Source organism: Urocampus carinirostris, chromosome 3 (assembly GCF_059441175.1).
Source record: "Urocampus carinirostris isolate Australia breed hairy pipefish chromosome 3, RoL_Ucar_1.0, whole genome shotgun sequence".
Classification (NCBI taxonomy): Eukaryota; Metazoa; Chordata; class Actinopteri; order Syngnathiformes; family Syngnathidae; genus Urocampus; species Urocampus carinirostris.
In genome coordinates this window covers 23851665-23912612 of record NC_142351.1, presented here as the reverse complement: position 1 = coordinate 23912612, position 60948 = coordinate 23851665, and the positions used below count along the sequence as shown (strand labels likewise).

Below are 60948 nucleotides of genomic sequence, written 5' to 3'. Positions count from 1 at the left end.
TAGGCATTAGTAAAATAACAATAATAATACATTTTTACAGATATAAATGTAAATTTAAATGGTCTGCATTTATATTGCGCTTTTTAAGTCACTGAAGACCTCCAAAGCGCTTTACAATACGTTTCACACTTACCCATTCACACACACACACACCGGTGTGTCAGCCATGCAAGGTGCCTACCTGCTTACTGGGGGCATTAGGGATTCAGTGTCTTGCCCAAGGACACTTCGACATATAACACGGAGGAACCGGATATCGATCCTGCCAGCTCTTGATCCCAAGACGAACGTTTTATCTCCTGAGATACTGCTGCCCCTGATGCAGTGTACAGTACTTTTATTTGTTTAATTCAATATTGGGCTTGTAAAAGAGTTTGTTGTTTCGTTTCAATGTATTATGGAGTAGTTAATTGTATAACATTTGTAAAAAAAATAATTCACTTACCACAGGCTCTTTTTGAAATAATAAACCTTGCCACAGGGTAAATAAACAAGAGTTCAATGCCCTTGCACCCGCTCCGACACTGGGAGGTTGTAGTTCAAGCCTCGGCCGAGTCATACCTAAGACTCAAACATTGGTGCCCATTGCCTCCCTGCTTGGCGTTCAGCATTAGGGGTTGAAATTGGGGGGTTTGGTCACCTAATGACTCCCAACACCTCAGTTGGGTTGAGCGAGGGAATGCCCTCCTCTGAATCAATCTCCCAAAAAGCGTCAGAAATGACTCAAGCCACCTCCCACTAGGGGGATATGGCTGTGGTATATATATATATATATATATATATATATATATATATATATATATATATATATATATATATATATATATATATATATCAATGCCCTTGGAATATGCAATAGGTGTACTGATGTATTGCATCATCCCAAAGAGCCATAATGACATCTAGTGGAGGATTGAGTTAGCAAAGATTATCATCAGATATAGGATATTTTGACCTTTTTTTAGTCCTTTGACTGCTTTGTCATGCAGGTCAAAAATGTTGAACTTAAACTGTTGAATTCAAGTTTTGGTTTATTTTCTTCACGTTGAAAAATTCCTACACGCTGCACAGCCATGTTTTATATCATCTTCTCCTGACGAAGTCAGCCTCTGTGAAAGTCATTCGCTGATGACCAGAACTCTCTCTTCCAATTCCTCTGCAACCTGGTTTGCTAGGCCTCTCACAACCCGGTAAGCCGCTCTTCTCTCCTCTTTCTTTTTATAAAAAGCAGCACAGATGTTCCGGCGCAACCTTGTGGCAAAGGCTTCAAGGAAAACCAGCAGGTAGCTGAGAAACCACAGGCATCCTAGCAGCCATCTCACGCCGGCGCTAGGAGCTGAAGTCGCAGCATCACACGTCGACTCTTTGGGACTGAAGTTCCACTTGTACTCCTTGTGAAAGTCAGTCAGCTGCCGTCTGATGCATGAAAGAGGGATGATGCAAAATGCTGGTGGAAACCATTGGACCTGTGGGTAAAAATAGTGATTGTCCTTTATCACACATTCCACCCTAACAATGCATGGATATTGAAATTATGTTTATTTATTTTCTATTTACCGTAAAATGTTAACCTTTTTAATTTTGCAGAATTATTTGTACAAATTTCTCAAGTTCAGTGTCATGAGGTGCATTTTTTTACATTGACTTTTAAATGCAGGGAGTCATTTATGTCATAATTTGACAATTGCCCTAACCTGCGCTCACTCATCAGTCCCAGCTGCCTCTCATTCTCTAATTAGTCCTACTCCTATTTATACACGTCATTCTCATTCACTCCTTGTCTGTCCGTCTGCGGATATCCGCACATGCAAGGCAGGCATTTACGACTCTGGCTCCCGTTCTGTGTCCAACCTGTTCCTGTTCCTGTTTCCTGCTCGTCTGTCCCTGCCTTCCCAATCGCCTCTGGTTACCTGACTTGTCCCGATTTCTGACCACGCTCTGTCACCCGTCCCGGCTGCCCGACTTGCTTCTGCTCTCTGACCACACTCCGTTCTCCCAACCGAGCTGCCCGACCTGCTCCCAATCCCTGACCACGCTTCGTTCACGACGGCTTCCTGCTCCTCCTGCCCAGCGAGCACCGGCTCACTGTTGTTGTTTTTTCCTCCTCACCTGACTTCCTCGATTCCCCAATAAATCATTGTGTGAAACGTTACGCATTTGGGTCCACTCCCTGTTCTGGTTGTGACAATTTAATGTTTGGATGTTTATTATTCAGAATATTATTGTAATGATAATAATAATAATTATTATTATTATTGTGTTTGGATAATTGTCACTTTTGGCCAATCATGTTTCTGTTCTGTGGAGATGTATTTTAAAAAGAAAGGGCTCATGGGAGGTCCTATCAAACAGGTTGGATTTTTTTTCTTTTTTTTTTTTGCAGCTTGACAGTCCTTTCCTGTTCTCCTTGATTGATATTTTCTCTTCTTATTATGCGTGTCAGCTAAACTATAAATGTATAATTACCCTGTCAAATACTAGTACAAATATTCAACTCCGTAGGATTCACCATGTCCAATTAAAGTACAGATTAACCACTACCAGTTCTTTTATCAAATGAAATGTTGCTCAAAATCCAAATAATTTCAATGAATGACCTCCAATGAAGTGTTTTGTTAAACATTTTATTAAGTTAAAGGTCATTTTTTTCTGGTTCCTGATGGTCAAACGGCTACACAATGGTGGTGGATATTAGTATTATCTACTGATGCAAATAAAATTATCTCAAAACACAAAGGTAGGCTAGGTTCACACTGCAAGAAAATCTTATTTTCTCCTGTATCCGATCTGTTAAAGTCCAACTGAACAGCACCTATCCGAACTGCCACTTTTATATCTGGTCCTAAATCTGATACATATCTAATTTTTTGGAATACAACTGCTGTAAGAATGTTCAAGAGGCATTCATGTGACTCGCCTGGAATCAATAGGCAACAGATGTCAAAATCCTGCATTCAAGGAGGCGTGAGGAAGCAGAGATATCAAAAACAATGGTGGACGAAAACACAAAGAATATTCAATGGAGGGAAAGCGAGGTTGTGGATTTAATTCATATTTGGGGAGACAATTTTGTTCAAAAAAAGAGATCTTATCAATTGGGCATGAGTAGAAACATTAAGCGCATTGCGTGTGACGTTAAGTGTCCTATTCAGCGCATGCTAGACACTTGTGGTGTTCACCCAGGAATCACATACAGGTCACATTCAGTTGGAAATATGAACGATCTCACAAAAACATTGGATTTCACCCAAAAAATCTGAATTGTGCATTAAGCTCAGCAGAGGTAACCTAGCTTTATTGACCCAATACTGTTACTTTGTATTGGTATCCAACTGAAGACCATCCTTAATTTTATATATATTGATAATTAGGTCAACCCAAAGGATTCATTAACCAAAGATTGTCTGTGCCTTTAGAAACTACCAAAAAAATATAATGCGTAAAAGAGCTTGTATTGTATTTTGTTGAAAGACTTATCGTTTTCCCCCCTTCTCAAACATTCAGAGGTGAAAAAGTGGAGAGACTTTAAAGTACAGAATAAAGAACAAAATACACTATGCAAATCAGAGTTTCTGGCATTGTGAGTAGAAATAGTGTGAAAATGAGATCAGGTCTTTTTCTTATATCAACTGTATCACTGGTGGTCTAGTGGGAAAGTGTTTGGCAGCTTCACCACCACTACCCGTGTTTGAATTCCATTCTATTCCTTGTTATGCGATTTGGTCAGTGAGGTATACAGTTGATCCATTATTGAATAAACACAATAGTATATTGTAAAGTTTTGTGTACAGCTATAGTTTCTGTATGGAATTCTAATCTTACCTATCGTATTCTCCGGTATATAAGGGGCTTTTCATTTCTGGACAGTTCGGTGATTTTAGGTTCGCCTAATATTCCGGAAAATACTCTATTTTATATTATCTGTATACACATTGAGCAGACATTACTTATCAGTGTGACCAAGTGTGGATTCTTACCTTGTAACTTACGTTGATGCTAGCAGACAGGGGCGGAAAGTCCAGCAGCCACGGCAGCACGACTTCAACTGTATGATAAACAATATGGTCCAAGGCTACTATTAAAGCGATTGCGCTGAAGTAGAATGTCACAACTAGCAGTGATATAATACTGGGGGTGCATTCACCCAAAAAAGTTTGACATTTTGTAAACAGGTGGGCACACGTTTTGGCTCTATTGTGAGCTTCATTTTGCCGTCTCTGTTTGGGCATGGACTTATTATCGAATTTAACGGATGTCAAATAAGATTTCAGGTAGTGTGCAGATTCGTTTATCAGCAGAGCAACAAATACAGCTGCCAGAATCCTGTTGGAAAGTAGTTTGTATTTTGATATTATCCTTCTTATGTCGGAAAAGTTGATTTCTACTTGCCCAATGAGCTTTGTTAACCTGCTTTTAACCTCGGAGACATCCACCAATGTGAATTGATCCAACCTTCTCAAGTTGGTGACGATGCTCAGGTCCTCCTTCCTAACTTTAACGGCTTCCTCGACGATCTCCTGCCTTGCCGTGTTTAAAAGATCCGAAGAGTTCAACAAAGTCTTGGAGAAACCCACAGAGGTGCATTTCAGGGCGCGTACGACCGCGCCAACGTTCACGCTGATGTTCGGGACCACGTTCAACATGAGAATCATCACCGAGGCGGAGATGAGAAGTTTACGGCCTTGCTTAGTGCACACGGTAGGCAGGATCATGGTCAGCACACACCGCAATGGGTGGCACAGAATTGTGGTTGGTAACATGACCACGCTGTAGACCAGCGCTGTCTTAATGGATGCATTACAGTCGTAATCCAGCGTTTCGGACAACCAGTGATGGAGAAGCGTCCCGGTGACAACAGCCAGAGTGATACAAAGAAACACATTGGTCCAGAGGTCTCTGCCCTGAGGCTTAGCTGAAGAATAAACATCCCACAGGTAGAAAACACAGGACTTCACTGATTCCCAGCGGCATGCTGTCCTGTAAAAAAATATAAATCAAAAGACAAAAATATCAGCGCTGTGCAGCAATTTAGTACAGAGCTGTTGCAGCTTGTAAAAAAGAGGGCTAGAAGTGTTTGATGATCAATTTACCTCAAATGTAATTTGTTGTAAAACATTTCTTAAATACATTTTTAGAGTTGTTTAAAGGTTTTTTTTTTGTAATCTATAATCATGTCAGGAAGCGGACCGGGAAGCAGGAAGTCGGAACTCATATGCGTAGACGATCTGTCACTTTTATTAGGAAATAAAAGTTGTCCAACACACAAATGGACCAAAAACAAAACAAAACAAGTTCAAAGGCAATCAAAATTACAAACTAGGCATTACTCAGATCAAACAGGCATCATCAGGGTTTCAATGAGGTAAAGCAATGGTCTGGCAACAGGCTGTCCCAAAAGGAGCGTTTAAGTACTCCAAAAGCAATCAGTCCAATGCGTCTCAGCCAGTGTCGAGGGACGGGGCCAGCTGGGCGCCATGACAACCGTGCAGGACATGACAAATCATGTGATTATGTCTCTATCCTGCACATTGTTCAAGTGGACTTTAAAGGGAGACTTTAATATTTGACTACTACATGTTGGTGTATTGCAATGGTCCCCAACCTAGGCTCATGGGCTCGATACGGCCCACCTCCACATTTGGTCCGGCCCCCTGAACAATACTAGAGAGCCTTTACATATGTTTTATATATCATATTTATTTGTGTATAACTAAAAGTCAAGTTGTTAAGTGAATATATCTTGTTCTGTCGTTTACATGCTTCTCTTGTTTAATAATATGAGTCTTCCCAGTGGGTGCTGACATAGTTGTCTGCCATCTTGCTACTACGTATACCCCAAAAACAAAAAGCTCCCGAAAAGCTAGGTGGAAAAAAATGAAGATAAAAAGTGCAGTTTGGTCACTTTAAATCTCTGTACTTTGTTTTCTGTTTGTGATTTTTAGCACTTGTTTCAGTCGCACGCCTCAATACGGAGACATATAGTGGTCAAATAGCACACACTGTTCCTTAGTGTTTTTCCGGACAAACTCTTCTTCTTTATGTGAGCTACTTTATCTCAAATGTTTGTTTTTGTACTGTTAAAATTGTGCATGCTTAAATGTTACCATCTACTTGCTTGACTGCAATATTTTCCTTTTAGTATTTTTGCGTAAGCATCTTTTAGCTAAATAAAGTGTGAGTATCATCCAAATACGACAGCAACTGAACTTTGTGTAGCCGTCTCGTGTACTTCATAGTTATAGTTCCTTTGTTATTTCGCAGAAGATGCTAATCATCGTCCTGCTTCAAGTTAATAAAAAACTGAAATGCAGTTAGTGAGATGACTACAGAATAACAGCGCTTCAAAATTAGCTTTGTAGCAAGAATTAGAGTTGCATCTGTTGTTTGAATACCAAAGGGCAATAACAACGGTCGGAAGAGACACATTAGACAACAATTTACCATATGATTTATGTAAACACACATTTTTAGGCACAGGTTTTACCGTATTTGTGGAATGATTGATATGTCAAGAAATATCACTGACCTACAATTGTAAAACATTGGAGGCAACAGGAATCGAAACCTGGTCGCAGTATTGTGAGCGCCAAATCCAACAACTGGACCGGCAGTGATATAGATCAGTGGTCCGTAACCACCAGCCCGCAGACTGGTACTGGGCCGCAACAAATGAAAAAAAAGTTGCCTTTTTTTTTTTCTTATACCATATTTATTTGTGTGTAATATGCTTTTTTTATCCAAGAAAGTAGCTCAAAGTTTGGGTGAGTGCTATTTATGAGGTTTTACGGTAGTATATGATCGTATTTGTGCAATGATTGATCAGTCATAAAATACCAATGACGACACAACACTAGATGTAACGGGATGGAATTCTGATCTCTGCAGGGAGAGCCCTGAACTTTAACCACAAGACCACCACTGAGATAAATTACATAGAAAAGGCTTTAGATTTTATCCCAGCACACTATTTTTACGGTACCACATTGTTGAAAACAGTACATGGGCCTATGATTAAAATCATTTATTGACAACATAAACGACGGACACAATACCAACATAAAATGTATATAGTATTTATTCATGTCTTTCAATGTCGTTTTCATGATCAGATACACCAAAGAGTTTTTTTTTCGTCATGCCTTTTTCTGTTTATTTATATATTTTAGAACGGTACCGTGACTAAAAATAGTGTGATGATAAGATAAAACCTAATGACTTTTTATGATAAAACAATGGATATAAACTTATAATTAAAATTACTACTATTGTTATTAACACTAACATTAATATTGGGCTGGACTGCAAGAATGTTCTCAAACTTTAGACCAGTCAAGTCAAGTCACATGTATTTGTATAGCCTTTAATCACAATATGGCTCAAAGGACTGCTCAGGATTAAAATTACACCATCGTCTGATCTTAAACCAACATGCGGGCAAGGAAAAAGTCAAAACCTCAGCATGAGGAAAATAAGAAACCTTGAGAAGGGGCCTCACAAGTGGTAATCCCCCTTCCAGGATGACCAGGGTGCAATAGATTTAGCATTGGGTAACAGTACACAAAACATGACAGCAATAAAAGAAAACAATGGGTAATATGTTGAAATTTGCCCAGAAAGTGCATGACAGCAATGACGCCTCAAGCCTGTAAAATAGTAGGTAAGAAAAGGTTGAGGACCACTGATAATAACATGATGATGATGAATTATGCTACTACTGAGACAGTTTGGTGTGAGATACCAATGATCTTGTATGTATAATTAACGCAGCATAAGTAGATACTCTCGTGAGTCTCAGTCATACAATGTATAGAACATTGTCAGAAGTTAGATGGGCGTTATCTTTAATGTCCCCAGTCCAATCCTAACAAAGGTACATTAGATCTGCCCACTGGTTCCTACCAATATTCCCACATAGATGACACAAAAAGGGTTTAGGTTTTTTGTCATTATCACACTATTTTTAGTCACAGTACCACGTCAAGTCAAATCAAGTCATGTTTATTTGTGTAGCCCTTAATCACAAAGAGTCTCAAAGGGCTGCACAGACCACAGATTATTGCAAACCACAGACTATTATGACACTATCACCTGGTCTAAAACCTACATGAGGGCAAATAATACACATACCAGAGAGAACTTTAGAAAAAGCCTTCCTGAAAGATATGATGAAACACTATAAAGCACAACAAGGGAAAAAACACATTGGTGTATTTAATGATCAGCTGGACATTAAACGAATACATGCAAATTTTATACTGGTATGGTGTTCATAGTTAGCGTTGTAAAGTTTACATGCCAATACATGATTTAATTCAAGGCTTCACGTATTCAACAGCAGTTGTAATTTAAAATGCTTAGAATGGAATGGAAGAATATAATAGTATTTATTGTCATTGTAACATGTGTAATGCACAACAAAATTAACAATCATCTCTGGTACTGTGAATAAAATTGAGTGACGATTTGGCGATATGACCACCGGGATTCCGGTATGATGCTGTGGTATCCAATGGCAAAGTCCGAGCTGAGAAAAAGTGAAATTAAATTTCATACTGATTTATAATTAAAAGTTTGTGGGGGCACAAATGATAATGTGAATGTATGTGGGGGTAATTACACAGAACACATTAAAAATCAGGCTTTGAAAAAATTGAATCACATTAATTGACACTCTTTGCCATAAAAAACATACAATTCCAATTCTTACCTGATAGGCTGAATGACTGACAGCCTGGCAAGCTTCATTGCTGCGTTGATGTCTTGTTACTGAATGAAAAAGTGCTCGACAAAGTGCAAGGACAATAAGAGGAAGTGGTACAAACACAGTCACAGTCATGATGTTGTCTACACACAAAATCAACAACCTTGACATGGGATCATGAGACGTGCTCTAAAACAGAAAATATGAGCGCTCAAGTTTAAGGTCAAGAAAACATCAGTAATTGGTTGATCAAGTATCATTTATTTAACTCTACAAAAAATATCAACAATCTTTATACGACTGGAATTTAATGAGTCATTAATGAATTAAAAAAAAACACATCAATATTTGCTTTTCGTGTACGTAATTACAACAAAGAATATTCATTGAGTTAGCCACCGTTTTACTTCTGAATATTAAACTATTGACGTCTTTCTACTCCAGTTCCTAGCTCTGATACTTAACATTTTGTGTAGAAAGCAGTGACCGAGCTAACACTAAGTAATCACGGAAACCCTGTGCAAGTTAACCATTGATGTCTACCGGCTAACGCCAGACACGTCAACATTCCAGACATCGAGGTCCTCACTTTGTCTCAACTGAGGACAACAAGTCCACTTTGGTTCCACTGTAACAGTACCCACAGGAATTACAACAGAAAATGTTTTTAAGAACATTTAACTCAGACATGATGATTTTTTGGGGAATATAAAGACAAAATGATCCAAATATCTCAAAGATATAAAAGAGTTCAATAGTAGTGGATAATTTTACCTTTAACATGTATGTGCTAGGTGTTCTGCGTCAGAAATAAAAAGCTCAGTGTTACGTCCTATTCGGTCATGGTAGAGCTCAAATCCGAAGTTGTCCTGGCTTTATTCACTTTTCTTCATTCACTTCAAAGCAATTAAAAAAGATGAATATCTTGAATGATTTATTTTGGATTCCCACTTAGAAAATAAAATGCATGAAGTGCTTAACGGCAAACACAGACAAATACTCCACTCGTACTGAGATTGATCCAATTTTAGAGTCTGATTGATAAAAAGGGAAATTTCCCGAGTTAATTTGTAGGAATCTTTGAATCCTGGACCAAAAAGCGTGTATTGTGCAAAAACAGAAAACTAACCGGTCGATAAAAAATTTCAATTAAATATTTTTAAAATACTGGGGCAGAAAATGTTGCTCTTTCTAGGTGTTATTTATAGTTATAATTAGTCATGACGAAAGTGTAGTGAAATGAAAAAGTTTTAAAATGTTTTGAAAAAAAAAATCGTATTGATTGTATTGATCTTTCAAATTTTGCTGTTGTGAATGTGACCTTCTCACGCATAGATGCTTAAAGTTAACACGTCTGACTCCATTTTGACCAATACAAGTAAAATGTCTTTCTCAATGAGAGATATCCAGTTTTTTACAATTCACTTAACAGCTTTTTCTATTTAACATGCGACAGTAAATTAACAATAATTGTTTCATGTATTTTAAGCAGTGGTTCTCAACCCGGGTTCGCTCGAACCCTTGGGGTTTGGTGAGTCAGTCTCAGGGGGTTCAGTGGAGCCTCTGCCGCGGAGGTCAATACACACCGCCGATGATCATGTGACATGGCTTGGCCAATTAGTGCTGGGTGGAATTTAGCGCACTCCGGAGTAATCCAACGTGTAAATGTAATGGTAGTACGTTGTGTAAATACTGCCATCATAAGTCGAGAAAAAAAAAAGAAAGTGGTCGGATGAATATGTACGATATGGATTTTCTTGTATCATGTAGCGGGAAAGGAGTCAGTGCCCGATCTGCATTATTTGCAATAGCAAGTTGAGAAATTCCAGCCTCACACTGGCAGAACAAAAGGAACATTTCGGGAGCTGCGTTGAGATGGGGACTTTAATAACCTAATGCTTGCTGAATTCAAGGTGAAGAGAGCCAGATTCAATGATAAAGCCACTCTGCTTGCTTTGGATTTGGGACATAAGTAAAACCACCTCAGCTCAAGTAGTTGCAGATTTGAAAGAAAAACTACATATCTTGGATTTGAAAAACCGCTACTTTCGGGATTGTATTTTAATCATCGCGGAGACTGGGCTAGCCAGATGCTCTCTAAATCACTTTCTTGCACTAAAAGGATAGGGCCTCCAATTTTGTTGTACTTATATATAAAATGACAATATAGAGCATTCATTCAACTGCAATTCTGTGTTCCGTGTTTTTATTTGCAGAACTATGGTCGTTATTTTATTACAGTCGTATACCCCGAATCGTTAAGGACATCATCTCGAAGTAAGTTTGACCCTTGTGGGCTTTTATGCAGGTGCGACGCTACTTTGTGGATTTTCACTGTTCACGGGGTGTTCCGTCCCCATTAACCGCGATAACGGTGGGATCACTGTATTTTGTTATACACTAACCTTGGATTTTGTTGAGTGCGCATATATAAATTGATGGGGTTTGGTAGCTCTTACAAGATTAAAAAGCACACATTTAAATTATTTGTTATTTTACAGTATTCACAAAATCTTAATTGTTGTCAAAATTGTATTTCATCTATTGAAAATTGGAAAATGTTTTATATTTTTTCTACTTAAAGAGTAAGAAAAAATGGTTTGTTACAGGTACTCGAAAGGTAACAGCTGAAAACTGTCTGAAAGGGATCCTCTCCTTCCAGACAATTCCTGGTGTCTTTGTATATGTTTGGTCTATTTAACAGCAATCAGAGTGTAGCATTTGGTGTGTGGGCAGCGGTATGGTTGAGAGGGCGAGCCCAGTCAGGGTAGGTGTCCAAGTTAAACATGGCCTGGCCCCACGTGTTAATGGCAAGCGTGACTGACAGGAGACCCAGGATGTTCATGACAAAGCCAGTTTTGACCTAAAAAGGCAAATGGATGACGATCAACAACAACCCACAGAGATGACTTTGCAATAACTAAAGCTTGAATCTTACCATGTCTTTGACCATGAGGTGACCGGATGCAAAAGCGATGGAATTGGGTGGCGTGGACACGGGCAGCATGAACGCGTACGAACTCCCAACTGTGGCTGGGATCATGAAGTAAAGCGGGTTCACCGACGCATGAAAGGCCTACAAAAAGACAATGAAATATGCCAAGGAAATATTTTTTATAAAGGGAGACATTTGAGAAGGATTGCAAAGGTTTTGTCAATTGCTTTGTGCAAAATATAGGACTTTGAATTTAGCTTGAAACCTGATAAAATAGCTAAACAAAATTGCACTTGAATAGCATGGGATCCACCCGGCCACAAATTGAAGTTGTATTCACATTGATATCTCAGCATCTTTCTGATTTTATCAGTACAGCACTGATATACCTTGTTTTACATAGATTATGTACGACAGAGAAGTATTGTATTACGGATGACCTGCCATATGTAGAAATAAATGTATAAATAAATGCCGACAAATAAATGCCATATCAATAAATAAATCAGTTAGTACCTAAACATATGACGTAAATGCAAGTTATCCATATATTTTTGCTTTTTGTCATTTGTTTTATCATTTATTTTTCTTGGTATTTATTTTGTCTTTCATTTATCTTGGTATTTATTGGTCATGTATTTCATCATGATTTTTATTTTGTTGTGTATTTTGTCCTGGAATTTGTCGCAGCAAAATGTTTTCCAAATGAGGAGGCGGCCCAGATTCCTAGGCTTTTCACCTATTGGTTGATCAGTAATGACTGAATTGGCTACTAATGTCCTGCTTCCCCCATCCGCCCGACATGTTTACTTCACTAGCTCGGTGGCCCACGGTGACAGTTTGCTAACTGAAGGAAGAAAAGCATTGTGATAAAATTTTGTTGTGACAAAATATACAACAAAATACATGGCAAAACAAATGACTGCAAAATAAATGAAAAATGCATACATGTATTAATAAATGGCATTTTTGTAATATATTTAGGTATTAAGTATTTAATTTACATGTTCAATTATTCATATGGCATATACTTCTAGGTATTTATGTCTATACATTTATTGCTACATATGGCAGGATAAGTCCTCCTTATTGTATTGCAAGGCCCCAAATTGTTACCAAACCGTTTGTGACCAGTCTCTTGCTAAAAGGTTTCTCGCATTGCAGCATTTTTCTTATTTAGCTATTTAGCAGAGTAGGTAGAAATAATTTTGTTGGAATTTTTTAAATATTTTGCATCTTTAATAATTTCAGAAAGAATTACAGTAGAACACAGTGTGAAATATTTCAAAAAATATTCAATATCTGAACCGAGTACTCTCTTATCCACACGCTTGCTCAGTTCCACTACTACTCCAGTTCTGTCTCTCGCAATTTCATTTCTCAATCTATCCAATCTTGTCACTCCTAACATACTCCTCAAACACTTCATCTCAAAAACATTTGATTTCCTTCTCAAATCTGCGTTCAGGCTCCAAGTCTCTGCACCATACAACACTGTTAGCACCATCACACTCTCATTCAGTCCCCTCTTAACATCTATACTCATGCTCATCACTCTCCTCAAAACCTTGATTCCTTGATTCACTCCAAAAAAAATGTGTGGGTTTTCTGCTAATTTTTCCCTTTTTTTTATTTATTTATTTTATTTTGTTTTTATTTTCTTCGTTTTTGTATGTGTTTGTATTGCAGTCGATAACCCTGCCTGAGGGATATGGCCAGGGTAGGCAGACAGACAGACAGACAGACAGACAGACAGACAGACAGACAGACAGCTTCTGAACAAAGAATCCACAGACTATGTACCAGACTGTAGCCACAGAATGTTAATCTAGCACGTTCTAGTTGGGTGTATGTTTGCGATAAAGATCTACAGCTTTACTCGCTGTAAAAAAAAATCCTTGGGTGGGCTTTTTACGAAGTACAAAGGAGGCCAGTAATGATTAGAGACAATAGGGGTTAATAGCTAACAGAGTACAAACATAATCATGTCTGTTGCAGAACAACTAAACATAAAACACAAGTGTCTTTCCTGTTGTCAAGAAAAGTTACACAAAACAGCATCCACTGTACTGAATAAAAAAGTACTACATGTTTAAATTTCAATATTAGCATTTGAGAAGGATTTTTATCATATTGTTGATTGAACTCTTCAGTCTAGGATCAAATGTTCCATCTTTTAGTTCTAGAATATGAATTTTCTGGCAGTAGAGTGTGTTTGCAAAAAAGTATGTTATGTCGATGTGTGCCTTCAGCTCTGCTCAAAAGAAAGATAAACTCAAGGACTTCTTGTATCACCAATTATTTTATATCAGATGGAAAATAAATCTAAACTTGCTTCCATGCTCAAATGTTTGTGCTACATAGCATTCTGCTAATACATTTATTAGGAATTTAAAAGATAGTCTACCGCTTTTTAATGTCAAAAAGTTGGTGTATATGCTTCTTTCAGAGGTAGATGGTTTTGGCCTCAGTCGAAAAATTGATTTATTTCAGGAAAAAAAACTATCCTTGTCTGTGCCCATCTTTTGCTATGGCTTGGGTAAAACCAGCAACTAAATTATGCAAATTGGGATATTTTGCTATGGTGATTTGAACTACTCTTCTGTTTAAGAACACAAGTATTAAAATAAAAGGACTTTAGTCCAGTGTTTCTTTACAGGTAACTCGGGTTGCAAATGTGGGCCTCGGACCTGTTTTTAGTGGGTTGTGGGCTTTTGCCTGGGCAAACTGATACTAAAATAAACCGGGTCATTTAAACTCCTTAACATTGGATGGCGATAACACCCTTTCAGTAAATTTTATAGGTGGAATTTTTTCTTTATTTGGGCTGGGACTTGTAATTAAGGTAAGACAGTAGGTTTCTAAGTCAGACCAGCTGAGAACCACTGCCTTAGTCTATCCAAATGTTTGATCAATCAATAAACTAATCAACAGATTTTTCAAATATCAAATAGTCTTCTGTTGTCGCCCTCATGAAAGATGGAACTTACCAGTTCGGCAATAATTGGCAAAAATATAATAATGGTGGCGGTGTTGCTGGCAAACTCCGTAAAACAGGCCACGAATGCTGTGATCAGTATCATGGCCGCAGCAGGCGGGACTTTTGCCAATGGCTGGAGATGGCCTCCGATCCAAGAGGCTAGTCCAGATTCCTGCCAGAAACCACAAAAGGTAAAAGGTCAAAGCACAACATAACAAATTTAAATAAAAAACAAAACCCAACAATTCAGTACCGAAAAGGCTCATTGAAATGCTGCTGCTTTATAAGCCAACACATTTTTCCTACCTCACATGCTTGAGCCATGGCAAAGCCACCACCGAGCAACAGAATTATATTCCAAGGAACTGCCTCTTGGGCTTTCTTCCATGATAGCAGAGGAACGTATGGTGCGTTGGAAGCTGAGGGAACATTCAAGAATAAAAAGGGAAATAGCTTGTTTTCATTATTTCACTTGAATCCATCTGTTTATTTGTCCAGCTGAGTTTTGGAAAAATAATCAAACCCCCGCACGTGTCCCAAACAAGCGCAAGGCATGTGCATGTAAATGTGCGAGTACTACCTCAAAGAGCTTTGAAAGATTATCCTGATCGGTGAAACAGTGAAAGTATAGTCTCGCCTCCAGACAACCAACACACTCGGTCTTTAATCAACATTATTAACATTCCTAAACTCATTTGTGATATTTTGCAACAGTTTCAGGCAGTAGTTAAGTTCTGGCGAAACTCTAAGGTCAATTTTAGGGTACTGATTTGTTTTGGACTTTAAAACAAGGAAATAATAATCTTCTGAGTTGGCGGACCTACACCGCCAAATAAAATCTTTACCACATATTTCAAAGGATTCAAAGCCAAATTAAAGCGTTGAAAACTTACTGCCCAAAATAACCTAGTTTATTTAGTTTAATTAATTCAAGAAATGGGTGTACATTTTAAATTGTAAAGAGTGAAATTGCATATTTCGACGTTGTACATCTTTTTATGATCGAGTATCATCCTATAGAAGTTTCTTTCCCAGGACCATCACCACAATAAACCAGCACACAACACTGTGAAAAATACATAGCTCGCCTCTGTATAGAAAATGAGTATTTATAGACTATTTATCGACTAATATTGGAACGTTATTGCTGCAAAATCTTATTGTCATAATGACGTTTTTTATAATTGTATTGTTATGATGTTATATGAGCTGTGTTTCATTGCACTGTTGTTACGATGCACTTACGATTTAGGTAAGTCTCCAAGCACTTCTTCGTAAATATTTTGGCCTATATATCCTGACATTCTTTTTTATCATATTCTTCTCTTTTAGGACTTTATTACGTGTTTATCCAGGAGTGCCTCGTCTAATCTCGTTGTAAACAGTGTTCATTGTCATTGACAGTAAAGACAATTCCTATTCTAATTATGCTATGGACTGCCAAAATGCTCAAGTGGCTGCAAATGGCTTTCAGGCCATAGTTTAGACACCTGTTACATACTTACTCTTCATTTTGAAGAGTATTTCATCAATAGCAGAGAATGAGTTTTACAGCATTAAATCCCAGACACATTTGACTGATATGTTAAAAGCTTTCCGGAAGTGTCACTAACTACACTTCAAATTCAATTCCAAAGGACAGTGTGTATTATTTAACAACTCCTGGAGGTAAAAAAATACTCTATTTATTAAGAAGAAACAATACTGATTAAGATAATAAGCAAAAAAAAAAAAAAAATGGAACGCTCACATTAAAAGGCACTTATTAAAATACTCTAGAGCAGGTGTCTCCACGGTGGTGCCCGTGGAACCGCTTAGACTACCTGAAGTAGCCAACAAACTGGTTCTGAAAATATACCATGGGTCGTTTTGATCTTCTAGTTAATTCGATTTCTAACTGAAACCCAAATTAGCTCTCAGCTTGTTGGCGACCCCTACTCTTAAGGGACCCGATATAAGTGGCCGCCAACTTCCTGCTTTGGTTAGGCAAAAAACAAAAACCTCGTGAAAGGTTTGGGGAAAAAAATAAATAAAGAAAATTGGTATGGTTTTGTCACTTTGCGTCTGTGGTTTGTATTCTTCTTTGTGCTTTTCAGTCCTTGTTTTCCATTGCACAACACAATACATTGACATATAGTTGTCAAATAATACTGGGTAATACACTCTGTCTCTTTAGGAGAAATGAAACACACTCTTGGTGGATTATACTCATTGAATGCTATGTGGCAAGATAGCCACATAGTGACTAGAGCACTAACCTTTTGGGTCAAACCACCAGCTAAGGGAAGGCTTCTGCGAAGGGAAGAAGAATAGTATGGAGACTATAATTACGCCTGTGACCGCATCTGACACATAGCTACAGAGGAGTAAGCAAAAAATCACATGGGATTAGTCCAAAGATTGCAGTATGACATCTGCGGAAGTTAGTCTTCTCACCCTTCCTTGAAGAACACAGACCAACCGGTGACAAATTTCGGATCCCTCGTGAACAAGAGAACGGCATACAAGACAAAGAAGAACGAGATGGCCCCTTCAGCAAAACTGAAAAAGAGTAAAATCCTTTCATTAATTTGTTTCCCAAAGACCAATTCCCCCTTAATCCTTTTAGTTTGAAGACATACATGGGTCCTCACTTTAATGGCCCGAGTTTTCTGTAATCTTCTTGGAGGAGAGCCTGAGCTCGGGCCTCCTCGTCTGCCCTGTGGTCCTCTTTCTTCGAGCACAAGCTGCAGGGGGCAAAAAGCATGCAAAGAGTTAATGAAAAACGAAGCTGGATTATTCTATCGCATACAACAAGCTGGAACGTGACTGTGAGGCCACAGGAGGACATGCCACGTGACATCATGGAAACGACACCGGGTAATTCTAATAACCGGATACAAGCTACGGGCAAGTTATGGGCATGTCACATAACTCTGTTACGTGTAAACATTTTCATAACGTTCGAAATGGGGTCGTTAGGTAAGCAAAGTGATGCGACTTTGTGATTTAGGCGTGCTTCTTTACCGTGCGTTCAAGCCTCCATGGAGGAATGCGATCCATAACCATCCCACAATGAGGAAGACAACCATGAGCGGGAATGCAAATGCAAACCATGAGCCAAAATTGATGAGGTCACATTCTGGAAAATGACTGGGAAAAAAAAAACACAACCAGTCAAATAGTTTTTATAGACTGCAACAAAATAGATCAATACCAGATTGGAAGGATATTTTGCTGACTCAAAGGGACACTGTGTGATGTAGGACCACTAGATAATGTAGTACAACAGGAAACTTGTGCTAAAAAGACCAAAAAAAGAATACAAACTACGGGGACTCCAAAATGACCAATCCGCAAAGTTTTCCTTCACATTTTTGGGGATTTCACAAGGTTTTTGTGGGTAGCCATAGTAGCACAATAGTTGACAATCAGGTCAGCTCCCTCCTGGCAAGTTTTATTTTAATTTAAAAAAATACAAATCTCTTGACCTACGCTTATTTGAAAAAAATGCACTTTTGAATGGTATTTTATGTATTCTTGCGTATGATTTAAATCTATGTTGTCGGGTTTCTTTGAATTACTGAATTTTTTTCCACCACTAGGAGGCACTAATAAATACGATGTCCCTTTACAGTATTTTTTTTTTATTATTAATTTGGGATATTTTATTGTAAACAAAGGAAAATCCTCTTTAAAACGAGAAACACTATCTTATATTTTAAATAGAAGTTCATTCTTATCATTTGAAAGGGATGGTGTCTATTATTTGACCACTAGATGTCCCTCTATGGTGTAGCACAGGGGTCAGCAACCTGTGCCTCTAGAGCCGCATGGGGCTCTTTGTCGCCGTCCTAGTGGCTCCATGGGGTTTTTCAAAAATACTTGAAAACTGAAAGAGGGAGAGAAGTATAATTTTTAAATCTGGCTCTTGGGGGGCGCACCCAAAAGCTGCAGATATTTTTTAATGTTCTTTCTTTTTTGTACTGTTGTAGACCGGCTCTTTCAATATTTTTAGTTGCTGACCCCTGGTGGAGTGCAACCAAAAATAAGTGCAAAAAAAGCACAAAGAAGAATACAAACTACGAAGATTCAAAGGGACCAAATTTTTAGGATTTCTGGTTCTTGTGACAGCAAGATGGCGGCCAATTAAGCCAGCTCCCTACAGATTAGGCATGCCATGTAAAATAAATCAAACTAGTAGCATTTATATAAAAAAAAAATCAAGGTTTGTATAATAGTTCATGTATTTTTTCTTATTATTTAAATTCAAGATTTTCTTTAAATGAAACATTTTTACCTCTAGGACGTGCAACAGTATATAATACACACTGCCCCCTTAAGCATGTTTAATATAAGAAAAATATAAGAAAGCATAAGAAAACTGACACTGAAGCAAGTCACTTATTTTGCAGCAAGTCAGAATCCATCTTACCTTTTGAGCTGCCCACTCAGGATCAGGTTCGGCGCTGTTCCAGTTAGGGTGGCCGTTCCCCCGATACTGGCCGCATAAGGAATGCACATGAGAAAGCCTTTCCACACTCTCATCTGATATTCCGACTCCGACCGGATCTCCCCAGCTGTCCTGGTTTCGTTCTGCTCTGTTGCGTCCGCTCTTTTTAAGAAATCAACATCCCACGTTTTTATCCAACATTGACAAACAGATCCAACAACATGGTTAAGTAAGTGGATTGAAAAGACGGCTCAGGATAAAATAGTTTTGGGGAAAATAACTTCTTCAGGTGACACCTCAGGGATTATACAATCTATCTCACTTCCATCAATATTTGTATTGTAATTGTAACTTCCCAACGATCATACAGTGAAATAATATTGTGTCTCGTGAGAACGTCAAACAACCGATCGGGCCATCTATGCATATAGATAAATATCTTTACATGGCAGAAAGTATCTTTGAACTCATTGCTATTCAAAAGATTAATAACAAAATATTAAGCTAAACAAAACTCGTTTAAGGATTCATTTTTTTCTGGTGGATGGTTCCATTAGATTAAGAGTAAAACATGGAGTTGGATTTGTAAATCCAAAGTTAAATCAACAATACACAATGGTTCTTACCCCTCAAGTGATAGCATTTGTTTCTCTGAAGCCACTGAGGACAGTGAATGCATCTTAGTTGACCCACCTGTAAAAAAAAAAGGAAACAGAAATTTGAAAAGTAAAAATGGACACTATTCTTATGATGCGGCTTTTACGTGGTGTAGTTATCATTTATTGTAAATTCAATACTTAGTTGCGATTTGAAGACCAATTGTGTACAAGAACTCATATTAAAACTCATCACCAAAACAACTTGTGTGTAATACTATGTGGTGTGGAAAGTTCCAATTATTGTAATCCTGAAGGAACGTTTTGCAAAGAACCTGTAAAACATGCAACAGTTAATCAGTAACCTACGGATAGATCTTTAATGTTAAGGTTGTGTCTCGGGCCACGTGTTGGGATGAATGGTGAACATTCAGCCCCGTCTACTCGGTTTGGCTTCTGGCTGTAAAGCAGAGCTGTCAAGACTAAATTTTTTTCAGCTATGTGTTTTTTACAGTGTGATTATTGGCCCATTCAATAAAATGTTAAAAGCCAGACTAAAAAAATATTGTGATTCTTCACTGCAATTTTCATTATAAGGGGTGTGAGTGAATACAAAATATCTACACTCAAGTCTCAAAGCAACCATTTGTTTTTTCTCTCGGGCTTGTGCGAAAATATAAACCTTAACTTGTTTTGTAATAGGAGAAATTACACCCACGAAAAATAGTCTTTTGTGATACATTTTTATATGCAAGGCGCACCGGACTATAAGGCGCACAGTATTAAAACTAAAGTAAGGGCTAAGGTTGCACAAATAATTAAAAAGAAGCATATTTGTGCATTGATTGATCAGTCAGAATATATCACTGACCACAATTGCATAACACTGGATGGAACAGGGGCTCCGGATCCTATCCAATTGACAAAATAAGAAAGACAACATGTTTTTAGTTAGTTTAGTTTTAAGTCATGGTACAAAATTTAATTATTGGGCCTGGCCATGAAACCATCGTCAGAGATTAAACCAGTCCGTTGTACAGAAAAGGTTAGGGACCACTAATATACAATATTTTATCGCCAACTCGCAAAGTCTTAAAATTACATTTAAAATTGATTTTCATCCCTCTCTGTTTTCTCATTTTTCTAACATAACAACATACCGTAACCAAAAATGGTGTGCTAATGAAGTAAGACCTAATGCCTTTTCATGATATCTGTTTCTCTGTTGGTTTAGTTGATAGGATCCAATGCTCTCCCTGCCACGATACAGGTTCGCTTCAGATTGCATGCAATTGTGAGAAACCAAGTCCCTAGGAGCCTGGCAGTTAGGGTTTAATGCTCTTAACATTCCAATTCAGTTCAATTCCTGTTGCCATGATTGCAATGCATTTGTAGACAGTAAAACATTTTATCAAGTGATCAACAATAGGACAAAAATGGCAACACATTTCCAATTTTGTCCACGCATATTAAAATTTCTAGCCAATTTGCCTTTTTTGGGTACGCATTATAGTCTGAAAAATACGTTATATATTTCAGCGCGTTTTTATGATTTAAAATGACTAAATAATTAAGTCGCAAAAGAACTGTGTAATAACGACGGAAAAAGGATTTAGATAGACTTCTCAGTCATATCTTCTTGTTACAATAAAGTATGGTTCACTTATCACACGATATCTTAGTATTACATATTTCTGTTATTGATTATTTCTGTTTGCTGTCCATACTGTAAATAATTTGCTCTTTCAAAAGAACAAGCTGCATATTTTGTCCAAAATTGAGGGGAAAAAAATCACAAAACAGCATCAGATTGACTTTAAAAGTTGGGACCCACCGCACATCCTCACAAGTTGTTTGACAAACCGTTAATAACGCCGCCGTCGCAATCTTCGATTGGCTGACATTTTCGCTTGAGGCTCTCCAGATCACCGAAGAGAGTCTCCAGGATGGCATTAGCGATAGGGAGCATCATGGCTGTTGTGGCCGTGTTGCTGAGCCACATTGACAGAAAGGACGACGTCACCATCATTCCCAGGATAAGCCTAAACAAGTGGCAAAAAGAGGATATTTTGAGATATCTCCTATTGTATTAGATAGTTCATATCTTTTAATAACCTATTTTCCTTCAATCACAGCATATCGTTTAGCTCCTCAGTGGCTTTGCTTTGCCATTGCATTTTTGCTTGCATTAGTTTGGTCTAGATCAGGGGATGGTGTCATAAGAGACGGCTCAGCTAAAAAGTCTCTGTAGTGCGAAGTGGAAGGAGAAGAGGACGACGAGGTGAGCGGAGAAGATGAGGTAAAATTTTGGACTATTTGATAAAGTTTCAGGAGCGAGCAGAGAGAGTGGGAAAGGTGAGATGGCACAACATTCATTTGGACAGGTAACTTAAAATTAGTTTTACCTGGTTATATCAGTATCAGAAATTATTTTCCCCCCATTTTATTAACACTCCACTTATTGAAACATAAATATTTTGTTTGTTTGTTGTACATGATTCAATTGTTTGTTTGTTTGTACATGATTCAGATTGAATCGTTTCTTGTACATGATTCAATTGTTTGTTTGTTTGTACATGATTCAAATTGAATCGTTTCTCCGGCGCCGTCACGAATGGCAGCCACTCCAGCAGCTCCCGTGTTATTTTCGATTGTTCTGTTATTTTCGATTGTTCTCAGCTTAGGGATGCTGCTGGAAAAGTGAATTTCCCTTCGGGGATGAATAAAGTATCTATCTATCTATCTATCTATCTATCTATCTATCTAATTGGATTGCAAAGAAGCAATTTCAAGTGTAACCCTTACTCAACAGGAGCAGAAAATGTATCTATTTGTTTTATTTTAGTATACATTTAAAACAAGGAGAGCAGATATCATTGGATTTTGAACTTGCGAAGACCAAGAAAAGTGCTTTCAGATAAGAGAATTCCATACCATCCTGAAGCTTAGCTTTAAAGGGTGTGGACATCAAAGAACAGTTACATGATTGGCTGATAGCTACAATGATGTAATCGTCAAAACAATGAACAACAGTGTGCAATAACAGTCAAAATGATAAAAAGAATCCTAGGTGTCCAATATTAAAAGTAGGAATAAACGTATCACTATTTCATTCATATATGCTGGCTTTGTGTACTAACAGCCATGCAGAACAGAAATTACTCATCAGCTAAATTGAAAACTAAAATTAAACTGTTTATCCACTTGTTCTTTACCACATAATGATTTAAATTCATGTTAACAACACAGGGGGTGCTGCTTTTTTATTTTATAATTATGTTTTTAATTAGCACTTTTAAAACAAAACAACAAAAACCCTCATGAATTACAAAATTAAATATATTTTTAAATGGTATCTGTGAAATTGGTCTAAAATAAAACCTGTATTTGTTGCGATAAGGGTTGGGAAACAGAGATTTCCCTCACAAAGATTAAGCAAACCAATGTTTGTCAACCTCCATGTTAAGCAGTGATGGGAATAGGGCCGTAAAGAATAAGGCCATTACGTAACGGTGTTATTTTTCAGTAACGGACTGGTCTTACTAATTACCTTTTCTGCCTTTGCAACGCCATTATCTTTACTGGCAGTAAAAAACGATTCGTTACTTTTGCTGCAGAAGGTTACATTAGAAGGTTTCATTAGAAAAGGCATTCGATTTTATCTCATCCTCACACAATTTTTATTCATTTTTTTGACATCAATGCTCGTTGTACAATGCGGCCCCATGGGTCAAAATAGTGTGATGATGATATAAAATCTAATGCCTTCTACAGTCCACATAGAATATAATAGAATAAAATAGTCTTTATTGTCATTGCTATCAATGCCGAGAAACATTGTAAGCAATGAGATTAAACATGGTACTCCAGGGTGAAACCTTTAATGAAGAAGTGATTTCACAGTTTTGTGCAATACTATATATTGTTTTCACAGCTTCATTTGGCAACTACAAATAAGATGACTGTTAGTTAGGATTTGTCAGTCTCACCACCGCGATCTTGGTTTGATTCCCGTTGCATGCAATGCTGAGCAAAAAGGGTCAGCGGTATTTGACGATCTATCATCCATTGCTCAAATACGGTAATACACTCTTGTGAAGCTTTGTGTATAACGCTCACCCAAATCTTTAATTATTTTTAGGTGAAAAATGGGTTTATACTTAAATGAATACATACTAAGCAAAAATATAAGCAACTTTGTTTTTTCTGCCCAATCCGGCACCAAACAACTCATGGCCACCCTGTTCCGTTGACCCGGTTGCCAACCACTGGTTTGGATGATAGTTGATACATTTTCGCTTCTTATTTAAATCAGCTTGGTGGCCTTGGGGGTAGGGTGCCCGCTCCGAGACTGGGAGGTTGCTGGTTCAAGCCTCGGTCGAGTCATACCCAAGACTTACAACATTGGTACTCATTGCCTCCCTGCTTGGGGCTCGGTATTAGGGGTTGGAATTGGGGGGTTTGGTCACCTAATGACTCCCAACACATCAGTTGGGTTGAGCGAGGGGGCTGGGAATCCCCTCCTCAGTATCAATCTCCCGGAAAGAGTCAGGAATGTGTTCTTGACTAAAGTCACCTCCCACTAGGGGGATATGGCTCTTTTGTTTTTTGTTTTGTTTTTATGAATACATTATTTTACAAGAAGGGGTGCTAAATAATGCACACTGTCCCAATAAAGTGTTGCCTGGGACAGGGTAAATATTCAGAAAAATACAAGAATTATAACGTTTCCATCCTGACACATCATTCATGATCCATAATGTCACACTCGTGAGATGAGTCAGTGAGTCAAACACAACATAACAGTAAACATCACAACAAATGATTTATATCCTGCAGTTTTCTTACCAAGCTGGTTTCACCCCTGCGATGGTAAGGACTTTGAGTGCAATTCTGCGATGGAGGCCCCACTCTTCAATAGATGACGCCATCACCAGGCCACTTAAGAAGAGAAAGTTGGTTTCGAGGAAGTATTGAGGACAAAGTTTTTTGGATGGGATAATTCCCAAAGTAGGAAAGAGGCAGATGGGTAGCATGGCCGTGACAGCCAAAGGAAGAGCTTCAGAGCACCAAAACGTGGCCATGAGCACCACAACATAAAGACATCTTCCTTCCTAAACACAAGATAACACAACTCAGCTGTGGCTACAGAAGGTACTTGTTGAAAAAAAAAAGAAAGGATTACCGTATTTACCACACTATAAGGCGCACCGGATTATACGGTGCACCATCAAAAAAATAGTCTTTTGTTGAGCATACAGTAAGGAGCACCAAAATATAAGGTACAAAAAAATGTTATTCATGTATTCACATATGGCATACAATAGTGCAATGAGTAATCATTCGATAAGTTTTGCAAAGTATTGTTTGAAACAGAGAGCAAACCTAGATTGAAGCAGCGAGGGCTTTAACACTATTCCTGCACCACAAGAGGTATAGATAACATACAAAAAGCATTAGAGGTTATCTCATTATAACACTAATTTAACCCCAGAAACACTGATTTCTAAAGTGAATTCTGAGGTTAAACCAGCGCTCCTCAATTATTTTCTGCCCCCCTTCAGAAAAAGAAATCTTCTCAAGCCCCCTCAAGATCATTCTTTTTTTTTTTTTTTGTTCACTTATTATTGGTGGGGCAGCACGGCAGCGCAGTGGTTAGCGCGTGTGCGGCACAGTTCTAAGGTCTTTAGAACCTCCTGTGTGGGTTCAAATCCAGCTACCAGACTTACTGTGCGGAGTTTGTATGTTCTCCCCGTGCTTGCGTGGGTTTCCTCCGGGCACTCCGGTTTCCTCCCACATTCCAAAGACATGCATTTCAGGTGGATTGGCCGGTCCAAATTGTCCCTAGGTGTGAATGAGCGAGCGAGTTGTCTGTCCCTGTGTGCCCTGCGATTGGCTGGCAACCAGTTCAGAGTGTCCCCTGCCCACTGCCCGATGATTGCTGGGATGGGCTCCAGCACCCCCACGACCCTACTGAGGATTAGCGTTGCAGCTAATGAGATGAGATGAGATGAGACTTAACATTGGTGGGGACAACAAAAAGATTGCCTCCATGTTAATTTTATGCCTTTCGGCACATTTTCGTTAAATAAAAACTCAAGTGTTTTATCTGCATTATCGGGTTGTAATGTATTTAAGTGACAGCCTTATTTATTTTGTTTTGTGCTGTCTGCTGCCAGCATTTTTACCATAGCAAGCATGCCGGTCTTTGCATGTCTACCTCCAAGGTTGCGATGAAGTGCTACGGGAGGAGACTTTTGTTCGTCTCTTTAACCAGATTATCTTCTCCTGTCCCCGCACCGTGTTAAATACTTTTTAATGGGTTACTTGTGTCCAAACTTCATACTAAAAAATGATACTCAGGTGAAGATGTATAAAGACGTGGCGAATCTATTTAGAATGCACTATGCAAATCAATGTTTCTGACACCGTGAGTAAGATGATAATGAGATAAAATCGAATGCCTCTTGATATGTCATGCGCACCACTGGAGGTCTAGTAGTAAAGTGTTGAGGTCTAACTGCCTTGACCCGTGTTAGAATCCTGTTGTGCACAATGTATTGCAATCTGGGCCAAGTATTCATATATAAAACACTGATCAAATATTAAAAAGAAGATTAAGTATACTGTAAAATCTTGCAAACACCTATAAATACTGTCTGCATTTCAAATCTTATCCTCTGTATTCTGGGGTATAAAAGTCGCATCGCAGCACGTGTTGGAATTTCTGGCCAATATTTGTTATTTATGTGTGCCTAAAACACGCACGACACTCGTGTATGACCGTTGTGCTGTTTATACACATATGGCATATAGTAGTAAAATGATTAATCACTGAAATAGGTTTTGCTGATTAATATGGCATTATACTGTATCATTTGCAACACGATTCAAACCCAGATCGCAACGGTATGGACGCTGACACTTTAACATGAAACCTCCAGTGTTAGAGCTAACATATGAAAAGGCATTAGATGTTATCTCATTAACAATGTGCCAGAAACACTGATTTGTACAGTGATTTCTGATCGGTTAAGCAGTCTTTCCGCTTCTTTAAATGTACAAAAATAACCTTTTAGTTCAATATGTATAAGTACGTGAAAAAGCTAGTATAGTATTTATTTTGAAAACTTTGTGTTTTCTGTTTCTGTCTTTCCCGACATTATCTTGACCCGTGTGTCAATAATGTTGCGAGAGAAAGAAACGGAAAACAAGTATTCTAACAAAAGATTCTTCAAGCTTTTTTTACGTACGTAAACATATTAAGCCGAGAATTTATTGACAGACATTTGAAGAAGTGGAGTACAAATCACTGTTTCTGGCACTGTGAATAAAATTAGTGTGATAATGAGATAAAATCCAAGACATTTTAGGTCAGGTGGTAAAGTATCGGTGCCCTCACCGCTAGAACTCGGATTCAAATCCTGTTGCCTACAACATACTGCCATTTGGGCCAGAAATTATTATTGATTGATCAATCATGACTTAAATTTGGAAGTATACCGTAAAACCTCGCACCCCCCTTTAAATACTGCAAGTATATCCAATCTTATCCGCCGTATTTTGCTGTATGTAATGCGCACTAAAAGACATTTTGAAATCTTTGGCCAATTTGGGCTTTTTAGGTGCGCCTCACAGTCTGGAAATTACGGTAATTGTGGTTAGGCAAAAAAAAGGAATATTTTAATCTTTAGTCGCTTACCTTTTCCGGCAAAGTCACAAGCAAGGGGGAAAAGAGGAGCGGAGTGATCAGCAGCACTAGCACTTTGTGAACGCACCACAACTTCTTGGTCACAACAGACATATTCATCTCCACGTGTTGAAGTTTGCTCCCGAGTGGAGAGAGGAAGCTGGCAGAGAGTTATAAAGTCTTGGGACCGCGTAGAGAAGATTAACCAAATGCTTGGCTACAGGTTAACTCCTCGTCGTACAGAGGTGTCAAATAGTTAAGCAGGACGCTCCGGTTTACGAAAGTAAGCCTCTCCCACTTCAAGTGGAGGAGCAAGCGACGCATCCTTGGAGGCAAAGATATGCACTCATGCTGGGGCAGCAAGCTGTGTCCTGAAAATCCAGCAACACAAGCAGGGTTGCGAAAGAAACTTGTTTGCAAAAAGTTTCTTCAACTGATGAACTGATATGACACAGTAAACATTGTTTTTATTTGGGGAAAAGAAAAGTGAGACTATGGGTGTTTTTTAATACCCCTATAGTGTTTTATATTTAAAGGAGTTTTTACTTGAGCATTGAAATACAGTTTCATAGATTCAACTTATGAGTTAAAGCTTTAACTTCCGACAGCACGAGAAAAACAATGTTTTAACTCTGGCACTATTCTAGTGCCATTCAAGTTACCGCTTTAACTCGAGAGTTAAAGCTTCAGAGCTGGTTTATCAGTTGAGTAAAACTATTGAAGACGCTTTAACATTAAATTAATGCTATGATGTTGCTTTAACTGTTGGTTAAACATCTTCAATCTTTCAGCTTATAGTTAAAGCATGAATGTTGTTTAGCTAAAAATTGAAGCAAAGTTAAAGCATTAACTCAAAGTTAAAGCTTTACCTTAGAGTTAAAGCAATAAAGTTGTTAGGCTGAAGGGTAAAGCAACAATAAAGCAATAACTCAATGTTTAAGTGACTTCAAAGTAACTGAGTTTCACGGTTCACAGATCCCTTAACCGCCTGTGTCATCGGTGCACCAATGAGGATGAAAGGAGTGTCTGAAATAACGTCTGCCCGGACGCCCGGGGCGTGCATCTCTTACGTCGGACGTAGTACAACTTACACAACATCTCTGCCCGGGTGGATGACAACTTTTTCCAAGAAAGAAAAAAAAAATCAATTTATTTTTTATTTTTTATTTTTTTCAAATCAAACGTTTGCTATATTCCAATTTCGAAATCGTCGTTTGGTTTGGAAATTTCGGAATTTCGGTGTGTTTGGATATTTGCATACTCGGCAGCCGATCAGAAGCCTGCATCGAATAACTTCGTGCTTCTGGACTTTCCCACATTTGCATATAATTTTCCGAAGTAGACGCACAGAGAACACAAGAAAAATCGATAAGTGGTTAGGAATCAAGCCAAAACCTCAGCCCCAGAAGACGGCTTCGAAAGAAGCTAACAAAATGTATGACGCTACAAAACGTAAACGTAATTTAAAAGCATTGTGGAGAGAGAAGTCCACGTGGCTTGTAGCAGACGACGAGCAGACGAAGATGAGTAAATACAGGTACATACTGATGGCAGATGGAAAACAGCGATGACATATCCATGCAATGAATGTTATAAGTAGATTTATAATAAACTTAATTTTAAAGTGTTGTTCTGTTATATATTCTGATTATCAATCCTTAATACTTTGCAACAATGTTTTTTTTTTTTTTTTTTTGGCGAAAAGTCGTCTTTTTGTGTTTCAAGTTGTGAAAAATGGGGCAGGCAACTTTATGGCTCGGTACAATGTTCCCTCTAATTTTCCACGGGGCTGAGCGTTCACACAAAGTCGGTGAGCAGCGCTTGAAACAACAGTGAGCAACCATAATCCCAAGTGTGGCAAGATAATTCATTGTCAAACATGTCCAAAACTTGACATCAAGTTACATTTTGCTGAGTTTCCGGCAATGCAAAATTATTTTTCTCTTTTGAATGACTTGACTCATGTACTATTGCAAAGGTTGTACGGCCTACAAACGTTGTTTGTTCTTACAATTCTTTCTTTTTTTATTTCCTGAAATAATTTGTCGCATAATATTAAAATTTTTGGGGGCTTATTTAGTCAGTTGTAAGATACAGAACTGTACTTAATCACATTTTTTTAGTGGAAGTACAATGTTGGCAACAAGATTCACTTGATATAATTGGAAATTATTTGAATGCAACACAAACTTTTTCCCGTGTTTTTTTTCTACTCTGTTTTAAATTCCATTAAAAAAAAATCTCATTGTGTTTATTTTTTCCGAGCTGTTACTTTTTTCTTTTTGGTCTCTATTTACTTTTTTCCTACATTTCTTTTTTTTCTGGCTTTTTTCTGGCTTTTTTTCTTCTTTTTTCTCTTCATTTTGTTTCTTTTTTTCTCAGCTTTTCACTACTTTTTCATTTTGGTATTTTTTTCTTTTTTTGTTCTATTCCCCCCTTCCTTTAAGTCATTTTGTGCATAAATTTACATAATATTTGGTCATGTTGGGATTAAAGAAGCAAAAACAACCCGAAGAGCCGTTTAGGACCCGAAAGAACCAGTTCCTTTTAGTGAGCCGAGCCGAAGAAGCCGGTTCCCCGACAAACTCTACTAACTTTACTCAACTTCGTTCTCCTTTGACTCGACTTCAAAATACCGCATTTAGGACACAACGTCAGGGGAACCCGTGTATTTTTACCTTCATGCACTGTAACTTTGACTTGAGTCGCTTCATAATTAGTAATTTTGATTTTCTTGTGCGCTGAGAATGTGCGAGCAGTGCGCAATTGCGCACGCGCGCAGCTTAGAGGGAACACTGGCTGGGTAGGCAACTTTTCAGAGTTGTCTGTCCTGGTGTCCGGTAACTTTTTGTCATGAGTTTCAGACACTGATGAAAGTCAGGACAATTTTCTCCACTGTTGACGGTTCCTGGCCTGTTGTGGGGTTGTGGAAAGTTGGTACCAGTCCTTTCCTTAATTTTTTTTGTTCCATTTCTATTTCAGTCTTCTTTTCTTCCTGCCCCCTTGGACTGTGCCCTGGAGAGTTATCTTGGCCAGTCCTGATGATCTTGTGATTTAGGGCTATACAAATAAAAATGACTTGACTTGACTTGACTTGACCATACCACCGCAGTTTTCACCTACACACAATTGACAAGAGTTTTTAGTAGGGTCCAATATGCACTCTGATGGTGTTGGGAGGATCTTTGAGTTCCTGTTCTACTCCTACCAATCTGGCAATATCCTCAGCAAAACTGTGGGAACCAGAACAGATACAGGACCCAATCGCGTGACGTTTTGACACAAGCTCTTAATTTTATGGGAAATGGGGAGTCATGCACGTTAGGAGGCTGGTCTGGCGTAGAAGGACAGGACGCCAGAGACCGGCGAGATCGATAACGAATCAGGGTAACGAAAATAAACAGGAGAAACTAGACGGGAACCAAAACTGGAGAAACTAACCAACAGAACAAGAATAGACGGAAAACAAAACTGGAACCCGAAATTTAACAGAAAAAAAATAAACAGGATATCACAGGAAAACAGGACAGAACCCACGGCTTGTGGGGCAGAAGTTCGTTGACGGGCTGACCCTGAAGCAACAGAGCGCTGAGCTTTATATACTCAGAAAGTCAATCTCTAAACCAGCCGCAGCTGGCACAACACGGGCGGGGCCATTTGGGCACCATATCAACCGTGACACACACAGGCAGGGCCAATTGGGAACCATGGCAAACATGACACACTCGAGCGCGGCCAAGTGGGCACCATGGCAACCATGACAGAACCCCCCATAACAGGTGTTATGCCGAGAAATGCATCCCTGCCGAGAATTGCATCCCCCGTTGCGTGGTTTTTATACGTTGTGTATACCGTTCGATTACATTCACAACAAATGCAAGACGGAATGGTTTAAGTTGTATTACATTCCCAACAAATGCAAGACGAAGTAGTCTTGGATATATGTTCGCCATTAAATTCCCAAAAATTGATATAAAAGTGAGATAAAACGAGGTAAAAGTGGTTATCGTAGCGGGAGTGACGTGTGCTCGCTCCCGCGACAGGGGATGCAATTCTCGGCAGGGATGCATTTCTCGGCATAACACCGGCAGCATTGACAGCGGCCCTGTGTGCCGGTTTACCATTACGTCACCGACCTCCGTGGCTTAGCCACCCTGTGCAGGTTCGGAGATTTGGAGAACGAGATGAATAAAGACCAGTTAGCTGAGCCGACAACGGACCTTAAACAGCGGGATAAGCTGTTTTCATCCCCAAACGACACGTCACTGATTAAAAAAACAATAATTATAACATCGAGGGAGAAGCTGGCCCTGGTTAAGGGTAATATTTAAGGCCGGAGCCAACCCTACCCAAATTTTGGGTCCGATTTGGGCCGGGTTTGGGCCCGGGCCCAAGATCTTACCTCTACTAACCAGGCAGGTAGCAAACCAGTGTGTGTGTGTGTGTGTGTGTGTGTGTGTGTGTGTGTGTGTGTGTGTGTGTGTGTGTGTGTGTGTGTGTGTGAGATCAGCCCTGCACCCCAAAGGTAAAAAGAGAAAAATAATTCCACAGAAATCAAACTCAAATAGTAGTAATGCGATTTTTTTACTTTAACTTTTTACAAGGTTGCTACTTTATTTTTATAAATGCATTCTGCGTTTTGTTGCACTCTTTTTGTGATAAAATTATGGGGCATGTTATGCACTTTTGTTGTTGTTTCTACCAATCCTCAAACTAAAAATTACATTAAAAATTGGATTACTTGTTTAAATTTCTTTAATTTTCTTAAAACAATTAAATATACAGTAATTCGTAAAAGGTACAGTTTGTAATATTTAACCACCATATGGGTACAGTATCCCATAGCCTTATTTTCTTCCGGTGTTGTTCTACAATTAATTTTGCCGCTTCAGTCATCATTTCTGAGAACTTGGTGGTCAGGGTTTCGACATCTTCGTCCAAGGCGAGCAAAGGAGCAAATTTCTTGCAGATAAAGGCCTGGAGGCTCTCAGCCACCTGTGGTTTTTTTCAGTTGCTCAAGGGTAAACTTGATCCGTGGGTTATGTGACTTCTCAATTTTCTAGAGGCATAGTGAAAGTTCAACATGACAAGGTTGTGATCGATTCCCTTATCAACTCCTGGATATGTGCGCCTGCTTGCTGTCTTAATTCCACTTTAGAAATATGTTGAGTAATCATGATGTAGTCAACGTGACTGTAGTGGATTCCATCCGGATGGTGCCATGTCCATTTTCTGGAGTTCTTGTGGTTGCCAAGTGTGTTTGCCAACACCAAGTTGTTGTAGCTAGCTAGTTAAAGAGGCTGTTGTCCGCTTTCATTGATTTGTAAGTTAGAGCTTGTTCCACGTTTTTTTTTGCAGACTCCATGAGCATTCAACCCAATTTGTGTGTTCCAGTCGCGTTCCAGGATGGTGATATATTTCTTTGGTGCTTTGTATATAATCTCTTGAACCTGGGCATAAAAGTCCTAAGTTTCTTTGTCACTGTGTACTAAGGTTGGTGAATAGGCCTGGATGACTGTGATGTTGAACGGCGAGGCACTGAGGCGTATTGTGATGACCCTGCTTGAGATTGGGCAACATCCTAATACAGAGGACTTGATGGATGTTTTTGTGCACCAAGCATTCCACACCATGGGCAAAAACAAAATAGGAAACAGCCCTGGAGAAGCAGCCAAGCATAAAGCAGCCAAGAAGAAAATTAGAAAAAGCTTGGGAAAAGCAAAGGAGAAATGGATCGAAGACCAATGCACAGAGTTAAAGGAGTGCCTCAACAAGAACAATTCAAATAAAGCCTTTCAGATTGTAAAACCTCACACAAACAAAACAGGCAAAAGCCAGCATCATTAAGGATGAGGCGGGGAACAAGCTTACTGAAGAAAAAGAGATCATTAATAGATGGACAGAATACTGCTCCAAACTCTACAACCACTTGACACAAGGGAGACACTGAAGTCCTTTAGAATTCCGGCCCTGAGGAAAGTGATTACTTCCTTATCCTTAGAAAAGAAGTAGAGTTGGTGAGCATACTATTGACATGTTGATGAAGATTTTCAGAATGATCTAACAAACAGGACAGTTGCCATCTGCATGGACAAAATCACTAGTAATAATGCTACCAAAAAAAGTAAATCTTCAACTATGCTACAACTACAGAACCATCAGTCTCATCAGCCATGCAAAAAAAGTTCTGCTAAAGGTCCTACTGAAAAGACAAAAACCACAGGCTGAAAATTTCCTAGCTGAAGAACAGGCCGGTTTCGGGGAGGGAAGGTGCACCACAAAACAGATTTTTAATCTGTGCATCTCATTTGAGGAGTCTTAACAACACCGTTTTTGTGGATTTCAAGAAGGTGTTTGACAGATTATGGCAAGCCACTTTATGGGCCACCATGCAGGAATACAACCTGGACCAAAAACTAGTTCGGACCATTGAACAACTGTATGCCAATGCCAACTGTGCCGTACTTATCAAAGGTACCATTGGAGCATGGTTTCGAACCACAGTCGGTGTGATACAAGGCTGCATTCTCTCTCCAACTTTATTTGACATCTTCCTGGGGAGGATCATGTCTGAAGCTCTGGGGAGGATCATGTCTGAAGCTCTGGGGAAACATGAAGGTACCGTCAGTATTGAGGGACATAACATCACGAACCTTCGTTTTGCTGAGGATATTGCCGGATTGGCAGAAGAACTCAGAGATCTGGTCAGTTGCCTGGACAAAGCATCAACTCGGTATGGAATGGAAATCAGCACAGAAAAAAATGAAAGTAATGAGCAACAATACCCAAAGTATTAACACAAAGATCACCATCAACCGCAGAGAGCTAGAACCTGTCACAAATCTAAATAATCACATCCACACTTACTAGACTCAAACCCATCTGAAGGGACAATAATATAGCAGTAAAATCAAGCTCAGATTCATGCAAGTGCTGGTTACTTCCATCTTCCTCTACTCTTGCGTCACATGGACTCTCACAGCAAAACTGGGAAAGAAAATCCAGGCCATGAAGATGCGATGATACAGGATACTTGCAGGCATTAGGTACTTGGCCCATGTGACAAACTAAACGGTCCACAACACCATCAGAGGGCACATTGGACCCTACAAGTTGACAACTGTGCGCAGACGGAAACTTCAGTGGTATGTTAATGTCACAAGATCATCAGGACTGACCAAGATAATTTTCCAGGGCACAGCCTAAGGAGGCAAGAGGAGAGGAGGGAGATGGACGGACAACATTATGAGAGAGAACAGGCCATGAACCGTCAACAGTGAAGAAAGCTTTCCAGAGTCGCTTCTTCATTGGTGCCTGGCCAACCCATGGAGTTAAGGGATCCGTGAACCGTGATGTGTATGGTGTTGTGCAACTGAAAACCAGTGCTAAAAAGCACAAAGAAAACACAAAGAGTCATTATCTATAGAGGGAGCCATAACACCGAAGTAGTTGTCGTTTCCAAAAGAGGTCCAGTGATCTCCGGTGAGTACAACATAAGGTACCTTTCACAGTGCATCCATTTGTTGTGCTTTTTTCTTGTCATAAAGGTTCTTAATTCAGGACATACCTGTTTTTCTTGTTGATACTTGTAAGTTATACCCCCAATGCAACTTGAAGTCCTTTGATGATATTCACTCCGTGGTAATTGGTAGCCACCCAAGAGGCAAGTATATCCATTATTTTCTCATTTGATTATTTGGTGAACGTCTCACTTCTTGCACTGAACTGAACTAAAGTTTTTTGTCGAGATCCGCTGTCTGACTATACCTCACCGGGGTGCTTGGCTTTCAGGTGATACATCAAGGGAGAAGTGCTCCGATGGTAATTGAATTCAGCTTTGCAAAGCATACATATCACTTTCATCTTGTTTATATTCCCATAATGTATATAGCAAAACTGTCCACCTAAAAGTGTGTCTTTTTTCGTTTCCAACGCTAGCTCATGCCACACATTAGCCTTTCGCTCAGCTGTTCTTTTTTGGCCACTTTCAAGAAGAGTAGGCGCTGCTGAGCCTTCTTGATCAAGGCTGTCGTGTTGGCTGTCCAGAGGAGGTATAAAACCCCAGCGTTCGCTCCACATATTCAGCTTCAAGATAGATAGATAGATAGATAGATACTTTATTCATCCCCGTAGGGAAATTCACACTTCCAGCAGTCTACCCCGTTGTTTATTAACAGATTAACATGATGCCCGAGGGTGCTTGTAGCGGAGTGGATGACGTCACGCCAGTCCAAAAGTTCGACATTCCTGCGGCAGATGGAAATCTTTTCTTTGTGAAAATCCAGGGATACACCACCTCGTGTTAGCAAGTCCGCCTCCTCTCCGATTCCCCCCGGCTTTCATGTCTCTGTTTAGCGACGTTGAAGCCGGATTTCTCCAGGTGGCTCCGGGTGGCTACACGTTAGCGTCCGGAATGCTAAACGTGAGCCACGTTTCCGCAAAACACAGCAACTGCGCTCCCTGTGCGCTTCGATGTTTTCAAAAAGCACTCGATGATCTTATTTGGTCGTGAGTTCGCATTTACCATGATTACGGATGGTACCGAAGACTTATAACGCCGCTAGCCGCTTCGCTAGCTTCGGCTTTTCTTCCACCATGGGCCCCGTCATCACGCCGGCACGAGAATTCCTCAGGGCAAGGAGTTGAAATACACGCATTTCTTGTGCGTTAAAACCCATGTCCATAGGATAGAAGTAATCCATAGTGTAGTTGTCAAAACGGGAAGAAAAAACACCGAAGATAGGAGCAGACAATAAAACAATTGGGCAGCTGCTGGAAAAGGCAGCCGCTCTTGGCAGCGCCGCTTTGATCTACATGTACAGGAGCTCAGGGGTAGCACTGTCCCTTCAAAAGTCCATGATGAGTTTCTTTGTTTTGGAGATGTTTAGTGCTAAGGTGTTAGTTGCACACCACCTCTCCAGGTTCAGGACCTCATCCCTATAGGCCTTCTTATTCTGCCTTGTTAGCCTCACACCACGTTGGCTCGTCAGAAAATTTAACAATGTTGTCTCGGAAGGTGGGGGCCAGTGCTGAGGTTGTGGCCAGATTAAAGGTGGCGGCCCAGTTTCACCCGCTGGGGTTGGTTGATTCAAAAGTCCTGACTCCATCCACAGGTAGATGATGGGAGCCCCAGAGAGGACAGCCCAGGGATCAGGATGTCTGTTATGATGGAGTTAAATGCTGAGCTGTAGTCAATGAAGAGCATTCTAACATAGCTTCCTTGTGTCTCCAGGTGGCTCAGTGGACAGTGGAGAGCAGTAGATATTGCATCCTCCCTCGATCTGTTGGGCCTTTATACGAACTGGTGTGGGTCCATGGTGGGGGGAAGACAGGTTTTGAAGTGGCTGAGGACCATTTTCTCAGCACTTTGTTTTAACGGGGGTAAGTGCTATGGGGCGCAAGTCATTGAGGCTGGTTGTGAGTGACTTCTTGGGGACAGGAATAATGGTGGCGAATTTTAAACAGGCCAGAATGATTGCTTGTTCTAGTGACTTGTTTAACATCTGTGAAGACATGTGGTAGTTAGTCAGCAAAGGCCTTCAGCACCTTTCCTGACACTCCCTCAGGAATGGTGACTTTGCTGGGGTTAACAGCCCTGAGCACACCTCTCACCTCCTCAGGAGTGGTCTTCAGGGCAAGCTGGGGAGTGCCGGTGATTTTTTATTAGTTCAGGTGTGGGATGGGGAGGTGTGCTGGTGTGTAGTGTCTTCTGTAGAAGAGGCTGAGGAGGGGGACGAGGATGTGATGTGGGTGCGTGCTGTGCCTGGGAAAAAAAAACGTTTAGCTCCTCTGCGAATGCTGCATTAGAGTCCCTGGCTACAAAAACAACATCATTATAAGGCTTACATGTGGCGTTTTAATACTTTGCGGCAACCTAAATTTTTTTTGTTTGTTTTCTTTTGGTCCAATATGGTTCTATCGAGCGGCATGGCAGCTGAGTGGTTAGCGCCTCAGTGGCACAGTTCTGAGGTCATGGGATCAAATCCAGCTACCAGCCTTCCTGTGCAGGGTTTACATGTTCTCCTCGTGCTTGCATGGTTTCCTCTGGGCACTCCAGTTTCCTCCCAAAAACGTGCATGTCAGGTTAATTGACTGGTCTAAATTGTCTCTAGGTGTGAATGAGCAAGTGACCTACAACTGTCTGGCAACCTGTTCAAAATAAATACGAATTCTTGATCTACAAGCCTTTTGAAAAAATACCTGTTCTTATGATAGTTTGTCTATTCATCCATTTAATTTTAATCAATATTGTTTTTTTAATGAATTATTAGTTTTTACCACTAGGTAGCCAGCTCTAATTCACTTGAGCTTTTTCAAGTGTTCTTGTGATAACTATCTTTTGTGTCGTTATTGTGAGTGAAGGATTTAAAACATTTTACAAGGCAAATAACAAAGAAACGGAAGCGCATTACTATCATTCCAGAAAAAAAAGGCCTCCGGCCATATCACGGTTTTACATGAGTTTTACAGTTTTGCATTTACATTAAAACGACACCTTATATGATCAGTTTCACATGTTTTGTTGTATAGTTAACGGATAAAATGGGACACTCATTAAGAAGTTAAATGTTTTATGAATCGAAAGTTAATTTATAAAAATGACGATTATCATCTAAAAGGAATGAAAATATATTTTTTACAATAGTCACGATTTTACATGGAATTGTTACATTACATTAAAACGCAAAACTTTAGTTACAGCAGAAAACAAAAGAAGTGTCTTTTTCTTTTCCCGTTTACGTGTAAACATTTTGAGTTTTTATTTTTAATAAATGATTTAGAATGATGTTATTTTAAAACACGCCAGTAGGTGGTAGTAAATGTCTATTGTCAAAAACAAAGGGACATATTCTTGAGGTTTCAATTGCACCGCTACGTTGGGGATATATAAACTTGTGTGCAATGGTTCGAAAATATACAATTTGATCAAGGAAGAGTCCTCTCTTTCAGATACAGTCTGTTGGACTTCTGTAAAGGGCGTTTCTTGGTTGCACTTGCCCGGAAGATCACCTATTTCAAGCTTGCATGACCTGAACAATGAGTGAAATAACAGGAGAGATACAAAATCAACATAACAAGAAAAAAGAAATGAGTTGAAACTGCATGAGAATCTAACTAAGTTTCATCAGAAGCAAAGTAATGCAGAAACAAGCTGTTTTGATGTTGATGAAATGTTTATCATGATTGGGAACAGGGTGTATGTCTCATCATGTTTAAACAAGCCACATTTGTTTAAATGAAAGTTCTTCTGAAGACACAGCTAAGCCTCCAGGCTCAGAAAAGGGGCGGGTGAATTGAATACCAGGATGCCTGATGTAAAATAAGGTATCGCTCTTTTATTCAGTCCAAAGATCAAAGGTTTCCAGCACTCTTTTAAATTTCCAGCAGTCGAACTTTCAACCAAAATATAATTTTGCACAGTATGTAATTTTTTTCTGCATATGTGCTACATATTTCAAGCTGACCGACTTATTTGCACAAACACTACATAGCGTCTGTTTTGGTTTTGCTAACTAATGCTATTACGATGCATTGTTTGCCTTGCCATCGTAGAGTAAAATGGCCCCACATGAGTTTACTGAGTTGAATGACTATATAAGACACAAACACTTTGATGAAGTGCACTGTTTCAGAGCCTAGAACACTCCATATGATTGGCAGAGGTCCATCTTTTCCATGTCGATAATTTGACCTCTGAGCCTTTTAGTGTTACCTGTGGCGTTCCGCAGGGCTCATTTCATGGTTCCCTCTTTTTCACTTTTCACTAAATATTTCTCCATGGTAATAAAGAATACCTACGGCGATAAACAAATATCGTAAAAATAAAATAGGAAATAAATACAAGTGTAAATGGATGGTCCAGATGAACTGAAAAGGAAGAAGTGCTTGGGAATGGGGGGTGGCATGAGGACACCGCATAGCCATGGGGTGGTTATGGCTGTTCATTTGGTTTTAAGTGTTCTTGGGCAAGACACCGAACCCTTAATGACCCTGATAAGCAGGAAGTTGCCTTGCATGGCTGACGCTGAGTGTGTGTGTGAATAGGAAAGTGTGAAGCACATTGTAAAGCGCTTTGGAGGGTTTCAGTGACTTGAAAAGTGCTATCTAAATGCAGACCATCATCATGTTCAGTGGAGTTAACAGAACTCAGAATGGTGCTGAACAGTACAGTTGTCATTGGTGATTCAGAGAAACAAGGTTAAATGTGACATAGATAAGTGTGGGAATGTTCCATTTTTAATAAGATACACATTCAATATACATTCATCTACTAATTTTCAGGTGATGTTTGAAGGTCTTTTTAAAGGTATTCCCAAATTCTTAAACATGCAACATGTGAGGAAATAGTACATGGTTTTTGCATAAAATCTCTATATTTCTTATCAAATCTATATATATTTCAGATAATGCATTTTGAGAACAGTGTGTATGGTCTTTGTCAACCTGATCTATGAAATCATGCGAGGAACACCGGCACCCTGGAAAATCAGTCGCTATATTGGTTCACATTGTGGCAACCTAGGAAATCAGGTAGGTTTTACACTTGGAAAAACACACAACTAAGAGACAGTTTTAGAGGATTGTGCAAAGAAAGGTTTATTAACCATCACAAATGGTTTGAGGAAGTGAGGGGTGACGTCGAAAAACAAAACAAAACGTAAGTTCTTTTTTAAACGGAGGTGGGCCTTCTGTGGTCAGTGGAGCCGTTGCGCCGAGGTTGCATGGGTTCTTTAATCTCACCAATCTGGGGTGAGAACAGTTTAGGAAAAGAGGGTGAACAGTTGGAAACATAATCAAGGATGTCTTCAAACGCTCCCAAAAGCCAAGGGTTCTGCCTTGTCTTTGGCCCAAACAAAAGGAAGTTCCTCTCTTTACTTGAGAAAAAGGAGTCGCCCACTGGCCGCTTACCCCAGAGGCGAGGAGGGATTGGCACATTTGCTTCAACAGCATGGTCATCTCTGCTTTTCCTCTGGGCAACTGTCCTAAAATGCTACCTCAATAAGCAATTAGCGGAGTTGCCTGAGGTGTGACTACTCCCAAGGGTCAATTGATTGCAGGGCGTGTACCGAGAGGTAACGGTGGTTCACCACAACACCCAATTGGAAAGGGTGTGTCATACCTCTAGTACAGCCTGCCTTGTAGTATGGGACCAAGGGCGTCCACAATGTGTTAATTAGTCGGATAGTTTCCGAGTGTTTCAAGCAAAGTTTTGTTTTTGTAGATAATGCCTAGATGTTTGGTCGCAGGTTGATACAGTAATGGTACAACAAATGGTAAGCAGCCAAGAAGGGGCTAACTGGCAAAACCTACAAGCTACGACGATGGCGCCAATCGCAAATCTGTCCGGGAATAAACAAACTAAGGGAAACAGCAAAACCGGCTCTAATGCCAGGTTGGTCAACCAAAAAAGACACAGTGGGCAGCAAAGAAGCACCAAACAGGTCGAAACAAAACCGGAAAAGCCTTGGCAGGGAGCTAGGTAGACAAAACTTTACCAACCTCATCACACGCGGTGAAAAACACAGACAAAATGCCACAATTGACTGCCTAAAAGGAATCAAAGGAACACAAATAATGCAAGCCGTAAAGGAAAAAGGGAAAATTACCCGATGCAAATTTTGAAGGTCGAGGCACGTAAATCCAACAAAATAGTCACAAGGCCTGTGGTGACACGGTAAGCAAACGTTCCTCTAGAGCTGTGAAGTCATTGAAGGAACACAACATTTACAAAATACCGAATCCCATTATAACAACATATGAGGCGGCCCCTGAAACAGACAGCGATTTAGTGAAATGCACGGCGGCGCAGTGGTTAGCGCGTGTGCGGCATAGTTCTGAGGTCGTGGGAACCTCCTGAGTGGGTTCAAATCCAGCTCCCGTTCTTACTGTGCGGAGTTTGTATGTTCTCACCGTGCTTGCGTGGGTTTCCTCCGGGCACTCCGGTTTCCTCCCACATTCCAAAAACATGCATTTCAGGTGAATTGGCCGGTCCAAATTGTCCCTAGGTGTGACTGAGCGAGTGAGTTGTCCTGCAATTGGCTGGCAACCAGTCCAGGGTGTCCCCTGCCCGATGATTGCTGAGATGGGCTCCGCTTATCCCCTACTGAGGATAAGCGGTGCAGCTGATGAGATGATATATATATATATATATATATATATATATATATATATATATATATGATTGGGAACAATTATTGATAATGGTCACCATTGTTGATACCTTTAATTGGTACCTGCACGCGTCCCTAATAATCATAATGCATTAATCTTATAAACAGCTTTTATTCACAAGGGTCTGATAACACAGTATACGGACGGTAGGTTGTTATACTTATGGGGGTGGTTCGTATTGTATCTTGAGCTACGTTCTGTTGATAACGAATTTCCGCACGTAAATGAAAGGGTCATCATTAAATTGCACCGCAGACCGGACACAGTCTTTAAAGTAGGACACTTCAAAACACACATACAGTACTACTACTGCATCTACACACAAAAACACTCACAAGCACAGAAAGGAGGCAACCTCATCCTGTTGTTTCCAATCCCAGGGAACTCCCCATTGTCCCCCCTCAAGCATATTATTTGTAGGTGTCACTCTTGTTGACAAAAGAGGTCAATATATGGTTATTAATAGCTGACAAGCTTAATGGAAACAAGGAGAAAAAATACCAAAGCTCTCTGCATAAAACAATAGCTCATTTTGCAGCAGCTGGCGCAGGGATGCAAAAAATGAAGTGAGGTTTTCACAAAGCGTGAGTGGAAATGAGCAGTTATTGGTTACTTCCTCCTGCACACCCAGCTGTGACCTCTTCACTTGGAAGACCAGGCCAAATCTCAAGTGGAGCACTAAAGTTCAAATGCTCGTTCAAGTTTGACACTCGACATGTCATTTTGTGGCTATTTCTAAGTTGGTGTGGAGACGAGGCAGACAAGCAGCTAGCAGAAAAGGAGACAGAGTTATGCACAGCCAGGGGACACAAATACTATTTCAACTATTTCTTGCACGGCGGCGCAGTGGTTAGCGCGTGTGCGGCACAGTTCTAAGGTCTTGAGAACCTCCTGTGTGGGTTCAAATCCAGCTACCGGACTTCCTGTGCGGAGTTTGTATGTTCTCCCCGTGCTCGCGTGGGTTTCCTCCGGGCACTCCGGTTTCCTCCCACATTCCAAAGACGTGGATTGGCTGGTCCAAATTGTAAATGAGCGAGCGAGTTGTCTGTCCCTGTGTGCCCTGCGATTGGCTGGCAACCAGTTCAGGGTGTCCCCTGCCCACTGCCCGATGACTGCTGGGTGGGCTCCAGCACCCCCGCGATCCTACTCAGGATAAGCATGTGTTTATAAAGGGAACAATACATCTCAAATTGTTTCAAGCTGCTTTCACATAGAATATGTCAGGCCTCAAGCGGTGCTGAAAAAAAGAGAAAAGGAAAAAGAGCCCTGTGAAAAACTTGAAAACTGTGAAATAAGGACATGTCCTAAATTTTCCCACAAAAAATTAAACAACATATGCAAAGAGGAAACACATTCATTGCTAGGAAAAAAAATGTCAGGTAATAAAAAATGTGTTTATTATTGTATGTGCTCTCATATCTATTAGTATTAATCTTTTAGTAAAATACTATAAGTCTACAGTATTTGATCAATTAGAAATGGTGTGCCATTCTAGTGAGGAGGAAGTAAAGCAGATGGTTTTAACGCCCAGCTTAAAGGGACAGTGTGTAATAATTATGGGATGACTTTTTTTAACTACATTCTGGTTTTTATCTTCTTTTTAGTAAAATAGGGAGGGCAGCACGGCGGCTGAGTGGTTAGCACGTCTACGGCACAGTTCTGAGGTCATGAGATCAAACTTTCCTGTGTGGAGTCTGCATGTTCTCCCCGTGCATATGTGGGTTTCCTCCAGGCATGGGGCGGCAGTAGCTCAGGAGGTAGAGCGCTCATCTTGGGATCAAGGGATCCCAGTTCGAATCCCGGCTCGTCCGTGTTACATGTCGAAGTGTCCTTGGGTAAGACACTGAACCCCTAATACCCCCAATAAGCAGGTTACCATCTTACATGGCTGCAATACAAGGCCGCTATTGGGAAATGTGAGCACACTGTAAAGATTTTTCCTTTATGTAATTTAAAAAATGTCATATTTGCGTTGCAATCCAAAACAACCTCATCAAAAAATTTGTTATTAAATAGTCTGTACCTTCGCATTAGCAGATCATTAGTATGGTATACAATCAGAAGAAAAAATAGTAATCTGTAGCCATTCACAGACATGTTACAGTTACTTGGCGTTTCACTGGAAGAAAGCAAATGTTCTAAACAATGGCGTTCTTTCCTACTAAGTTAATTTTGGGAAATTTCCTGCAACACATTAGACAAGGTCTCACGGCACACTGGTGTGCCCCAGAACACTGGTTGAAAAACACTGCTCTGAAAGATACCTTGTCATATTACATACCATAAAACCAGAAGATCAAACACATTCCAAAATTTTGGAATGGCCATTAATGTAGTCACAAAAATAATATTAGTAATATTGATTTTGTGAGACCATCAGAAAATTCTTGGGGATTGGAACCACCATGACAAACCCGAAAATGTTGCCCCCTTTGCAAAGAAGAAAGGATGACTAAAATACATCATTTAGGGAGCTCCAGTGTAGGGGCAAAGAGCGTTCTCAGAGCCTTTTGTCCATAACAGCAAATATTTATCAATTTCGATAGTATATATCAGGGTTGCCTTGATATGTAACCTGGCTAAAGACACTCGCAGAGACCCAAGTACAAACCGTGTAAATTTTCACACTCCCTTGTCTAAGCCGTTTTTTAGCATATAAGTCACATACAAACACACACGTAAATCGGTATTTTTCAAGTAGTTTAGATTTAGCTGAAGTAGATTAGAAAGTATCTGTAAAGTTTAAATTTGGCAAGCCTGATTTAAGTGTTATTTCTGAAACAGTTTTATTCGTGGTAGGAATACAAACGAGCACGCGTGCACTTGTTCGCTCGTTGCACGCCAAAAAACAATCCCAGAGGTTGTTAGCTTGCCCAGCTGCTAGCGCAGGTCTCCATTTTTCTGTCAGTGAGGTTGTTGGCCACACACTCTCCAGTCTCTGATTGAGGAAATCCGCTGACTGTTTGCTCCGCACGCTGACATGAAACATCCCAATGGTTCCGCCGCCTCTCCCACAGGTCCTGTGCACTCGGGCTTTCCCATGAAAGCTGCAAATGTTTACCGGGGATGACGGATTTATGGCTCTTTGATGGACTGTACGTATACCAACGTCGGGGCCCTTCCTACGTCCTACACAGTAGAGGCTTGAATTATGAGTTTTGACTCGTTGTGGGACGCTCGTATGTCAAATCAACTTTTCCCATTTTAATAATGGCGGGGCGTCAGGGCCCACAAGGCCTTCTCTGCTGGCCTAAAAATATAGGAATCATCTGATGTTAATTATATTTTGTCCATGAAAACGTGTTAAAGAATTCCAAATAGTCTGTCCACTTCATTTCATTACTTTTCCCCTAGTATTTAAGGATTTTATATATATATATATATATATATATATATATATATATATATATATATATATATATATATATATATATATATATATATATATATATATATATATATATATATATATATATATATATATATATATAGTGGTTAGCGCTTGTGCGGCACAGTTCATGTCATGGGAACCTGTCGTGGGTTCAAATCCAGCTCCAGACTTTCTGTGCGGAGTTTGTATGTTCTCCCCGTGCTTGCGTGGGTTTGCTCCGGGCACTCCGGTTTCCTCCCACATTCCAAAAACATGCATTTCAGGTCAATTGGCCGGTCCAAATTGTCCCTTGGTGTGAATGAGCGAATGAGTTGTCTGTCCCCGTGTGCCCTGCGATTGGCTGGCAACCAGTTCAGGGTGTCCCCTGCCCACTGCCCGAAGATGGCTGGGATGGGCTCCAGCCCCCCCGCGACCCTAATGAGGATAAGCGGTACGGCTAATGAGATGAGATGAGATGAGATATATATATATATATATATATATATATATATATATATATATATATATATATATATATATATATATATACATATACATATATATAAACTGTCACCAAGTTAAAATATCTTGGAGCTGTCATATCAGAAGAAAGGTCAGAACCAGAAATCATGGCCAGGCTAGCTCGAACCACAGCCTCACTTGCCAGACTTAAACCGATCTGGAGGGACAAGAACAAAGCAGTGAAATCAAAGATCAGACTATAAAAGCTAGGTGGTTAGCACGCAGCCCCAAGGGGCAGGGATCCAGGGTTTAAGTCCAGCTACCGGAGCCTTCCTGTGTGGAGTTTGCGTGCTCTCCCAGTGCCAGTTAGGGTTTTCTCCCGGCACTCCGGTTTCCTCCCACATTCCAAAAACATGCAAGTCAGGTTAATAGGCTGGAGAGTGAGTTGTCTGTTTTTGTGTTCCCTGTGACTGGCCGGGAACCTGTTCAGGGTGTTCCCTGCCCACTTCCCAAAGATAGCTGGGATGGGCTCCAGCACCCCGCGACCCTAGTAAGGATAAGCGGCGCACAAAATGGATCGATGGATGGCGTTTGGACTATATTTGAAAAAGGCCTTTTCTTACGTTTACCATTTGCAAAGCTACATTGACTAAAACCCCAGGGACTCGCATTAAAATTACTCTTCATGCCCTTGCTTCTATCTCCACCCCTTTCCTGCTTCCTAATGTACTTTGCGTCCCGGAACAGCGGTGCAAGGGCACTTGGACATTGTTAACACACATTTAAAAGAGAAAAATATTTGACTTTAATTTTTTAAAGACACTTTTCAACATTTTTTCCATGTAAACTTGCTTAGGGTCTACAAAGTGTATACGGGATAAACACGTACAAATGTAGTTCTTTTTTGATCTTCAGCCGTCGAGCGTAGACGAGCTGCCAAAGGCCGGGGCTCGATTGTCGGAGCCTGCAAGAGAACAAAACTGTTACGATCTTCTGTATTGTTCTGTAATTTCATCTCTGGGATTTCCTCTTACCAGCAGAGGCTCGCCGCACAAACCCCCGCCCATCCGATTCGCTCGCCGTCCATCATCCACGGCGCTGTCGGAGGCCGCTGCCAAATATTTTGCCGCATGAAAACAATTGTCCCTGAATGTTGGAGGAGACATAAGCGGCTCCTCAGACGGCCCTCCCGCCCCCTTGCAACTCCCCGCAAAACCTCAGTCAAAGTACGGGCAGACTTCCTCGGTTTTATGCTCGGTGAAAAAACTTCAGGCCTGGAGACACAAGACACAAGAGAAACGAGTCTTTCAAGGCCGTGAACGTCAGATCGTGAACATGCGCAGGTTCGAGTTCAGGCGTTTTTGGCAAGTCGACAGCATGTTCAAGGTGAGCACCCACATGGGAATTCCGAGTGCTCGCAGATGATGCAGGGGAGGAAAAAGTACATCCTTCCTGTTTCTGGATAATCAATTTTATTTTCGAGACTGCACTGACAGGGCCATGATTTGTGTTGTCCGAGAGTCTTCCTCTCCACACTTCATGAACATCTTTTACGAAAGGTTTACTTTCTTCTTCTTTTTCCTCTTTTACTACATCTACCCATCTGTTTAGAAAATCAATTCGAGGAAAAAATATTCAGAACTGGTTTTTAGGATTGTTCTCATATATAAATATTTGGAAGTTATTATAATGAAGATACACGCAACAATTTGTTTAATGTCGTTTTGGTACAATGGAATTTTAAGAGCAGTACAATATGTACATAATGAGACCATCCCAGATTAGTATTTTATAGGATTATCTCATCTCATCTCATCTCATTAGCCATACCGCTTTTTCCTCATTAGGGTCACGGGGGGGCTGGAGCCCATCCCAGCCATCTCCGGGCAGTGGGCAGGGGACACCCTGAACTGGTTGCCAGCCAATCGCAGGGCACACAGGGACAGACAACTCATTCGCTCATTCACACCTAGGGACAATTTGGACCGGCCAATTCACCTGAAATGCATGTTTTTTTTGGAATGTGGGAGGAAACCGGAGTGCCCGGAGGAAACCCACGCAAGCACGGGGAGACCATACAAACTCCGCACAGTAAGTCCGGTAGCTGGATTTGAACACACACAGGAGGTTCCCAAGACCTTAGAACTGTGCCGCACACGCGCTAACCACTGCGCCGCCGTGCTGCCCATCTTATAGGATTATGTTTAGAATAAATAGCGAATTTGAATTGCTCTGCGTGGGTTCAAATCCAGCTACCGGCCTTACTGTGCGGAGTTTGTATGTTCTCCCCACATTCCAAAGACAGGTGGATTGGCCGGTCCAAATTGTCCCTAGGTGTGACTGAGCGAGTGAGTTGTCTGTCCCCGTGTGCCCTGCGATTGGCTGGCAACCCAAATATTTATATCTGTGAAATGCTCTGTTCACTGAGATTCAATCTGCAACCTCAGTGGAACTGTTTAAATCCAGGCTTAAAACACACTTCTATTCTATAGCTTATGAATGACCAATATTTTCTGTTGACGATATCTGTGTACTAATTGTTATTGCAACATCCATAACAGCCATGTCATCCTGGAAGGGGGAGAACCTCATGTGCGGTCCCTTCCCAACGTTTCTTCATTTACCCCATGTTGAGGTTTTGAGTTTTTCCTTGACCTTATGTAGGTTTTAGAACAGGGGATGGTGTAATAATAGTCTGTAGTTTGCAACAATCTTTTATAGGGGTCGGGTTGGCATCTGGACTGTATTTGAAACATTCTTTATCTTACTTTCACTATTTTCCGCCTGGAATTAAAGAAACCCGTGACCACGCATTAAGCCAACTTAATGCGCTCTCTAGCTGGAACACCAAAAGAAAAAGTAAGACAGAAGCAGATACACGCGGTGGAAAATAAATAAATAAAGGCTTTTTGAACTCAGTTAGGCATTCTTAACACATACTTAATATATATAATATTTAATTTCAAACCTTTAAAGGACACCTCAAACTACACACCCCACAAATTGCTGTTCAGAATTTTGAACTTTTCTACTCGCTGCTGCCATCTCTTGGCTCATGTCATCATTGCAGCCTTACTCAGCTTGTTCATGATGCACGTGCAAGTATGTGCATTTTTTAGACGTGCTTGGATACACCCTTTTGGGGGGTTTAGGTTGACTTTTGGACTGTATTTGAAATAAGCCTTACTTTTACCATTTTAATGCTTACGGACAACAAATGTGTTGCTTTGCTCAAGTTAAGATGAAAAGAGATAGGTGTACAAGTAAAAAATGCTGCAGCGAGGCTTTTAACTAAGACAAGAAAGTTTTACCACATTACCCCGATTTTAGCTGTGGTTAAGATGTGATTTTAAGGTTCTGTTGGTAGTATACAAAATTATGCATGGAATTGCTCCCTCATATCTTTCAGATTTGATTTCCCCCTATGTTCTGGTCCGGAGCCTTCGCTCTGAAAATGTCTACTCGTGATCCCAAGAACCAAGGAAAGATCCGCCCGTTCGAGAGCGTTCTCTATTCGGGTCCCGGTGCCTGAGATTCGATCTGCAACCTCAGTGGAAATGTTTCAATCCAAGCTTAAAACACACTTCTATTCTATAGCATATGAATAACCTATATTTTATGTTGACAATATAAGGAGATAGTGTCATGATAGTCTGTAGTTTGCAATAGTCTTTGATCTGTGAAGCCTTTTGAGACTCTTTGTGATTGAGGGCTATACAAATAAACATGACTTGACTTGACGTGTGGTTTACAAAAAGATCACAAAGGCTCTTTGAACTCAGTTGGGCATTCTCAACACATACTTAATAGAGAAAATCTACTTGAAACTTTTTAATGGTAGCTCAAACGACGCACCCCACACTAAGAACGGTAGTTCTTAGAGCGGTCTCCATTCGGGCCCTGGTACTGTGCAATGCTCTGCCCACCTAGATTTGATCTGCAACTGTTTAAATCTAGGCTTAAAATACTTATATTCCAGAGCTAATGAGGGGCCTGTGTGTATTGTTAATGCACCAACTGTTGCAGCCTGGTCATTCTGAAAGGGGAATTACCTAATGTGCGGTCCTCTTCTAAAGGTTTCTTCATTTTCTGATGGTGAGGATTTTCAGTTTTTCCTGGCCACATGTATGTTTTAGATCAGGGGATGGTGAAGTCCTTGCAGCCCTTTAAGACTCCTTGTGATTAAGGGCTGTACAAATAAACAGGACTTTACTTGACGTCTAGAGCGTTTTTGCATTATATGTTCGCATTGAGTTAAAAGTGTCTCAAAAATGAGGAATAACTCCACTCGCTGATGCGTGTGGATCAACATCCTCACTTCACAGACATCATCCTTTACAGGGGAATCCGTCTGATTTTGCCGGTACACAATCCGATGGCGGCCCTGAACCGAGCCACCAGAGAGCCCTACATCTGCGTCCCAGCGCATGATGTCAGGACTAGCGCTGACCCAAAGCTTGCCGCACAGAGGCTTACTCAGAGAGGTCGGCCGCACGTTGTTTTCCCTTCCTGTGCTTCGGTGACATCTTCCTGCCGGGGGGGAGGAGGTGGGGGCTGGAGCCTCAGGGAGCCGTTTGAGGGGGGCCCGGGCTCAGACTTATCGCAGCAAATTCCATTTGGCCTGACACACTAGAAGGGGGAAGGTTTACTTTAGCGTTTGGACCCCCTGCATGCTACTGAATTTCACTATCTTCTGTGACACCTGTGAGCTTTTTTATGTGCTCCTTTGGAGCAAATTGTGGTGCTATTTCAAGCGCCGGCAAAATCCAATTTGTTAAATGTGCATGAGCCTTGTGAAGATTTGATTTATATAAGATTGGGAAAAAATACAATCTTTTGAGGAGTCATTCTAAAATAAAGGTCTATACCAGGGGCATTGTTCGTCAAGTTACAGAAAAAACAAAAATATTACAGTTACCAGTGTCTGAAATAACATCTGCCCGGACGCCCGGGGCATGCATCTTTTACGTCGGGCGTACAACTTACACAACGTCTCTGCCCAGGTGGCCGATAACTTTTTCAAGAAAGAGAAAAAAAAAATTCGTTTTTATTTTTAATTTTTAAAGTTTTTTTAAATCAAACATTTGCTTTATTTTGATTTCGAAATCTTCGTTTGGTTTGGAAATTTCAGAATTTCGGTACGTTTAGCAATTTGCATACTCTGCAGCCGATCAGAAGCCCGCGTCGAATAACTTAGTGCTTCCGGACTTTCCCGAGCGTTATAAGGTCGCGCATTTGCATATCATTTTCCAAAGTAGACAAAGAACTCCAGAAAATTTGATAAGTGGTTGGGAATCAAGCCAAAACCTCAGCCTCAGAAGAAAGATTGAAAAGAAGCTAACAAAATTTATGACGCTACAGAACGTCAACGTATATTAAAAGCATCGTGGAAAGAGGTCACGTGGCTTGTAGCAGACGACGCAACGCAAACATTGAATGAATGAAGACGAGTAAATACAGGTACATACTGATGGCAGATGGAAAACCGCGATGTCGTATACATGCAATGAATGTTATAAGTAGATTTTTAATAAACGTAATTTTAAAGTGTTGTTCTGTCATAAATTGTGATTATCATTCCTTACTACTTTGCAACAATGTTTTTTTTTTCGATTAGTCGTCTTATTGTGTGTTTCAAGTTGTGAAAAATGCGGCAGGCAACTTTATGGCTGGGCAGGCAACTTTTCAGAGTTGTCTGCCCTGGTGTCCGGTAACGTTTTGTCATGAGTTTTAAACTAATACAGTTACTACTAGTTACGTCATCAAAAAAATAATTGCGATATCCCCTAGATCAGGGGTGTCAAGCTCATTTGAACTCGGGGGCCACACGATAGAACAAACATTCTGTCAGGGGCCGGACTAGTAGATCCAAGAGAAAGAAAGAGAGATAAAGAAATAAGAGAGAGGGAGGGAAAATGAGAGAGGGCGGGACAAATAAAGAGAGAGGGAGAGAGCGTGAGAAACAAAAGATAAAAAGTCGTGAGAGGGGGAAAAGAAAGGGAGAGGAAGAAAGAAATCCAAAGAGAAATAGAAAGACAGAAGAAGAGAAAAGAGAAAAGAAAGCGCAAAGGGTAGGAAAAGAGAAAGAGAAAAGAGACAAAGAGCAACAAAGGAAGAGAAAAAGAGAGACAAAGAGACAAAATGAGAAAAGGAGAAGAGAAAAAGAGAAAAAGAAAAAGAGAAAACGAGAAAGAGAGAGAGAGAAAGAGAGAGAGAGAAATACATACAAGTAGAGTGTCTTTGATTGAGGCATCTGGCTTTGCAAAATCAAGTGGACCTATTTCAACCTGCAGCTTGTTTTTCTCTTGCGCTTCTCTGAGCGTTGTCTCGCGGGCCGGACTCAATCCCTTAGCGGGCCTGATCTGGCCCCCGGGCCGCCTGTTTGACACCTGTACCCTAGATCACTGGCATCCAAAAGTAGCGTGTTACTCTGAAAGCAATTTTTTAATCACAAATTACTGTACTGTATATACTTACTTTGAAGATGATGCTTAAAGATAGCCACATAATAAGTCAAGTCAAGTCATGTTTATTTGTATAGCCCTTTATCACAAATAAAAAAAAGAAAACGTCTAAACCAACCTGTAAAAGCGATGAACCCTTCATAGTTCTTTGCTTGTACAATTTTGAAAGCTTGCATACTACCACAGCTGAGACACTCCATATCCATTCTATCTTTTTTTTCCAACTCACTCACAAGTGTCCTTCTCCATTTCTTGGTAATGTTCAAGACAACTTTTTCTTAAGCCATGGTGTATTGCAAAATTAATCTTGCAAATCAAAATACTAAAATACATCACTCTTTTACCATAAATACTGTGCTCCTGTGTTCTCCTTTGATTTTATGCTTGTGTATAAGCCAAGCCCAACCCCACACCCTGCCTAACATCCGCTGCTGGTGACACACAACCAAATATACTCATAAGAACTGATCCCCTGATTTCAGTCATATATTTTATCTTGTAAATACGGCTTGGATGTGAACAGTGTTGTACCGTGCAGTTTACACCCATGCCTTCACTCCAGTCTGAATTAGTGATGTGCTGTCCGCGAACGAAACCAGCTAACTGAGTAATTTTTCCAGGTATTCTGTGTTGTTGACTTTAAATGTGTTGAGTTTAAGAAATGGGCATCAACAGACAATACACAGACTTCATCAAGATGAATTGTAGGTAATAACAAAATGTCCGGTTCACAGCTTACTGAAATCAACGTCGTTCATATGCTACTGAATAGAAGTGTGTTTTAAACCTAGATTTAAACACTTTCACTGAGGTTGCAGATAGAATCACAGAGGGAATAAATAGCATTCCACGACTCCGGGTCCCGTGTGGAGAAAACTCTTCTACCTGCGGATTTCTTCTTGGCTCTTGGGATCATCAGTAGATTAGCATTTTCCAAGCGAAGGCTCTGAGAAGGAACATGAGGGGAAATTAAATGTAAAAGATATGAAGGGGCAATTGTGCCTTATATGGTAATTGTTATCGCTCCTTGTGTTGCACACCGATTTTGGGGGTAAAAGTGAGAAGCAGAAGGAGACTGAGTCTCTGACCTTCATGACCCAATGCTCCGAGAAATCGGCTTCTGATAAGGAAGGACTGGAGTGCTCCGATTACCTGCTATCTCCCTTAATTGACTTAACCCACACTGCTGTTCCTTGAATTTCAGTTTCTTTCATTTTTTTTCTCTCGAGCTGCTCCAGTTCACAGTACCATAGAATAATAATTGTTTCTAATTATGAATTCATTTTGTGCAAAAAGTTACATTATTAATGGTTAACTACTGATTAAGGGGACACCCAAAACCTGTCTTTTTCTTTGTTTTCTCTTTTTTCCCCATCTTTTTTCTTCTTTTTTTAAATTTTTTCCTTTTCTTTTTTAGATTTTTCTTCTTTCGCTCGTTTTTTTTTATTTATTATCCATTTTTTTCAAGTCATTACTAGTATAAATCAAACCAACCCTCAATAATTATTTTATGGCTCTCAAACCTTTATTGAAGCTACAGTTGCAACACATAAAAACATCAATAATAACTTCATAAAATTGCAATATTATTTAGAAATCTATCCACGCTTTACTCAACAAAAATAATTTGAACACAAAATCCATCCTTCCATATTTTTTTTAACTAAATTTCCATTACTCTGCCATATAAATTATCAGTGCATCTCAGTCCCATCAAAAAGTTATTTCCTGTTGTATTTCTGGCATAAGCTTTTATTCTTTATGAAGCAGAAAATGTCAGCCTTTCTTGAAAAGTCCGCCTTGAAAATGGCTTTGACAGTAAATCTGCAACCAAATCCATTTCTTTTCCTCCTTCTGCCATTGTGGGTTGAAAAAAATTCCGTTAAATCAACACAATATACATGAATGCAGTTCCTCAAGGCCAGGGGTCAGCAAACCAAAATGTTGAAAGAGCCCTATCGGACAAAAAACATGTCTGAAGCCGCGAGAAAAATAAAAAGTTTTATATGAGTTTATAATGAATACAGCACATCCTATCGGTATTGGTCTACTATCTTTATGACTCAGTTGCATCCTGTGGAGAATGATGCAACACATGACTACTCCGTTTTAGGATACAGCCTCAAGTTTTACCTTATGCACGGGGAGAACATGCAAACTCCAATAATACAATCTAAGTTTGATTCCTGTGTAAATGTAACAAGTCAGTGCATGGGTAAAACGCAGTAGCATCCCCTTCTCTCTCTTTTAAAACCAAATCAACACACATTCAGAATATATACTGACAAAATTCAGAAATCACTTAACAAAACAGCTACTTTGTTACTAAAATGTTATTTAATGCGACTTCTGTGTTAAAATTGGGCTGTAGCGAGAGGTTGTGAATGTGATATTTTTTAAATAAATCATAAAAGAGCATCAGAACACGGTACAAATACAATACATACTACCCCACGATAAACATAAAACAGGCATATAATGTAAAAAAAAAAGAGTAAAGGACTTAATAAAAATATTCATTTACATTTTTACATTGTATTTCTGGAAAAACTGATCCAATGACATCTGCTTTTGCCGGCTTTTGACAAATGCGCGAGACAGACGTAGCGATGGCTCAACTTGTCAACACTTTTTTCGGGTGATTCCATTCCACAAATTTCGATAATTCATGGAATATTGGGGCTGATTGAATGATGGCTGCGTCCTACGACCCGCTCTTTTGCCATTTGTGACGGTGACACGAAGAGCATGCTGGAGCACGCATTCGCACTGGATTGCCAGGCAGATTTTAGGTAATAGCCAGTTTGTTTACATCCGGGAAACTCTGGGAGAGGCGCGTACTGCACGATGTTTTTGACGTAGTATCCTGAAGCGCTTTCGTGACTACAGACAATATATTCCCATTCAGGTAACCTGAAACTTCCATATCCTGAGACATTCGTAAGTCGAGGTACCACTGTACGTCATTTTAAAATGCAATCATTGATATGAGGAATTGAGTTTAATCACTCTACACAAAGGGTCTCCAACCTTTTTTAAGTGTCGAGCTACTTTTTTCTACTTATTAGCGCAAAGAGGACTCACTTTGATTTGTATGACTAAAATAACAACTTACCATGATGTACCTATGTTATTACCAGGTAAATTATTGGAAGTAGAAAGAAGAAAGTGTCAGGACCAGAACGGAATCAGGACCCACTCGCATAGCGTTTCTCACAGGTTTTATTGGGAAGAAGGGAAAGGATTGCACACACGATCCGGTGATCGCTGGTCGCGGGGAGCAGGTCGCTCTGAACGGGTGGGACTTCCGTGGCGAGCGATGGCGGTGTCGGGAACGGAAAAAACGGGTCAGTAGCCGGGATAGAAGAGCAAAAATGTGGTTGGGATCGGAAACAAGCCGAAAGCCAGGAGAGGAGAGCAGACGTGGTCGAGATCAAACAGATCGTAGCGGGAGACAAACAGGAGCAAAAAAAACAGGACAGGCGAAAAAGGGCTTGCTGTGTAAAAACAAATTTTGGCAAAAGGGCCAAGCTAGAAGGAAATCGATTGATTTTATTTTTGTGTACCTTCCAATACAGTCTAAAATCCGACGCTGCTGCGATTGATGAGCGACAAAGAAAATGTAGGCCAATCTGATTTCTCAATTTGTCGGTGGTATTTCGAAAATAGGCGGCCTGCCAACCCAAAAACGTTGTCGACCCCTTGTCTACACATACATATATTGTAACTAAAATGACAATCGGTTGAACTGAGACCTCAACCAAGGCAAAGTGCGTGGGTTGAGGCGAGTGATGTCTTTACACTTGTTTGTCAGCCAGAAGACTACATCCTGCATCATGGACGATGACAATGAGTTCCATTGTGATTCTTCCAGGACCAAATGCAAAGAGGAACCCCATTTCCCTGATGAATTCCTTCCGCTAATTTTGACTTTACAGTAAAACTCGGTTAATCCGGGAAAATTATCCAGATTTATCAGAGTATCTGGATTATCGAATTTCCGGTATTCACAGACCCCTTGACCTCAAAATGATGTCTAGTAGAAAAAAATGAACTCATCAGGTTTTGATCGAGCATGAAACCATGTTTTTATTTTCGCACGGATAAAATGAGAATTGTTGAGTGTTAGAACCGGAGTCTGAGGCGGAGTAATAAATGTCGGAACAAACGGAAGCTTTATTGACACACCTCTTCAAGACAGGGCACAACAACAAGAGCACCTTGCTTTCTGTCTGATCGGAAGAACAGACACCGCAACTTCCTAACCTGTCCCACTGGAGCTTACTACTCAACAACAGTGTTCCGTGGGTAAATTAGGTAAACCCACTACAGAATAATAATGAAGCGTACATACCGCGTTTTTCAGAATAGCTGACAATGTTTGAGGTCTCATGTGAAAACAAGCCGCAAAATCTTTCTTATTATGCCAGTGTCAGGACCAGAACGGAGGTCGGGGGGAGCCGGTTGCTCGGACGCGGAAGTGGTATTTCCGTGGCAAGCAATGGTGTTGTCGAGAGCGGAAAAGAACAGGTCAGTAGCCGGGACAGGGGAGCAAAAATCATGGTTGAGATCAGAAAGATGGTCGGAGCCGGGAAACAGACGGAAACCAGAACAGGAGAGAGCCACTGTCGAAAACCTTGCCTGTCATAAGCTGAGGTTCGCAGACGGACTGACAACCGGTGACAGGAAGACGGGGGTATAAAAAATGAGAGGGAGCCAATCAGCGTCCGAGGCAGTTGGCGCCAAAGGAGCAGGCTCAGGTGCCTCGCATCAGTAATCATGACAGCCTCTGTGATCGTTCCAGTATTGTATGATCTTCAATTCTTCTTCTAATGTCCAGTCCTCTCGACTCCTCTTCTTCACTGTTGCCATAACGTGCCACCCGGCCTAGTCTCCTTTGATGTTGCTTTGCACAAATAGATCACAACTTGATCGAAATGATAGGGATTTAAATCCGGTATGGCTGAAGATCCAAATTATAAAATCCGGAATATATCGATTTTTCGCAAGATATACATTAGAAATCATCCGGACCAAACTTTTTATCCTGATTCCGCAAAGACCCGGATACACCGAATCCCGATTAACTGAGTTGTACTGTAATTCAATTGTAACAAGCATCCACAATATTGATTTATAATCAATTCCTTCAGCCGTAACATGCATGCAAAAACAACGGCAAATTAGGTGGCCAGAGGAATACTTTCCATATTATTATTTCCAACTGTCTTACTGGGGCAGCACGGTGGCGCAGTGGTTAGCGCATGTGCGGCACAGTTCATGTCATGGAAACCTCCTGCGTGGGTTCAAATCCAGCTCCAGACTTCCTGTGCGGAGTTTGTATGTATGTTCTCCCGTGCTTGCGGGGTTTCCTCCGGGCACTCCGGTTTCCTCCCACATTCCAAAAACATGCATTTCAGGTGAATTGGCCGGTCCAAATTGTCCCTAGGTGTGAATGAGCGAGTGAAGTTGTCTGTCCCCGTGTGCCCAGCGATTGGCTGGCAACCAGTTCAGGGTGTCCCCTGCCCACTGCCCGATGATTGCTGGGATGGGCTCCAGCAATTTGAGAAATATCTTGAGGAATAAAAAAATATCTGATGTAAAAAATGGAAAGAAAAGAAAACTTTAAATGTTGGGGACACTAAGGACATGAGTGGCACCCTTTAACACATTTATTATTTTTTTACTGTTTTATACATATAATCATTATATTTTTAACAGTTGGCGGGCCAGATTAAAACACCTTATTATTAAGCTTGTCATTTAAATCCTTTTTTTGATGATGTACGGTGTTTTTACCACTAGGTGGTGCTAAATAATACACACTGTCCTTTTAAAACTCTTGTTGTACAAGGTATATAGCAGACCATATGGTAAGTACTGAATCCAGGGTTACAGGGTTACATCCTGGTTACTGATTATTTTCCGTTTTATTTTTTTAGTAGAGGTGTGTAAAATGCAAGTGCATTTTCAAGTACTGTACTAGAGTGGTTTTAACCTCATAGTGAAAGCTTTAAGGCTGTTCTAACTTGCGAGTTAAAGTTTTAATACCAGATTAACTCTTGAGTCGAAGTTCTAAAGAAAATTGAAATCAAGTCAAGTCATGTTTGTCTGTGACGCCCTGAATCACAAGGAGTCTCAAAGGGCTGCAAAGACCACAGACTATTACTGAGTACAGACTATTATTACACCATCCCCTGATCTAAAACCTACACGAGGGCAAGGAAAATCTAAAATACCTCAACATGAGGAGAATGAACAAACCTTGAGAAGGTACCGCAGATGAGGTTCTCCCCCTAAGATAATTTAAGTCAAATCCAGTCATGTTTACATACCTGTCAACCTTCACGCCCATACAAACTATCGTATTTTCCCGTACAAAATAAAAAATAAACGAACACCATTTTTTTTCTCGGAATGATGCATGATGGGAAATCCCCAGGCGGCAGACGCATGGGATTGACAAAATTGCGTTTTTCTGTACAGATTTCCTTGTACGTCGTACTCATCTTAAAATGCATAAAAAAGTACTTTTTACAGCAAAACATGAGGTAATCCCCCTTCCAGGATGACGAAGCTGCAATGGATGTTGCAATAACAAATAATACACAGATATTGTCAACAGGAAATATCGGTCATTCATAAACTATAGAATAGAAGTGTGTTTTGAGCCTAGATTTAAACAGTTCCACTGAGGTTGCAGATCAAATCTCAGGAGGCAGAGCATTCCACAACAAATTTAACTGTTATCGTAGACAACGTGTAACTTTTGACAGTGCTAACAAAAACCAAAACCCAATCTTATTTAACCCCTAAACGAAAATGAAACTCCCAAACATTACATTATACCGAAACAAGATGGATGGGGGAAAATGAGGTGTTGCGGTATTAAGTCCTCCCCTAATTCATGCAAAATCCCGTTACATTGTCACATAGTTGTTCTCTTGCAGGTGTTTAACTATTTAAGGTTTTTCTACGACCAAATGTGTAAAAAGTCATGAGAAGAATACTAGTATTGGCACATACTTTGCACACAATATGCAGGACTGTCCCAGAAAATTACAATAGTGTGAAGAAGTTATTTACTTTCTGTATTACAAAATTAAAAAACATAAATGTACTACATTCTGGATTCAGTACAAGTCACCTGGAATATTACAAGCGTTTATTAGAATAATTTTGCTTATTAGGGCTTAAATTCTACTAGTATGCATTTGAGTTTTTGCCATTTCTGAGACAGTCCTATACTGTATGTGTGTGTGTTGTATTTTTGTAGTATTTCCTTTGTAATGTTTTTGGAGTGTTTCTGTAGTATTTGGGTAATATTTATATCTTATTACTATCTTTGAATTTTGAAACATTTCCATCGTCGTATTTTTGGCGTAATTCTTTAGTATTTTTATTGTGCTTTTGCAGTCACATTTTTGTAGGATTATCGTATTTGTATTTTTTTTAGTATTTTTGTAGCATTTTGTATTATTTCTGTACACGTATTTTGTAGTATTCATATAATAGCATTTTGTATTAAAGTATAAATGTAATAGTATTTCAGTTTATCTTCCTTTATTTTAAGAATTAAGGCAAACTCATATATTCCTGGTTTTAAGCACTAAATGTGTATGTATATATATATATATATATATATATATATATATATATATATATATATATATATCTCATCTCATATCATATCATTAGCTGTACCGCTTATCCTTATTAGGGTCGCGGGGGGGCTGGAGCCCATCTCAACTGTCTTCGGACAGTGGGCAGGGGACACCCTGAACTGGTTGCCAGCCAGTCGCAGGGCACACAGGGACAGACAATTCACTCGCTCATTCACACCTAGGGACAATTTGGACCGGCCAATTAACCTAACATGCATGTTTTTGGAATGTGGAAGGAAACCGGAGTGCCCGGAGAAAACCCATGCACGGAGAGAACATGCAAACTCCACACAGGAGGTTCGATCTCATGACCTGAGAACTGTGCCGCACGCGCGCGCTAACCACTGCGCCGCCTTGCTGCCCTATGTATGTGAATATTTTTTAATCGTTACTGTAGTCTTTCTGTACTATTTCTGTAGTAGCATTTTCGTAGTATTACTGTATTAGCCCTTTGTAATATTACTATAGTAGCATTCTGTATTTGTAGTTTTACTTTTTTTTTTCTTTTCAGAATTTTATATATATATATATATATATGTATATATAAACAATAAATATCAGTAGTATTTCTTAGTATTTCAGTAGAAATACTGTTTTATGTGGTCGTATTACTGTAAATATATGACAACAACAACAACAAAACATCTGTAGTAATATTTTGTAGTATTTCTGGAGTAGTATTTTTCTATCATAGTATTACTGTTGTAACATTTTCGGGGTATTTCTTTTGTTTTTTCTATCCAGAATCAAGGCAAATAACATACTGGATTTCTGGTTCTGGGCTCTACTTTTGATATTTAGTTTTGTATTCCATGTAGTACAGCATTATTACAAAATTGTAGTCTTATATAGCCAGAACAACTATTTGTTACTCCCATGTTAATACAAAGCATCATTTGCTTCCGCTGCGAGAAACAGGCTTTCACTTCTGACCTCTCACCTCATCTCTCCCTGTCGGTCGGGCCCTCGGCAGTGATTTATCCCTCTGGCATACCAACAGCTGTGTTTAGGGGTCCGACCAGAGTGCGGGGCCACTATTTGCCATGACTAATCGGCTACAGACTTTTAAAAAAAATCGTCAGATTGAGAGGGGAAGGGGAAAAAAAACACACCGGCTAATGGCGGCCGAAATCTCACACTTTTACAGCGGCTTGGTAAACGCAATCACGGTGGTAAACTTGTCATTTGGTCATTTGTTAAAAAAAAAGAAAAAAAGGTCTACCATTTGTAGAAAAGAAAAACCCGACTTGGGTCATTTTATTTGAGACAAATAAAACTTTTGTCCTCATTATGGTCCTAAGGTCTTAGCTTATGAATGACCAATATTTCCTGTTGACGATATCTGTGTATTAATTGTTATTACAACATCCAATGCAGCCTGGTCCTCCTGGAAGGGTAATTACCTCATGTCCGGTCCCTTCTCAAGGTTTCTTCATTCACCTCATGTTTAGGTTTTTTAGTTTTTCCTTGCCCTCATGTAGG

General features: G+C 40.0%; 2 protein-coding genes across 2 annotated transcripts; both read right to left on the bottom strand.

Moving 5' to 3' along the window:
- Nucleotides 1–1118: 1118 nt before the first annotated feature.
- Nucleotides 1119–8777, bottom strand: ocstamp (osteoclast stimulatory transmembrane protein). The gene is made up of 3 exons (XM_088329729.1): nt 8708–8777; nt 3978–4977; nt 1119–1466 (listed from the first exon to the last, which is right to left on the bottom strand). Exons 1-3 carry the CDS (start codon nt 8743–8745, stop codon nt 1119–1121), a joined length of 1386 nt encoding a protein of 461 aa, XP_088185855.1. The 5' UTR covers nt 8746–8777.
- A 165-nt stretch (nt 8778–8942) lies between these two features.
- On the bottom strand, nt 8943–27576 carry slc13a3 (solute carrier family 13 member 3). Its single transcript, XM_088331184.1, has 13 exons — nt 27347–27576; nt 24493–24758; nt 21508–21686; nt 19675–19741; nt 19031–19210; nt 17623–17748; nt 17250–17342; nt 17053–17157; nt 16875–16972; nt 14923–15035; nt 14627–14788; nt 11640–11777; nt 8943–11564 (listed from the first exon to the last, which is right to left on the bottom strand). The coding sequence occupies exons 1-13, from the start codon at nt 27452–27454 to the stop codon at nt 11409–11411; spliced, it is 1791 nt and encodes a 596-aa protein (XP_088187310.1). The 5' UTR covers nt 27455–27576; the 3' UTR covers nt 8943–11408.
- Nucleotides 27577–60948: the final 33372 nt, after the last annotated feature.

What these genes read in the sequence shown, in the direction of transcription:
- slc13a3 (XM_088331184.1), bottom strand. Translation starts at nt 27,454, where the DNA reads ATGAATATGTCTGTTGTGACCAAGAAGTTGTGGTGCGTTCACAAAGTG. An exon ending in GCAGGGGTGAAACCAGCTTG is followed by an intron (nt 21,687 to 24,492) that starts GTAAGAAAACTG and finishes CCACTTGTTTAG; the next exon opens with GCTTATCCTGGGAATGATGG. An exon ending in CATGGAGGCTTGAACGCACG is followed by an intron (nt 17,343 to 17,622) that starts GTAAAGAAGCAC and finishes TGCCCCCTGCAG; the next exon opens with CTTGTGCTCGAAGAAAGAGG.
- ocstamp (XM_088329729.1), bottom strand. Translation starts at nt 8,745, where the DNA reads ATGAAGCTTGCCAGGCTGTCAGTCATTCAGCCTATCAG. An exon ending in TCAGTCATTCAGCCTATCAG is followed by an intron (nt 4,978 to 8,707) that starts GTAAGAATTGGA and finishes ATTTTTTTACAG; the next exon opens with GACAGCATGCCGCTGGGAAT. An exon ending in GCATCAACGTAAGTTACAAG is followed by an intron (nt 1,467 to 3,977) that starts GTAAGAATCCAC and finishes TTTTACCCACAG; the next exon opens with GTCCAATGGTTTCCACCAGC.